This window comes from Lampris incognitus, chromosome 13, assembly GCF_029633865.1.
Source record: "Lampris incognitus isolate fLamInc1 chromosome 13, fLamInc1.hap2, whole genome shotgun sequence".
Classification (NCBI taxonomy): domain Eukaryota; kingdom Metazoa; phylum Chordata; class Actinopteri; order Lampriformes; family Lampridae; genus Lampris; species Lampris incognitus.
The window spans coordinates 46,366,193-46,436,598 of record NC_079223.1 but is presented as its reverse complement, the minus strand read 5'-3'; the positions used below and the strand labels follow the sequence as shown (position 1 = coordinate 46,436,598).

The window sequence follows — 70,406 nt, the reverse complement described above, 5'->3', positions numbered from 1 at the left end:
TCTACGGTTCACATTAATCCGTAACCGCCATCTCTGGATGGGAAGAAGCGATCGAAGCAGTCGCAGAGCACGGCGCTCCTGAAACCCGAGTCCGCGTCTTTGTCCGGCGCGGGTGTGTAAGTTCCACGTAAAAACAACTTAAAACTGCAAGTTCTCCATACTACGCCTTGGCTTTTCACAAATTTAACATATTTATTTTACTTTCTTCTCTCTCACACGCCTCCCTATGGAAATTCATGACTTTTCGACCCTTTCTCTTCCGTTATCAATCCAAAACAAAACGAACCCTAGAAGATACGTCCTGACTTCAGCCCCCCCCCACCTCCTCCATCACCCTATGTGAAACCAAGCCATTTTTGGGGTGTCTTTGTAATTGTGGGAAGAAAACACGTGGACACAGGTGATCACTCGGGTGTGATTTTGGTCCACATGGCAGCGTAAGCACTTGTGGGGAAGAGTGAATGAACAGCATTAGCAGACAACTTGAAAAACTGCCCACTTTAACTCCTCAGCACACCTGGTCAGCCGCTGTGGAAAGTGGGCTCGGACTCTGGAAATGTACAAAAATATTTTGGACGTCCGGCTCCCTTCAATCCAACCTTTGGGGACGGTGCTTTCCGAAGCGGCTATGGATTTCGCCCGAGGCACGCGGCGCATACAGGGTGTGCTTGTGCGAGCGTTAATGACGCAGCATGCACGGCATGTCTGTGCGCATGTGACTGGTGCAGTACCGCAGGCAGAGGGGCAGCAGAGTGCCTGACTCCTGGTTGAACTTCAGATGGACGCTCTCCAACTGCCGTGTCCGCACCAGCTCATGAGGAACAATAGCCGCCGAGCTCTCGCTTTCCAAACTGTCCTTTCGACTCCTGAGAAACGGACAAAAGACGACAAAAAAAAAAAAAACAGCGAGCAAAGAGAATTTCAGTAAGAGAGCTACAGCAACAATTATCTGTCCATGCAGCGAAACACACAAGTTGCGTAAATTGTCCCCAGCATAAGGGCATGTACAGAAAAGACTTCCTAACTCCACCCAGACTGCTCTTATGGACTGTCAGTGGAAAGAGAGAGAGCCTGCAGCTGGCCATTTTGGTAGCGGGGAAGCTAGCTCGCTAACAGCTCGGATGCAGGTTGCTATAGTACAGGTCACTACACAACCAGTGAGCAGATTATCCCAGCATTACTTTGAAATGAAATGAAGTGAGTGTGTGTCTCTCTCTCTCTCTCTGTGTGTGTGCGTGAGAGACACTGGAGGGACCCGGGAACTCACTGAGGTCTCTCATGGCTCTGTTTCTGGCTGCTGATGGGTGGCAGGGCTGCCTTGCTGTTGAACTCTAGTCCCTTCCTCAGGGCCTCCCTGATTTGTTCTGTGTCTATAGAGGACACACAAAGACACACACACATCGGCATGAAATGATTCCATTATGCACTCACATGGTTCCCGGCATACGCACTATTTAAGTGATGTTGAATCAGCTCAGTCTTCATTAAGGGGATCTACTATCACAGCATTAACTGGCCGGCCTCTGACCCCACTCGCTGAGGATTAAGCCTACCTTTGTCTGACAGCCTGCGTGGCTGTGATCCTATGCATATAGATCTGCTGTCCTCTTCGTCCTCTGGTGGTCGACTTAGGTCGTCCCACACACACTTGGCACTGACCCCGCTCAGGTTGGAGCCTTCAGTCTCAATGCCCTGGTCTACTCTCTCCTGCTTAGATGAGCAACACACATACGCAATCATTAACACTTGCTCCATGATGACGCCGTCAACATGGACCCAACACTCTCAGATGCTTCAGCGGGACTGCTGAAGCCACAGGAGGAGCTAAACCCTACTGGATTTTAACGAAAATTGGGGTGAGGATTTTATTTCAAACAGATGTGGGAAGCAGGGGGTAATTTTGGATTTGAGCCTATATGAAGCTCAGTCGCCGTTAAAAGACTGGAATGTGGACTGAACTGGATCATTAAGGCTGAGGACTATTCAACATAAAGGTTAATGGATAACTAGCACAAAAGGTTAGTTTCACAAAACACTCCTTTTTCACCCGGAGTGGACAAAAGTTCACGTGTCCAGCGCTCCATACATGACCTCTAATCAGGGATGTTAATGATTAATCATTAGTTGATTAACTGAAATTAAGATTTTTTTTCCTGGATTTCCCCCCCTCTTTTTCTCCCCAAAGGTACTTGACCAATTACCCCTCTCTTCCGAGCCGTCCCGGTCGCTGCTCCGCCTCCTCTGCCGATCCGGGGAGGGCTGCAGACTACCACGTGTCTCCTCACCAGCTGCTTCTTTTCACCTGATGCTGAGGAGTTTCACCCGGGGGACGTAGCACGTGGAAGGATCACGCTATTCTCCCCAGTTCCCCCTCCTCCCCGAACAGGTGCCCCGACCGACCAGAAGAGGCTCTAATGCGGCGGTGATCAGGACACATACCCACATCCGGCTTCCCACCCGCAGACACGGGCAATTGTGTCTGTAGGGACGCCCGAGCAAGCCGGAGGTAACACGGGGATTCGAACCTGCGATCCCCATGTTGATAGGCAATGGAATAGACCGCCATTCCATCCAGATGCCTTGACATTAAGAATTTAACTGACTAAAAATGTATTAACCTACAATGTAGCCTATGTTAAGTGTACAATTTCTCCGGCACTCATACACATCTCAACTGTTATACCACAAGAGGATGTACTTCACCTTAGCAGTTCAGAAAAACTACTGGCGCAACAAAGGAAGGAGTGGTCCTGACCGCGTAGACATGTTCACCATCTTAAATACGAACCAGTAAGCATTTAAGCGAGGCTCAGCGTTTTCGGTTTTTATTTTTCAAAGCCATCCAGCATGCCGAATTTCGCCACAAGAAGACGCTGTTACGTAACCTCACATGACCAGGAACAACTTTTGGATCCGTGGAAACATAAATTCCGAGGGAAAATCAGTTTACACCGATCTGCTTCTTTTAAAAAAAAAAATCTGGGTATTTTTCGGGGAAAATCAGTAAAAACTGAAAACGCTGAGCCTTGCATTGAAGTTTACTTTGGAGAGGTTCAGAGTATTTCTATTTTCCTTTTATGCAGCGTTTTGTTTATTTGAAAAATGGGTTTGGTGGGGGGGGGGGGGGGCGTCCGGGTAACGTAGCGGTCTATTCCGTTGCCTACCAACATGGGGATCGCAGGTTCGAATCCCCGTGTTACCCCCGGCTTGGTCGGGCATCCCTACAGACACAATTGGCCGTGTCTGTGGGTGGGAAGGCGAATGTGGGTATGTGTCCTGGTCGCTGCACTAGCGCCTCCTCTGGTCGGTCAGGCCGCCTGTTCGGGGGGGGGGGGGGACTGGGGAGAATAGCGTGATCCTACCATGCAGGTGAAAAGAAGTGGCTGGTGAGTCCACATGTATCAGAGGAGGCACGTGGTAGTCTGCAGCCGTCCCCGGATCGGCAGCGACCGGGACGGCTCGGAAGAGTGGGGTAATTGGGCAGGTGCAATTGGGGAGGAAGTGGCAGTAACTGCATCCCATTTGACATTGTTTTGTTTGGCGGCGCCATTTGCTGAATAAGGGCAGGCGGACAAGGGCCGCCATTTCCACCGCGAGTGCCGTTGTTTTATCGTTCTGTTCGTTTAAATTGTTTGTGCTTCATGGATTAACGTGTCACATAAATATTGTGGTGCTAGAATAGTTGAAATAAAACAAACTGAGAAAATGACATGCGTTTTGTACCTTATTATTAATGATTACTTGATTATTGATTGTCAACTTGTTCGACTATCGGTTAAGGAAAATGCACTAAATTTGCAACCCTTATTCAAACACTTCGTTTTTGAGGCCGCAATCACGAGGACGCAAAAGTGAAGTTTCATACTACACAGGCAGCTGACGGCTCGCATCACCAACCGCAACTAATATGAAGGAGGCATAAGCAGAATACACAGCCTGTATGAAGGAGGCATAAGCAGAATACACAGCTTGTATGAAGGGCATTTGGCTGTCCTCAGGGAATTTCTTCTGAGAGAGAATTTTCTGCTTTGGGAATTTAATTAAGTACATGACTGACTCACCAAGGTGGCCGATTTTTCCAGTGTCATTCATTATAATGCCACCATGTAGACCACTCACCACTGGCCACGAGTGTGATATTAACTTGTTATGGCCAGTTAAGTTTGCCAACTTACCACGTATTTCGTTACAACACGGGGAGAGTGTGTTGTATGAAAGTCAGCAGGAGCAAGATGGGATACATATGCATGAATGAGAGGGAGGACAGCGGAATGGTGCAGATGCATGGAGTAGAGGTGACGAAGGCATATGAGTTTAGATACTCGGGTCAACTGTCCAAAGTAACGGGGAGTGCAAAAGAGAGGTGAAGAAGAGCGTGCAGGCAGGGTGGAGTGAGTGGAGAAGAGTGTCAGGAGTGATGTGTGACAGAAGGGTACCAGCAAGAGTTAAAGGGAAGGTTTACAAGATGGTTGTGAGACCAGCTATGTTGTATGGTTTGGAGATGGTGGCACTGACGAAAAGACAGGAGGTGGAGCTGGAGGTGGCAGAGTTGAAGATGCTAAGATTTTCATTGGGAGTGACGAAGAAGGGCAGGATTAGGAACAAGTATATTAGAGGGACAGCTCAGGTTGGACGGTTTGGAGACAAAGCAAGAGACAAGCTTGAGATGGTTTGGACATGTGTGGAGGAGAGATGCTGGGTATATTGGGAGAAGGATGCTGAATATGGAGCTGCCAGGGAAGAGGAAAAGAGGAAGGCCAAAGAGGAGGTTTATGGATGTGGTGAGGGAAGACATGCAGGTGGCTGCAGAGGACAGGAAGAGATGGAAACGGATGATCCGCTGCGGCGAACCCTAACGGGAGCAGCCAAAAGTAGTAGTAGTAGAGTGTGTTGTATTGGTGACATGGTTAAATGATTTAACACATTCACTAATGTCCACCAAGTGATGATCAGTAACCAACGGTGTGACTGTACAGTCCCGCGATGTCGCATGGTATCAAGTAGCAATGGAACCAGCTTTGAGGCTCATGTTTCTTATCAGCTGCACGTTGCATTGTCATTTACCAGCCACAACAACCAAACAGTAACTTTTTATCTGAGTTCTATGATTTTATTGCTGCTGCGGTTGTCAAGTATGATAAGTGATTATGGTTGGTGAATTTGATTTTAATGTAGATGATGCAACAAAATGCCCCAGCAAGTGATTTTATTAGTGTAACTGAGTCTTAATTTTTTACATGTAAAGGGTCCCACCCATAATCATGACCATACACTTGACCTAGTTTTTACCTTGGGCATGACAATTAGCTCTCTAAAATTGGATGATTTTATCTCTGACCACAAATTTATTTAAGTTTGATACTTTTTTTTTTAAAATGCAACCATTTTAACCCAGAAGCACACTGTAAAATGTCGCCTCATTAACAGTCAGTCTGTAGCCACATTTTCTTCTACTTGTTCTGTGTTGGATCAAGGCGGATCATCATTTTCGCATAATGATGACATGGTTAACCATTTTAATGATATCTGTGCATCTGCTCTAGAAGCTGTTGCCCCTCTCAAGACCAAATCAGTTTCTAAAACCAATTCATCTCCCTGGATAAATGATGACATCCGCTCTGTGAAAAGAAAATGTAGACAAGCAGAGCATAGGTGGAAAACCACACGACTGCTTGTCCACTATACTTGACTTGATCTTGCTGAATCAAGAAATTAAGGATGCAAAAATTGCTTATTTCAATAACCTCATCACCACAAAAAATCTTAGGTTTCCTTTTAAATCTATTAACCGCTTCTTAAATAACTCAGCCTCCAGCATGTCCTCACAGGGGAGGATTGTGAAAACTTATTTTTTGTAGACAAAATCTACAGCATAAGAGCTTCTATTGTGTCCCTCAGCCCCCCACCCCAAGCCATCTCACACCTGTCCCATCTTCCTAGATCAATTTTCTCCCATCTCTCTTGGGGATTTGATTGATATCGTTTCCCACACTCACTCTTCCGTGTGCCCCCTTGACATTCTGCCCCCCAAATTACTTCAGGAAGCCATTAGTGTTATTGGACCAATTCTGCTTGCTGTCCCTTTTATCAGGCTATGTTCCTGAATCCTTTAGATCCTAGCATACCAACAAAGTATAGACCTATTTCTAAGATACTCTTTGTATCTAAGATTTTAGAAAGACTTGTCTGCAAGCAACTTCTGGGACTGGTTTAAGAAAATGACATTTTATAAATACCAATCAGGCTTTTGTCAGAAACGCAGCACCGAGACAGCTCTGCTAAGGGTCATGAATGATATTCTCATGCAACTAGACCAAAGTGAAATTGCCAATTTAGTTCTTCTAGACTTGTCTACGGCTTTTGACACTATTGAGCTAATTGACCGGCTAGAAAAATATGTTGGGATATCTGGTGTAGTACTAAACTGATTTTCCTCTTATTTATCCAACTGGAAGTTTTTTGTATCCACTGATGACAAGGTATTCACCTGTGCTCCTTTGACTACTGGGGTGCCTCAGGGATGAAATCTTGGACCCATTTATTTTCATTATATATATGCTCCCCTTACGACACCTTTTTTTTTTTAAGATTATTTTTTGGTATTTTTGCCTTTATTTGATAGCGATAGTAGAGAGAGAGAGACAGGAAAAACAGGGGAGAGAGAGGGGATGGCATGCAGCAAAGTAAGTTGGCATATGTGGTATGCGCTCTACCAGGTGAGCTACTGAGGCGCCCCTTCCCTTAGGACACTTAATCCCAACTTCAATTACCCAATTTCCCCTCGGGGATGAATAAAGTATTCCGATTCTGATCCATCAACTTGGTTGTGTGTTTTATCATTGCTATGCTGATGACACGAAACTCTATCTGTAGGCCCAGTAACCTCTCAAATTTAACTAATCTGCACAAGTGTCTGACTGATATTAGTGACTGGATGTCTCAAAATTTTCTTCACTGTAAAACTTAAGTTCTGCCTTTCACCCCCAATAAGGTCTCTACTAAAATCCTTCAACACCTTGGTTCATTGGCCATAAATAGAAAATCTTTTTCCAAAAACCTAGGCATCATTTTTGATTACCAGCTGAAATTTGGTAAACACGTCATGACAGTTATTCAGTCCTGCTACTTTAACCTGAGGAATATTGCAAAAATATGCCCACTGCTATCTTTCCAGCAGTTGGAAATGGTTATCTATGCTTTTGTGTCCTCCCGCTTAGACTACAGTAATGACCTTTATTCCTGCCGAAGCCAAGACGCTGTTACCTGGTTAGTTAGTCCAAAACTCTGCATTAAGACTACCCACTAAGATCTCATATCACTCTCACATCAGCCCGGTTCTGTCACTTACATTGGCTTCTGATTAAATTTAGGATTCAATTCAAGATCCTCCTACTTGTCTGTAAGGCTTTCAATAATCTTGCTCCAGAGCATATTAGTGAACTACTAATGCCCTATACCTCTGCTAGGCCCCTCAAGTCCTCTGAACGAGGCCTGCTAGTTGTACCTCATTCAAGACTAAAAACATGTGGGGGACTGTGCATTCGCTGTCCTAGGTCCCAGGCTATGGAACAGTCTCCTCCTGGGAGTCAGGTAAGCAAAGTATCTTGGGTCTTTTAAAGTCACAGCTGAAGTGTTTTCTGCTCGAGCCATGTACACTATATTGATTTGTGATGCTTCTGTTTTCGTTTTTATTGTGCTGTTGTAATGTCCTATTGTAATGTTTGTGTTGTACTCATCTTTTTTCTTTAACCTTTTAGTAAAGCACTTTGTGACTGGGGTTTTGAAAGGTGCTATATAAACAAAATTTTACTTGTGTAATTAGTCTCATGTGAGCAGAGGTGTTTTCACACGCTTCCGAGTCATATTATGCATCGTGAAAGCAGCAAAATCAGAAAGGCAAACAAACCCCCTCTTGTGACAAAAGGCAGTAATATCCCTTATTAATATTATAAGCAAGCAATAAAGACACTTTTGTCACAAGTGCGGTATACCACATTCAAAAAATAAATATCTACATCATGATCTATCGACACATGTCCTGCAATTTGTAAGTATCTTCATTCTAGCGTGGGATCAGCAATTGGCCAAAATATTTTTTTATTTAAGTACAATTTTTCTTGTGAGGACAATTTTTGAGCTGTAGGGAGTCATTGCAGTGAAATCTGTCTGAAGGACACGCTGAATCAATATGGCATTTGCTCTTGAAAAAAAACAACACACATTATCACAGCCTGCGAAACAGGGAATATCATTCATCTCCCCTTACACAAATTACGAAAACAAATCAATTAGCCTTACTTGAAAAACTTAAAGCCTTACTTGTAGATGTGGATCAATGTCAAAAATTGTCTCCCCTCTTCTCATGTCCGTGATTAGCCAGGGGCCGCCAGCACTGCACAAAGTACAACCATTCGCATACACATGAGATTTTAATCTTAACAAGGGCTCTCTATATAATATGTATGTGTGTGTGTGTATGACTCAAAAGCACATGTACAATGTTCAAAATATCCTCAGAGCTTCACATTTTTGTATCAATACTTTTTGTGGTGTAGAGCATTGCAATTTAAATTTCCATGACATAGCAATCCAACAAAAATCCCGATGTAACATTTGTTAAACTCTTCAAATACATATTCGTATTTGGGTTCACTGTATACCCATATCGCTCAGTTCAATCAAGCACACCCTGAGCTTGCCTGTCTTCTATCAGACAGCCTAAGTGTTTACATTGTGACTTAATTGAGGAAAGAGACTGGAAAGTGAGAAGTAGGTAAGTTGATATATAACGTCTGAAACAAGTAACAAGCAATCGGTAGAGCTGAGACCGGTCTGATCCAGTATCGGTATCGGGTACAGACACTGACGTAATTTACTCATCGGCTATCGGACTGACGTTACCAATCCACGACCGATCCAGATTTCATAGTCTGCCTTTTTTATGAATTATGAATACTAGGGATGGGTATCGTTAAGATTTTAATGGCACTACTACTCTTATCGATACTGCGTATCAGCCCGGTACTTTAACCCTACTCTTATCGGTTCTTGTTATTTTTAAGAGAAAAAAAAAACAAAAAATTAACATTGCTTTATTTTCTCATATATGGACAAAGCGTTACTTGTAATTACTAACCCATGTTTGTATGATTTCGTTAACTCCGTGTGGTACCCTGGCTGCTAGCACACATAACATACCTGAGGTGGAGGGCCGACGAGAGATGAACTACGAGCTAGGCAGTCAAACTGTGCATTTCTCTGCCTGTATTTGATGCAGTTTCACCAGGTGTTTAGAAAGGTTGCTTGTGTTTCCGCCCTTACATGCAAAACACTTGGTGCACTTGTGGCAACGAGCATGGTAAGCATCGACTCTAGTGACGTAAAACCAGACTTCTGACCCTTTAGTTCCCTCTGCCATTGTCACTAAGAGCAGGGTCTGTATGAGTGTGTGCACGAGTCTGTGAGAGGAAGGACACCAGCCCCGCCTCTCGGCTCACATACGACGGGCTCCGAGAGAGAGATCTCTCTTCTGGATTGGGAATAGCAAAAATGCATCATGGGACGGGCGCGGCCAAACATCGGTACACAAAAGAGCCACTCATATCTACGGCTCTGTTGGCGACGGGCGTTGGTAAACATCGGAACACAAAGAGCCATGGACATCTATAGCTCTGACAACGACTCCAAAGAGGATAAATTCTGAGTCTCATCACCAGCCAGTCAGACTAGCTTGGTCTAGTCAGAAAGGCACGAACTGAGGGAGCCTCTTGGATGAGAGGCGAAACGTCTTCACGGATATATACCAAGTCCAGTTGCACTTGATTCAACTCCTTTGGATAACCATGACCTGGATGAATGAGAACATTCACAGACATCATAGATGAACGTCTTAATCTTATTGCAACCTGGAAATGGAGTTGGTGAGATAAAAGCTGCAAGATAATGCTCATGTAGCCTGAATAAATAGGAAAGTTATTTTATTATCTCCAATACTAACTGCAGAACCATTAACGTCGGAGCTTATCAATACTACGTTCTTTAATAATTAGCACTGGTACCCGTTTAATACTGGGTTTCGGTACCCATGCCTAGCAGTGCCTGTTCAGGTGTAATCCACGCTCCGACCACAATGTGGGTTGAAATGTTAGAGTGGCGCTGTTCGTCCAGTTGCCACAAGAAGAACGTCCATCTGTGTGTATGTATGCATGTCCTTAGATTTTCTTGACAACCACTCATCCAAACAACTTCACACTCAAAACTCCCCACTGAAGTTTTTTTTTTTCTTCCAATTTTCCCCCTTTTCCTCCCCAATTGTATCTGGTCAATTACCCCGCACTTTTTGAGCCGTCCTGGTTGCTGCTCCACCCCCTCTCTGCTGACCTGGGGGGGCGCCCCGACCGACCAGAGGAGGCGCTGGTGCAGCGACCAGGACAAATACCCGCATCTGACTTCCCACCCACAGACAAGGCCAATTGTGTCTGTAGGAATGCCCGACCAAGCAGGAGGTAACACGGGGATTCGACCCAAAGTGTTCCTGATTTCTGCACTCGACACTGCACTTCCCTGGGGCCTCAGCAATACATCTGCCAAGTGTGAAGTTGATTGGATGAACGGTTGTCGAGAAAATCTAAGAACAGATATACAGACAGACGGACATTCCTTCCATTTTTAGTTAGACTAGTGCAGTGCCCGTTCAAAACATGCATGTTTGGAACAGGCCAACTGTGCTTGGCCTCCAGTACTGCTGCTTGCAGCTTTCTCGAGAACCGCTCATCCAAACAACTTCACACTCGAAGGACTACAGGTGTAATTCCCCCCTCTGGCCACAATGTGGGTTGCAGCGGCAGAGGGACGCTGTGCCATGTTTCTGCTCATCGACTCCAAGGAAAGCGAAGAAGCAGAGGCAACTATTCAAAGTTTTGTGACCAACTTTGCTGAAAACCTGCTTGAGGCTTCCTTGAGAACCGCTCATCCAAACAATTTCACACTCGACACCGCCCTTTCTTGGGCCCTCAGCAATGCACCTGCCAAGGGGGAAGTTGATCGGACGAGTGGTTGTCGAGGAAAATCGAAGGACGGACACAGACACTCTGAGAGTCCTTCCATTGTAGTAGAGGTAATAATGCAATTTTAAGCCCATAGCCAAAATGTTGTAGCACGTGGATAAATGAGGAATCAAACAGTTCTACAAAGATATCTGGTAGTCCCCATAGTTTTACACACTGCTGTGCACTTGATTTGCTCTTGTTTTCCAAAACATTAAAGGAGTGAATCCTACTTAAACTACAGTTCAAATGAATTGCTTTGGAGCAAATTTAAATTTAATGCATTTTTTGTGTATTCTTTGCTCTTTTAAGAAGAAGGTTTATGTCCGCGGTGGTGTAGCGGTCTAAGCATCGGCTCTGTGTTGATGCAGTTGCCCACTGGGGACCGGGGTTCGCGCCCCGGTCTCGTCAGATCCGACTATGGCTGGACTCGATGAAGCAGCAATAATTGGCAACGCTGTCTTCGGGAGGGGTCGGAGTCGGCTTGTGTTCGTCACATGCACGCGACTCTGGGTGTGTCGGAAAAAGCAGTGGTTCGGCCTGGATTCACCTTGTCACGGAAGTGGCGAAGTGTCTCCTTCGAGACTGCCGGCCGGAGAGATGCAGTTGGCGAACGCATGTAGTACGGGGGTGGGTGTTTGAACTAAAATAGGGATCGATTGGCCAATAAATTGGGAGCAAAAGGGAAAAATCAGAAACAAATTTATAAAAAAAATAAAAAAAGAAAGAAGGTTTACTACAGCCTCATGTAACCTTACACATAATAATAATATTCAAGAAAAAAAGAGCTCTGGTATCGGTGTCGGGCGATATCCGATTTCAGGTGTCGAAATCAGAACTGGGGACAAAAAAGTGGATCGGTGCATCTCTATTAGTAAGGGGGTTACTTTTTTAAGTAGCAAGCAACACACTGGTAATATAGGATGTAATTGCACGGTTAAATTCGTTCCAACCACCAGATGATGCTTTTTGGGGTGATTGCATGTTGACGTGTCACCTCTACTCACACATGGACTCCGCGCAGCAACTCCAAGATGCCCTGCCCGTTCCACTGCTGGGCCGCCTGGAGCTCCTCTGTGCATACGCCCACAATCTGAAACAGACAGCACAGACCGTGTGTGTGGGCGCTGGACACAACAGTATGGTTAACCTGCAAGACGCGCCGGCATGTTAAGGCTGTCGCAGCTTTCAATTTGATGGAAGATAATGATGACTTATCCTCGAGTTTCAGCAGTTTGTTTTGCTGTAATGTACCATTTCGGTTGCTGCAACAACTTCTCCTTGGAGATGAATAGAAGCTCATCTAGTCTTAAAACACAACCGGTAGCTGGTATCAGGTCAGAATTGAGGCCGGGAAGGAGACTTTCCTCTCACCTGAAGAAAACTGATTGCGCCAAAGGGGGTTTGAACAGGTTGCATCTGTGGGTCCTCTGTTAGTAGCATGTGTTGGATGCGTGACTCGCTGTTGTCCAGCGGACTGTGCCACGATACATGGTCGCCACTGCAAAACGTGTTTTCTGTTAAAGACAGGGGAGAGAAGGTCTGAAAGTCAAACATCAGAAAGGAATAAACAGACTCTCTTAATTGTGTGGAATGAAGTGCTTTTGGAGAGTTCCTCTGCAGGGTGCACTTGAGCCACTGGCTTTAGCCACCAGTTGGTAATTCTCTTCCTCCTCTCAAACTTATCTGCCATTAAACAAAACTCAGATAAACAGCAGGGAGGTCGACAGGGAGAGAGGAAACAGAACGGGTAAGACTGAGTAAGAAGGGACATAAAAAGACGCAAATCGTCAGAGAAGAAGAAACATCTTGCCGCCGAGGAATCCATCTGCTTGGGAGGTAACACGCATCCAGCCCAGATCTGCTGCCAGAGAGAAGAGAGGGGAGTGATGGCCGGGAATCAGCGTTCATCCAGCTGAGGGGCCCAGCCCACCCACGTGCAAATTGACCCCAGCTGGAAAGTTGAGGAAGGGGGTTGGGTGTGGGTGTGGGTTTGGGTTTGGGGAGTGAGAAAAGGGAAGCGTAGCCTAGAGAGAACGGCCTCTCCCTCTCTCCCTGCCAGGCTTCAAAATCTCCTATCCTAATGTGTACGTTACACAAATGGCTGGAGGATTTCAGCAACTAAGCAGCACAATGTCTCATTTCTGTCTTACACACACACACACATGAACTCATCCATCGAAACACCACGATATGAAGGTGCCCGTGTTTCACGCTGGTAAAAAACAATCTTAAGAGGGAGAGGAGGGGAAAAGGGTTCCTGTGAGCCCTCGGACAAAACTTGAGGTGTGTGTTTGACCTTCGCCTACAGCCTGCGGCACAATCTGCCGTTAACGTTTGTACGCAACACTGCTCTGTCAAGGTATTATAATAATAATAATAACAAACTTTATTCGTATAGCCCTTTGCTTCCCAGAATAAAACAGTTAAAAATGACACACAAAGAACACTGCCAGAGAATGAAATAAAAAGTACTAACAAACAACACCATAAAAGAGCAAAAGAGGCTAAATTGTTACTACACAACTCCAATGAAAAAGATTTTACGTGAAAAAGCGAGTTCTGAGGAGACACTTAAAAGACGTCACTGATTTTGCTGGTCTGAGATTCTCAGCCCGGTAGCTCCACAGCTGAAGGGCCCAGGCAGCAAAAGCCCGCTCACCTCGGACGATAGGGCACGTTCTAGAAACAACCAGGACTCCAGCCATGCTTGGGCTCAAATGGGACTAAAAGCTTTGCAACACGACTCGGAACCTGACCTTGTAAAGCTTTACAAGGTTATCAGTAAGATCTTCAAATAAACTCTAAAAACGACAGGCGACCCGTCATTAGCAGATCCTGCCAAATCTCTCATTGCAATGAGTCAGGAATCAGGAACATTCTTTTGTGTCGTTTCCCCCAGCCCACAGCAGTTTAACACAAAGACAAAGACATATCCAAAACCTACAAGAACACATATACCCAAACTACAGAAAAAATACCTTACAAAACTACAAAAAAAAAAAAAACATATATCCAACATATCCCAAAAAAAAAAAATCAATGTCCAAGAGAATGAACACCAGCCAAGATGACTGTCAGAACTGCCATGTGCATGGGCTAGCAGTTAGCTTAGCCTGCTCTGCTTCCGTGTCCTGTCAGACCGCCCTTGGTGTTTCCTCTTCGTCGCAGCTCCAGGCAGGGCCGTGGTCCTTGGGCCCACCGGAGGCAGCAGACCAAGCTCCCCCAGCCAATCTAACGCTCTCAAAAACACAGTCAACACCAGGCGAGGCCGCTGCCAGACCGCCCTTGGTGTTACTAGAACTGCCGGTCTGCATGGGCTAGCAGTTAGCTTAGCCTGCCCCGTTATCGCATCCTGTCAGACCTCCCTCGGTGTTTCCTCTTCGGGCGGGGCCGCGGTCCCCGGGCTCACAGGATGCAGCAGACCAAGCTCCCCCAGCTGATCCAGCGCCAGCTCTCCCAGCCATCAGACAAAGACACAAACCCAGACGGGGACAAAAACACTGCATGGATGGCACTGGGTGAGGCCGCCGCAAATGTTAAATTGGCGCTGCCATCTTCCAATGATGGCTAAGGTTACGTGTTCAATGGGTAAATTAACCCAAATCGGATAGCTAACTTGAAATTGTGACATTGCATTGCACAATTTGTTTTTTCTGGTCACCTCACATAGCAATACCACCAGTAACCACAAGATGAGTACAGCCTTCATTCTCACAATCATCTGATTCAGCCTTCATCAAGTAGCCTTTGAACATACCACAAAACTTCACACAGTCAATAAGAGGGTAGAATGTGGCAGTTCTTGCTCATCTCATCGTTTTGACCACACAAAGCTATCCTGTAGCTCTCATCCAACTGTGTGGCAATGTTGACCTTCCCAAAAGCCCAAAGTTTCCGACAACTGTCCATATGCATCTTCAATGTTTCATGCTTTTTCACCTTATCCGATAGACGATGCACGTCAGTGACACCCATAGTTGTCCAAGCAACCAGGCGGCTTTATAACAATATAATAATGATATAGAAAGCTACATTTTTGGAGAAGCTCAAATGAGCTGAAATTCTAAATTATTTACATTTGATGTTGCCTATTCATAGATCTGAGCCTGCTTTTCCCCAAGGAAGTTGTGGCTATTCAGTAAGTTCATGTTTTGACATAGAGCTTATTAGACCCCCCCCCCCCGATAACTGAATTTCATTACAATAGGTAACTAGTAAAATGTTCAATTTCACACATTTATAACAAACAAAATTTCATGAAAATCAGTTCAGAATCAAGCGAGTTACAGTCGATTTTGTAGTGAAGTCTGCATCTCTCAATACACATTGTACTTTTTTACTAGTGGATCTTGAACGCTCCAATATGGCAGATGCCTGTGCAAATGCATAGCGGTGACATACAGGGGCAGCCAATGAGGCATGCCTGGCCGCCCCAGTTACGTATGACAAAATCACGTTTGTGCAACCCCTCCCATAACCCTTAGAGATTGCTTGGCAGTGTCTGCAGTTAGAAAAAAATTGGTGTACCATGAAAGTCTATCCGAGCGATCTGGGCGATTTTCAACCAGACTGAAATCGCCCCAAAGGGGCGACACTCTACGGAAGATGACTTGACGCTGATTGGACTATGTATTCAGATGGAGGACAAACGGTCTAGAACAGTCACAGCTAGCGTAACACTGTGGTCTGGTGTGATGGAAAAATTCTCTGCCTTTTCCCTTTGGTAGGGTGTCACCCCATCGCCATAAGGAACAAACCGCCACTGCAACCAGGGAAGAGAGACAAGGATGGGTGTAAGTCAAGTCAATTCTATTTGTGTAGCCCAATATCACAGATTTACCTCAGTGGGCTTTACAGCAGTACAACATTCTGTCATTAGACCCTCGCATCAGATAAGGAACAACAGAAGCTTCTTCCCACACCCGCTTCCGGTGTGGGAAGAAGGGAGGCACAAATTCACATTTGCAGCGGCCTACCCAGTACCAGTGTGGGAAGATGGCGGTGCGAATTCACGTTTGCGGCGGCCTCACCCAGTAGTCTCCATGCAGTTCCTTTGTGCATGTCTGTGTCTAAGTTTGTCTTCATTGGATGGCTGGGAGAGTTGGCGCTGGATCGGCTGGGAGAGCTTGGTCTGCCACGTCCTGTGGGCCCAGGGACCACGGCCGTGCCTGGAGCCGTGCCCGAAGAGGTAACACCGAGGGCGGTCTGATAGGACGCGGAAGCGGGGCAGGCTAAGCTAACTTCTAGCCCACGTAGATCGGCAGTGCCGATAACACCGAGGGCGGTCTGGCGGTGGCCTCGCCTAGCCTTGACTATGTTTTTCGTGTTGTCGTGTGGAGTGCGGGGAGGTGTGTCAAAGTTGTCTGGCTGGGAGAGCTGGCGTTGGATCGGCTGAGGGAGCCTGGTCTGCTGCATCCTTATGGGCCCAAGGATCACAGCCCTGACCGGAGTTGTGCCTGAAAAGGAAACACCGAGAGCGGTCTGACAGGACATGGAAGCGGGGCAGGCTAAGCTAACTGCTAGCCCATGCAGACCAGCAGTTTCGACAGTCATCCTGGCTGGCATTCGTTCTCCTGGACAGTGATTTATTTATATATATTTTTAGATATACGTATGTGTTAGTTTGGATATGTGTTCTTGCAGTTCTTATAGTTTTTGGATATGTGTTTTCATCTTTGTGTTGCACTGCTGTGGGCTGGGGGAAGTTATGTTTTGTTTCATCTCATGTGCACAAGTGCATGAAATGAGATGACAAATTGTTTCTGATTCTGATTTAACAGAGGAGGGAATCTCTCTCCTAAGACAGAGACATGCAATGGATGCAGTGTGTACACAACTTACAGAATACAACATTGAAAGGATAACAGAATTATGATAGAATTATAAGATATATAAAGAATATGATGAGGAGGATGCCAAGCAGTGTCCAGATGCTATCAGAACAGCCTAGGACTAGTGCTGTACAGCACTGTATCCTGACCACACTGCAGAGAGCCTGACCGAACCCTTAAAAGAAATGGTTACTGTTGGACTCATGACAGACATGCCAGCACAAACCGCAAGGCGTTTGGAGACCTCAAGTGGATACCATGTTTTGGACAGAACTTGAAACTTGCAGCAAATAAAGTAATAGACAACGACAGAGTGGCAGCATGTCTGTCTAGGCTCCGTAGAACGGTCTCAGTCTTCTCTAGGTCAAACAAACTGACAAGTTCACTGAAAAAGAAAAAAAGGGCGTGGGTCCGAGGTGGTGTAGCGTTCTAAGCATCGGCTTTGTGTCGATGTAGTTGCCCACTGGGGACCGGGATTCGCACCCCGGTCTCATCAGACCCGACTATGGCCGGACTCGATGAAGCAGCAATAATTGGCAACGCTGTCTTCGGGAGGGGGGGCGGAGTCGGCTTGTGTTCGTCACATGAATGCGTCTCTGGGTGTGTCGGAAAAAGCAGTGGTTCGGCCTGGATTCGCCTTGTCACGGAAGAGATGCGGAGAGATGCAGTTGGCGAACGCACGCAGTACGAGGGTGGGTGTTTGAACTAGAATAGGGATCGATTGGACACTAAATTGGGAGAAAAAGGGAAAAATCAGAAATAAATGTATAAAAAAAAAAAAAAAAAGAAAGAAAGAAAAAGAGAGCCACTGCAAGTAGCAGAGCACAAGCTCATTCACGATGAGCCCACAGTGTGGAACTCTGCTTTCAATGTGGTGGGAAGGTTCTGTGAGCAGCAGCGAGCAGTCTGTGCAGCCCTGGCAGAGACAGCAAAAATGATCACATCATGCCCAAAGACACAGACATCACCATTTTGGAAACAGTGAGGAATGTTCTAGCTCTTCTGAGTGCCTTCACAGCAGAGCCCTAGAAAGAGAGAGTTACGTCAACCCCATAGACGGCAATGGGCCAATTATACAACAGCAATGGCGGATCATGGGAGCCCCGGATAGTTCCAAACAGTGCAACCCGGGGCAATAGGATTTCTATGGCGAAGGTATGTTTCTCGCCTTAATCGATGGTTAATTTACAAGTAAGAAGCTACAGTTGACATTTTAATGATGACCATTTTACAAGCACGTTTGAATCAAATTAACGATGTAATTTAAAGTGTGATAGCTCGTCAATTTCAAACAAAATATTAGTTTTAATGTTCCTACATATGCGCATAGAATATGTGTCACGTTGGAATATATCTATATCTATATATAAATGTAAAAATCTGAAAATATCGGTTAGTAGTTACCAGAAATCGCGGCTAAGCAGTTCATTTAAATGACCCGCCAAGCTTCGTTTGGAACTATTAGGCGGCTACATGAACCACGTGACCCTCTCGCATTCCGACCCCTCATTGACGCAACTCTCTCTTTCTAGGGCTCTGCTTCAGAGATGCTTTGAGTGGAGAGAAAGATCCAACTCTCTCCTCTGTTCTGCCTCTACTATGGAAGACCTATTCCTGTCTAGCAGACAAAGATTCTAACACCGCGCTAACATGTGACATGAAAAGACATTTAAGAGACGACATGTGCTCAACACAGCAACATATCCAGGGTTTAAGATGACATTTGTAGCGATGGAAAAGAAGGTGAAGGATCAGCTCCTTCAGGGAGCTCTCATGGCTAACCTCCCTAGAAGAGGAGAACATGGAGCAGAACGTGATCAGGACGAGCAAGACGTTTCAGTGGTATAACAACCAATGGAGAAGAAGGAAAAATCAGACCTGAAAAGCTTTCTGTCCAGCATAATGTTGGAAAAGAGGGAGGCAACAGTAGAATCCCATAAAGTGGACCCTGAAAAGATTCCTCACTGAAAGACTAGTGATAAATTTGATGTCTACAGTCATTAAAGAGATGAGTGTAGTTGCAAGACCCATTTTCCTGGTGGAAAGAGCATGAAAAGAGCCCGCCCATCCTTGCATATTTTGAAAAAAGATGTATGTGCATTGCAGCTTCCAGCTGTGCCTCAGAACACATTTTCAGCACCTCTGGCATCACTGTCAGTCCCAGGCGCACAAAGCTGACAAAGGAGCATGTGGACATGCTTGTATTCCGGGCCAAGAATTTAAAACAGGCAAAAGGCCCGTCTCAGACATAACCTGATATCACAGGATATCGTGAAGAGTGCAACGTGTATGCCTAAGATTTTATTATAGAAAGATGCTATATTCTGTTCTTCAAATGTCTTATATTTTTTACAGATTTGATTCAGATTGTTTTACTGTTGAAACATGTTTCACGTACACTTTTTCAGTTTAATATGGTGTTGTTCTAAACATTTTGACACTAAACTGACGTTTTTCTGACTTGTAGATCCAGCGGAAAACAAGTTTGTTTGAGACTTGTCCGGCAATCTCAGTGTTACAAGATTTATGTTAATAAAGGGAATTCGAAAATGTGATCAACCCTTGTGGACATTCCGTTTCTGATCTATTAGGTATCGAGTATCAAACCACTGGGTTTAAGTGTCTCGTTTCGGTATCGAGTATCGTGATACCAAACTTGGTACTGGTATCAAAGTCAAACAAGACTATCCCTGAGGCAGTGGTCTGAACTAGGATTCTGGGATTGTGGCACTGGCTAGACATTAGGGTAGAAAAATAGGAATTCCTGTATTCGCCATATTCTTTGATGTGACAAATTCTCAAATGTCTCTGAGGGTCATGGGGATGCTGGAGCTTATCCCAGCAGTCATTGGGTGGCAGGCGGGGAGACATCCTGGACAGGTGTGTCCCACCAAGCTATTTAAAATGAAAATCGGCTGATAATGATTGGCGGCCTATCGATCGGAGCATCCCTACTTTTTTTAAACCTGCATTCAGCTGTGCTGTGCGATTACTTTAGGATGGCATTGTTGTAAGCCTATTCCTAGTCAGTCACGTCATTGTGTATCGGTAATAACTGGTGTGCTGCTTGCTTGGGTGGTTTTCAGGGAACACAAACATTGCCGTAGTCTAGAGTCATACACTGCCACTGGGATGATCTCATCTATTGTTTCCTTGTCTTGTGATTGGCGAGTAAAATGGCAGTACTTTGTCTATCGCACTGTATAGGCATACCTGCTCAGCTGGACTGGTTATTCGGCCTTTGACTAATAGCTGTGTGATTATGGTCTGGTGGATTTGACATGCTAACTTGACTGGAAGCTCAAAATAATTAAGGCTGGGGTGGGTGGGTGGCGTGGGGTGGGGGAGGTTATGTGTGTGTGTGTGGAGGCGGGGCTATGAGCTTCAGGGCCCAGAGGCCCCTGGGGGTACTGATCCAGCCTTGGTAATGAGGTTGCTTAGAAGCACTAGGGGAAGCAGCGAAGAAAAAAAATCACTGCTTTGTGGTCAGAGACAGGGATGTCTAGCAAATGTAGATTATCCAGAGACAAACCATAAGACAGCACGAGGTCAAGGGTATGACCCTTAGTGTGACTAGGACTTAGGATCAGACCTAGGACTGAACAAGATTAACACTAGAATGACTGGGATTTCATCCATTATCCAAACCGCTTATCCTGCTCGCAGGGTCGCGGGGATGCTGGAGCCTATCCCAGCAGTCATTGGGTGGCAGGCGGGGAGACAGGCCACCAGTCCATCACAGACCGGTATTTCACTCCTACCTAAATAGAGCATGGGCGGACAAAATGACCGCCGGTTTTTAAACTCGATATTCTGTCAGGATAAATACCCAAGTGAGATATTGACGCATTGCAAGACTGACATCAAAATTAACATTTTAACAACTATAATACTATTTTTAAACAGTTTAAACTTCACAGAAACATGGTCGAACTTGAATAGCAAAATTGAAAAAGTGAAAATATTACGTGAAAAACAAAACGGAAAAAACATATTGCTAATCTAACAAAAGTAACAAGGCCTATAAAACGTGAAATGTAAAAAAACTTAATGAAAATAAATATTGAAACAGTCCCAAACAATGACCGGAACTTAAAAACTACTAAAACGACCATGGGCAGTCAGAATGACCGCCACGGTTGTTAAACTCTCTATTCTGTCAAGATAAATACCCAGTTGAGATATTAATGCATTGCATATGTTAGCATGTCTGTTATGACACTAACTGACACCAAAATTAGCATTTTAACAACTTTAATACTATTTTTCAAACAATTTAAAATGGCCGCCGTCCGACGCCTGCAAATCCTGCAGCGCCTCGGTGGGAGTCATGGTGCGTCTGTAACGGCGTCTGTAACCAGACATGTTGGACATAATCAAAAATCAAGTTTAGACTGTTTCTCTGCACTGGAGGGCGCTAGTGTGTTTCTAGGACAGAGCAACGAACTTCACGAAGGAAATGACGGCGACCAACACACGTCATAAATACTGACATGACACGCACCATCACACGCAAACTATGCGTGGTCAGTTTGACCGGTCATGGTCGTTTTAGGTAAATCTTATAACTTTTTTTTTTTTTTGGAAAACATTATTTTCCAATTTTCAAGTTGTTTTGGAACAGGTATACAAGACACGCAAACGAACAAATTAAAAAACAAAAACTAAGGAACCCCCCCCCCCCCCCCCAAGGCTCAAGAAGAATAAGAATAAGAAGAAAAAGGACTATGCAGGGACTTCTTATTCCAATTCCAAATTTTTTTTAATCTAAAACTAATTTTAATGCAAATACACTACCGTTCAAAAGTTTGGGATCACCCAAACAATTTTGTGTTTTCCATGAAAAGTCACACTTATTCACCACCATATGTTGTGAAATGAATAGAAAATAGAGTCAAGACATTGACAAGGTTAGAAATAATGATTTGTATTTGAAATAAGATTTTTTTTACATCAAACTTTGCTTTCGTCAAAGAATCCTCCATTTGCAGCAATTACAGCATTGCAGACCTTTGGCATTCTAGCTGTTAATTTGTTGAGGTAATCTGGAGAAATTGCACCCCACGCTTCCAGAAGCAGCTCCCACAAGTTGGATTGGTTGGATGGGCACTTCTTGTGTACCATACGGTCAAGCTGCTCCCACAACAGCTCAATGGGGTTCAGATCTGGTGACTGCGCTGGCCACTCCATTACCGATAGAATACCAGCTGCCTGCTTCTGCTCTAAATAGTTCTTGCACAATTTGGAGGTGTGTTTAGGGTCATTGTCCTGTTGTAGGATGAAATTGGCTCCAATCAAGCGCTGTCCACTGGGTATGGCATGGCGTTGCAAAATGGAGTGATAGCCTTCCTTATTCAGAATCCCTTTTACCCTGTACAAATCTCCCACCTTACCAGCACCAAAGCAACCCCAGACCATCACATTACCTCCACCATGCTTAACAGATGGCGTCAGGCATTCTTCCAGCATCTTTTCATTTGTTCTGCGTCTCACAAACGTTCTTCTTTGTGATCCAAACACCTCAAACTTGGATTCATCCGTCCACAACACTTTTTTCCAGTCTTCCTCTGTCCAATGTCTGTGTTCTTTTGCCCATCTTAATCTTTTTCTTTTATTGGTCAGTCTCAGATATGGCTTTTTCTTTGCCACTCTGCCCTGAAGCCCAGAATCCCGCAGCCGCCTCTTCACTGTAGATGTTGACACTGGTGTTTTGCGGGTACTATTTAATGAAGATGCCAGTTGGGGACCTGTGAGGCGTCTGTTTCTCAAACTAGAGACTCTAATGTACTTATCTTCTTGCTCAGTTGTGCAACGCGGCCTCCCACTTCTTTTTCTACTCTGGTTAGAGCCTGTTTGTGCTGTCCTCTGAAGGGAGTAGTACACACCGGTGTAGGAAATCTTCAATTTCTTAGCAATTTCTCGCATGGAATAGCCTTCATTTCTAAGAACAAGAATAGACTGTCGAGTTTCAGATGAAAGTTCTCTTTTTCTGGCCATTTTGAGCGTTTAATTGACCCCACAAATGTGATGCTCCAGAAACTCAATCTGCTCAAAGAAGTGCCCATCCAACCAATCCAACTTGTGGGAGCTGCTTCTGGAAGCGTGGGGTGCAATTTCTCCAGATTACCTCAACAAATTAACAGCTAGAATGCCAAAGGTCTGCAATGCTGTAATTGCTGCAAATGGAGGATTCTTTGACGAAAGCAAAGTTTGATGTAAAAAAAATCTTATTTCAAATACAAATCATTATTTCTAACCTTGTCAATGTCTTGACTCTATTTTCTATTCATTTCACAACATATGGTGGTGAATAAGTGTGACTTTTCATGGAAAACACAAAATTGTTTGGGTGATCCCAAACTTTTGAACGGTAGTGTATATGCAATTTTTAATATCTCAACTGGGTATTTATCTTGACATAGTATGGAGTTTAAAAACCGTGGCGGTCATTTTGACCGCCCATGGTTATTCTGGTAGTTTTTAAGTTCCGGTTGTTGTTTGGGACTGTTTCAATATTTATTTCTAGTCCTTTTTTTTTACATTTCAGGTGTTATAGGCCTTGTTACGTTTGTTAGATTAGCCACATGTGTTTTCTGTTTTGTTTTTTCGGTAATAGTTTCACTTTTTCAATTTTGCTATTCAAGTTCGACCATGTCTCTCTGAAGTTTAAATTGTTTAAAAATAGTATTACGGTTGTTAAAATGTTAGTTTTGGTGTCAGCCGTCTCCTAACAGACACACTAACATATGCAATGCATTAATATCTCAACTGGGTATTTATTTATCTGACAGAATATAGAGTTTAAATACCGGTGGTCATTTTGACCGACCATGGTCATTTTAGGTAGGAGTGAAATCCCGGTCGTTCTAGTGTTAAAGATGTGTGTGTTTTTTTTAGGGATGCACAGATATCCGATACCACTATTGGTAGGTACATTCTTCATTTTTTTGCCCCAGTAATCAGTTCCAAAATGCACCCAGTTAGAAGGGTAATGGTTTGTAGCGTACTAGAGGCGAAGTCACAAAAGCTAAGAGGGCCTCAGTCTTAGCTCGTGTTCTCAAGCACAGTGATTGTTCTGGCACATTCTTACCTGACTGGAAGACATAGCGAGCCAAGCCCTGCATCAGCTCAGCAGGCCAGGTGGGTGGCGCAGTCTCCCCCACCTCCCTCTTCAGTCTAAACGTCAGCTCAAAGCCAAAACCACTGGGTCCCTCCGCCCCTGTGAATCTGCCCAAACACACAGACACACACTTATTCAGCCATTGTGAAATACAGATTAATGAATTAAAATGGACAGATAACTAGAAGTACTTATCGTTGTTTTCACTCAACGTGGTGTCAAAATAGGGAGGTCAGTAGGGTGTGATCATCTTTACTGTTCCTGGAGCAATACAGGCAAAATATCTTTTTTTTATATATATATTTTTTTCTCTGAAAGTTATAGTTGCAGTACGTTTGTGAGACACGAGGACAAAACTTTTACAACGATAAATTCAAATACTGCTGTTTCTTGCTTTGCTTTCCCAAACATAGCAGCAAACAACACAGCAACTACAAACTTGGTTAAGAAAACCGTTTAAAAAGTGACTGCAATTCAGAATTAATGTATGTAGATAGTCAATATTGTACACTATTTGTGCAGTTCCTTGTGGGGCACCGACTTCCACTGCTGAAGAGGGAAATTCCAGTGATTAGTATACTGGTGGATTAGCCAAATGAAAACAATTAGAACAATCTGAAGCAAGGAAATTAAAGGAATGTGTGTGATCGGAAACATGTCGCACAGTTGTTTACTTTGCAGAATAAGAGTAAACTGTGAGATAGTGTGTCAGTAACAGCCGCTGTGTTTGTGCGTTCTTTCGTCTGTGAACGTTTCTTAGGGGAAGTTCAGCTTGTCAAAATTACCAGAGTGACACAACACAATGGAAAGCATCACGCATTAACACCGGGCCTCTGTGGGTGGTGTTCCTGCTTAACCATAATAACACCCCAAGTCTACGAGAAAACAAGAGCAAACGTTTGTACAGTCAGAATGTAACATCATTGACCATGGGTTAGGAAAAAAGAAAATAAGAATTCTGTTTTGGGGTGTTTTGCTTAAGAAGGATGTTGTATGGGTAAGAATGTCACACTAAACTCAAATATTCATTTTAACTGGCTTTGCTGTTATTCTTACAACCTTCTGCCAAAATGCAGGTGGTAGTGGTGGTGGTGGTGGTGGGGAGGTTGTTAACACAGTGAAGCAATTTAAAAGTTGGCATTTCCGTAGACTGACTTGTACTTGTTGCAGTCACATCTAAGCCAAATGTTTGCTCAGGCCAAATGATCGAGACAAGTTTATATTCTACAAGATGTGCACGTTGAATGGCAATTATCCAACAGAATGATTTATCTCCCTCGAGTCGTCTTTTTCAGGAATTTCCTCTCCTCCGCAGGCCCAAAGCAAGAGCTGTGCCCTACTCACTCATGAACTCTGTTGTCGCCATACAGGTCACTCAGTCCAAAGCTGACATAGTGCCAATGCTCCTGGACGTCCTGAGCTGGACAGCCCACATTCCTGTACATACTGATGTAGTCCAAAGGATCTGGACCCCCTAACCTGTGTGAGGCAGGGGAAGGAGAGAAAAAAACATGTCATATCATCCTCCCAAGTTTTGATGTTGTTACTCTTCCAAAACAACCAACCAGATAATCAAGGACACAGCTCAACTTACAATACAGGGCTGAGCAACATCTCAATATTATCATCTTTCACTGGTATTGTATCCGCACGAAATTCAGATATTGTCAAACCGTGATACACAAGTTTGACTTCCCAGTTAACTAAAATCTATCACCTAAAATTCCTCACCAATCAAGGTGTAAGGAAATATCCGAGGAGCATTATTTGAAAACAAGTTTGGGTTTGACGTCATAGTAAACAGCTGAATGAGACGAACCTCGGTGAGGAATCCAAACGAGGGTTCGTCTCATTCATCCGTCCGACAGGCTACTTTCCCCAGCAGCTCCCTGAGAGGAACCTCAGCGGGCTTCCTAAACACGCTTACGTCAACAAATATAATGATATGTGCATCCACATGGTGCCAAATGTCCTATGGTTATGGGAACAATGGTACCCCCTCCCTGTGGCTCCCAACCCAGCTGGCAGCTATTCCAGTAGACCAGTGGTTCTCAACCTTTTTGGGGTCCTGGACCCCCTGCGTATTTCTGATCTACCCTGAGGACCCCTCCACCTGATCTTGGGGGAGGGGGGTTGCAATTTGATAGAAACAGTAGAAACTGCATTTTAAATTGCATTATAGCATTTATTCACTCTTTGGGGCAAAAATAAGAGCTTTCAGTTGCAACTTAGATGTAGTTAACAAAACAGAATTCTTATGCAGTAACTTTCAGATATATGTAACAAAACAGAATATGTATTCAGTAACTTTCAGATATATGTAACAACACAGAATATGTATTCAGTAACTTTCAGATATATGTAACAAAACAGAATATGTATTCAGTAACTTTCAGATAGATGTAACAACACAGAATATGTATTCAGTAACTTTCAGATATATGTAACAAGACAGAATATGTGTTCAGTAACTTTCAGATATATGTAACAACAGAATTTTTATGCAGTAACTTTTAACAATGCAAACGGGAGCGAGATCTCTTATTAAAATACAATAAATTACACTTGTGAAACAGATGTAATTAGAGAAAAAAGTCCTGTTACCCTTTATAGTTTAGGTAGATAAAGGTCTCAGTCACATTTGAGTAAAATAATCCTATTTCTATAAACGTCATAGGATCTTTTTTTTTTAAAGATATTTTATTTTCACGGACCCCCTTGCAATTACACCACGGACCACTAGGGGGTCCGCGGACCCCCGGTTGAGAAACACCGACGGAGACACCTGAAGAGTCGCAGCGACAAACTTCCCTTGAAACAAAGTCGTCCCCGCCGACAGGAACTTAACGCACACTGGGCTTTACGGCGAAACCTCGACATTCTTGTGACCACAGGGCCGGGGTACGTACCAGTACTTCACGATAGCGGTGACCTGGAGCGGGTTGGCCTGGTCCGGGTAAAGGCGGCGGCATTCCCCGTAGATGGCCTGCAGTCCGGGGGGGAAGAGTGACGCCAGCCCCTGGGCTTGAGCACCGCTGGTAGGCCGTACCTCATCCATACCGCGGCCTCAAATAACGACGACTACTTTTTTTAAAAACTAACCAGAGCAAACTTGACTCTTTCTTGTTTTACGTTTTGATGACCAACCCTTTTATTTGTTTACCCCAAAAAAAACAGGAAAGCATAAAACCGCACAACTTCTCGCCGGCCTCCGCGGTCCGACCCGATCGCGTTTGATGCGCTCCACGGGGGCCGAAGCGAAGCCTGTTGCACGGCCCGCCCACGCGGCTCCCGATTGGTCGCCGTATCCCTGAGTGACAGCCGGAACGTCCAACGGGCAAACGTTTTCACCATTTCAGGGGACGCGGCTTTTCAAGCGACCGGGGCTCTTGCGCGTAAGTGTAGTCCACCGACTTCCGGTTTCTGCTGCAGCGGTCATAGCGGTTTCCTGTTTGTTTGACAGACGGCGTATTTTTTTCCCGTGACGCCTGCGGGATTTGCCGCGGATAAACGTCGACGGCGCGCACACAACTGTCCACACACTGCCACCTGCACCCGCCGGCAAACGGTTGGAGAGTTTCAAGTTGTACATATCAGGTTACGCCCACAGTTCCGTCCGTCCAGCTGTCCGTCCGTCCACCCATCCTCATAATTATGGACGTAACCTGATATGTACAGCTTGAAACTTTCCACCCGTTTGCTGGTGGGTGCAGCATCCTTGTTTTCTCCATGTTAAAGTTTTTGTTTTGCTTTGGGAGTTGTTCCTTATCCGATGCGAGGGTCTAAGGACAGGATGCCGTGTTGCTGTAAAGCCCCTTGAGGTGACATCCTTCTCCCAATACACCCAGCATCTTTCCTCCACACATGTCCAGGCCATCTCAATCTTGCCTCTCTTGCTTTGTCTCCAAACCGTCCAACCTGAGCTGTCCCTCTAATGTACTCGTTCCTAATCCTGTCCTCCTGCATCACTCACAATGAATTCTTCATTCATTCATCCATTCATGCATTCATTCTCCAAACCGCTTATCCTTGCTCAGGGTGGCGGGGATGCTGGAGCCTATCCCAGCAGTCATTGGGCAGCAGGCGGGGCTACACCCTGAACAGGCCGCCAGGCCATCACACTCACACACACACACACACACACACACACACACACACACACACACACACACACACACACACACACACACACACACACACACACCTAGGGACAATGTAGTATGGCCGAGTCACCTGACCTACATGTCTTTGGACTGTGGGAGGAAACCCACGCAGACACGGGGAGAACAGGCAAACTCCACACAGAGGACGACCCAGGATGACCCCCAAGGTTGGACTACCCCGGGACTCGAACCCAAGACCTTCCTCCTGTGAGGCAACTGTACTAACCACTGTGCTACCGTTCCATTGAATTATTATTATTGCAGCTACACAGGTCCAATTTCCTTTAATAAAAGTCCACGAGTCATACTGATGTCCAGTGTTTATTACTCTCCCATTCGCCTCCTCAGACACCGTGAAAACTAAAGTCAAGAACAACAACAGAACGACAATTACTATCACGGCTGCACATGGCTAGGTTCCATCATTGTACAACGTAACATAACAACGATATAGAAAATCAATTACACACAAGATCAACAAACATAAAGTTATGACAGGATACATAAAATAATACAGAATGTGAAATAGTTAGCGTGTGCGCCTCTCAGACCGTGTGTGGAATGAATATTTGGAACTTTGCATGGCGTCTCAGCACAGCGGCAGAGGTTCTCTTTCCCATAATGCAGTAGTTGTAGGTGCAACTACATACAGCAATCATGTGATCATAACAAATTTTCAAAGTAAAAGTCACTTGTTTTAACTATAAGATTTTTAACCTGTATTTATATTCTTAATCACATATTTATCACATGAAATTATTTATGAAATCATAATGAAACTATAACAAACCAAGTCTCTACTTTTGAGACAGCTACAATTATTATTATTATTATTATTATCATTGTAAACTACTAATAAGACACGTTAGTCCCTAGCTAATGGGTCTGACCTTTCAGCCGAGCGGTTAGTGATGTCGCCTTGTGGTGCAGTACACCCCGTATCGAATCCCGCACCGGGCAAGAAAATAACCGGTTACATTATTATTATTATGTAACGACCACGGATGTGTAGACTCGCCAGCCCTTGGCTAACGGGTCGGACCTTTTAGTCGACTGGCTAGCGCACTCGCCCGCGGTGCTGGCGACCCAGGTTCGCGGGTTCTTACCTGCGCTTGACCTGTGCCCCCGTCCATAGGGTTAGTGGTTGCGTCAGCAAGGGCACCCGTATGTATGACGATGTCAAATTTTGCCAAATCATTATGCGGACTGACAAGACCATACAGGATCGGTCGAGGGCCTCCATTGGTGCTGCGCCCTCACAGGGTACCGATGGAAACTGTAATATCCGCTGTGGCGACCCCGGAGAAACAGGGAACAAGCCAAAAGAAGAAGATTATTATTATTATTATTACTACTACTATTATTATTATTATTATTGTTATTATTATACCAGTAAACAAGTCTCCATAGGGAGAGTTGAGGGTATCCATTCCACAGCTTACTCTTGATTGTACAGCTTTATATGATTTATTTCTTTGTATAGTGCGCCTCCTACTGGTACTTAAGCTGCTTAGTGGGCTAAGTACTGGGATTGCCAGTTATTTCATTTGGCATAAGTTTCTTACACTTTTCATTTGAAAAACTTGAAAAACTATTGAAACAAATAAAATATACTATATTAAATCTGCCTTTGGGGGGAGAGGTTTATTTCTCCTTCGTACTCATCAGCTCCGTTACAGTGTCGCAGAGCCGTGAGTCCACGCTCGTCTACTCTATGCACGCAACAATACACTCCGGCCTTCTTTCAGCTACCCATGTGTGTTTCTGACAACAGCGCCTGCTGCAGCTTCGGCCCTGTTCACGCCTGGCATTAACATGCGTCTTGGGTGATCCGATCACAAGTGGACAGATCACACCGGACGTTAGAATGCGTCTCCGCATGCGTCTGGAGTGACCACGTGTGATCGGATCTGACTTCCCTGCTCTGTATGCAAATAAACACGGGCTGCAGACTAACACCGCCCTCCTCCGATACAGGTGGAGTTGCCACCCGCTTCTTTTCACCAAACAGTGAGGAGTTTCACCAGGGTGACATAGTGCGTGGGAGGGGAGGATCACGCCATTCCCCCCCAGTTCCCCCTCCCCCGAACAGGTGCCCCGACCAACCAGAGGCGCTAGTGCAGCGATCAGGACACATACCCACATCCGGCTTCCCACCCGCAGACACGGCCAATTGTGTCTGTAGAGCCGCCCGACCAAGCCGGAGGTAACACGGGGATTCGAACCGCCGGTCCCCGTGTTGGTAGGCAACGGAATAGACCGCTATTCTGGTCCGCTATTCCAGACCGCCTGATAAATGAATTTTAATCTGAAGTTGAACTTGAAGCGGGCGGGGGCTCTTCCACAGTTGTGGGTCTGATGCGTGTCAGAAATTACAGACGAGGTTAAAAACAACAACAACTAAACCCAGAGGAGGCTTTGGTGAAACACGTGTCCCGCCTGTGTTTTTATTCCCTAAAAGCTGCTTCATAGCCTACCTGCAGTTCAGCATGGTCCGTCACCTCTGTAGTACCGCTGCGCTCGGCAGAATCACGCAGGATATTTTTCCCATTGGATATTGTTTCTAGTGCTTACACAAAGGACGTCAGTTGAGTATGTGGTTCTTTAATGTGGCCCAGGACATATTCGCGTACACACTGCTAAAAAAACCAAAAACGTGGCCAAATACGGCCCAGACCACCTCCGAATGTGGTCTAAGCGATCGGATCTCAATGCGTCCTCAATGCGTCTTGGGTGCATTCACACCTATACGCTTGTGATCAGACCATTCAAGCTAATGCCAGGTGTGAACAGGGCCTTTGCTTTTTTCTGGTTTTATCTACATCTCGAGAGCGTCTAGGCTTCAGTCACATATTGGGCCTCGGCCTGAGAGCTTCACCCTGAGAGGGGAGGTATGCTGAGGGAAGGTGGCGAGAGTGTGTGGACCTATAATTTATCAGGAAGACCTGTGCAGAATGTACAGTATGGGGTGCCAATTGTAACAGACCCTCACGCCTCTGGGCGCACGCGCTTCCGGTGGCCTCGCGGTCTCACCATCCCACTTCTGAAACCAATGTAGCGAATTCGAGGGGGGCAACCCGGGAACCACCGCACCCGGGACTCCCGCACCACGGGCGACTACATTAACCAGTCGACTAAAGGGTCCGACCCGTTAGCCAACAGGCTAGCGAGTCTAGTCATCCGTAATCGTTACACGGACACTGGACACCTCTGATATCTGATTGCTGACTGACACCTCATTTGACCTCTCGTTGAAAGAAGCGTTCTTTCAAATGGAGGACGAGGAAGAGACACGTGAGAGACTGACCCAAGTTGCAGACATGCCGTGAACTCACCATACTGAAGTACGTTTAAAGGTCTGGCATCGGGGTTGGGTTTCCTGAACAACTTTCACGAAAGTTGAGTCGCAGTGTAGATGTATTTTGGCAGTTTGGCGCCATAAAAGAGAGCCAATCAGATAAGAGAGCTCGGTTCCCAGTTCAGTCCAGCAGGATGTTTACATGTGTGCTAGTGAGACACGCCACGCATACACAGCGCAGTGCCATGCAGTAGACAGCTGTACTGGTTAGCTCATGTGGGCTAACCAGTACAGCTGTCGGTGTTCAGCAGGTTAGCATTTAGCAATATGAAATGCATTCACTCAGATAGACGTTCATGCTACAATAGCTATTATCAGATAGCCTATTCGCTGTCGTAGAGGTGTAAGTGCTTACTGCAGAGCAGGGCTCGTGTAACCACAAACATGACCTCACTGTATGTTAAATAGGGGTTGTTACTGAAAAATTATGTTGTTGAATAAAAACAACCTTCCTAATGTAAACTACTAATAAGACACGTTAGCCCCTAGCTAACGAGTCTGACCCTTTAGCCGAGCGGTTATTGATGTCGCCTTGTGGTGCAGTACACCTTATATCGAATCCCGCACCGGGCAAAAACACCACATGCCTCCCCCCCATACATGTGGAGTCACCAGCCGCTTCTTTTCACCTGACAGTGAGGAGTTTCACCAGGGGGGGTGTAGCGCGTGGGGGACCACGCTATTCCCACCCACCCCTCTCCCCCGAACAAGCGCCCCGACCCACCAGAGGAGGCGCTAGTGCAGCGTCCAGGACACATACCCACATCCGGCGTCCCACCCGCAGACACGCCGGGGATTCGAACCGGAGATCCCCGTGTTGGTAGACAACGGAATAGACCGCCACGCCACGCGGACGCCCCTAACATGCATGTCTTTTTGATGGTGGGAGGAAACCGGAGCACCCGGAGGAAACATGCAAACTCCGCACAGAAAGGACCTGGGACGACCTGGGGTTCGAACCCAGACCCTTCTTGCTGTGAGTCAATAGCGCTGCTGCCCATCTCCGTGGTGCTTGAGCTTTATTTTCTGAAAATAGGTTGTATGTTCAACACTTACCCAGAACAGAGTGACCCACGTCTGCCCAGAATGGGGGTACAGTACTGTGTGCGTGTGTGTGTGTGTGTGCGTGTGTTGTGGTTCTGCTACTAAGTAGGAGTGAAGTGTCACAGAAGAAGGAGAGGAAACAGACGATGACGACGACGACAATGATGAGGATGAAGTCAAGAGAATGAAAACACCAGCCTGGACCAAATGTAGCAATATATGTGGCGTAAAGTCGTTCGTTATCACATTGTATCCATTGTGCTCTTCACAGAGTAAGTGGGGATAATATGGACTACAGCAGATGATTATACCATTTCACACAGGTATTTGTGTATTTGTGGCTGGTTGTAAACACGTTCAGTATTATTCACACTTTAACTGCTTTTTTTTTGTTATATCCAAAGGATTTGCATCTTTAAAATACATCTATGAATGCTTCTCTTTCTTCAGCTGAACTTCAACAGGGCAACAATGTTTTTTATTTGAGCTGCTTGTCCATGTCGAGACAATTTGTTAAATGTGTAAGTAAATATTGTGGCAGGATGAGGAAAAACACAGGAGACGAAGGCGACTTTGAACTTTATTCCTCGGCTCCAAAACCAAACCGAAACAGGAACAACCCTGCGCCCGAGAGCCCGGGAACGTAAACCACGCCCCAACGTAAACCACGCCCCCGATGTAAACCACGCCCCCAGCTCACAGCCCAGCTGGCTGAGAGGCACAGCCCCTAGTGTCCGCCACAATATCATTTTAGAAGGCGATTTAGCCCTAAAATGCTATTTTGTGGTGACCCACATCTATATAATGAGAGACATTCACCTAAGAGGACGGTGTACCTTTAAGGGAAGAGGCGAGGGGTCAGATAATGCACTTCCGCTTCCGGTTGAGATTTCAGTTCAGTGTCGTTGTCGAATGTATGACGTGCTAAGTTGGAGCTAGTAAACTACCTCGACTACATCTACTCTCACGTCTCCTATCTCGTTGTTTTCTAACTCCACAATTTACTATTTACTTTATTAAATTCAAGAATCTTTTTAAAGAAAATGTCACGACTCTACTAAATCAGCTTAAAACATCGTTATTGCGGTGGTCCCCTCTTACATCGCCCCCTGCCGGGCGAATAAACCCTATAGAAATGAATATACTACCAACATTTACATATCTATTTCGGTGTGTACCCCAAAATCATGTTTTGTTTCGCTAGATTCAGTTATTTCTTCATATTTATGGCAATAAAAATAAAAAGCCACGAATAAGCAGGATCTCACGTCAGAGGTTCAAAGGGGGGGGGGCGGGGGACTGGGGCTCCCTGATTTCCATCACTATTACTGGGCGGCTGACATTCGTTGCCTTGCTTTCTTGGCCCGCTTTTATCTCCAGCCCAACAGCCCAGATTGGACATCTCTGGAGTTGGGCTCATGCCCGGACATTTCGCTCCCAGCACTCCTTGGCTCACCGCCCCACTACCCTCTAACAAAATCAACAGACAACCAGGCTGTGTGTCATACCCTCCAGGTGCGGGCCCAGTTAGGGAAGTCCTTTGGCCACAGAGATTTTTCTCCCTTGAGCCCTGTTGCTTCTAATCATCTTTTCATTCCATCTCGACACCACTCAGCTTTCCAGGACGGGCACAGGAAAGGCGTCAGATGGTTTAAAGACGTGTTTAAAGATAGCTGTTCCACCTCTTCAGTCAACTGTCTGAGAAATGCGACTGACCCAAAACACATTTCTTTCGATATTTACAGGTCAGGCATTATGTGCGCCTCCATCTTACCTTGCTTCCCTGCAGAACCTGACACTAACCCGGCTGACACATTTCTTTCCTTTAACCCACTATCGAGGGGTGCATCGTCAGCATAGAAACAGCTCCATGCTGACCTGTCCACCTCTGGACAGGATTAAACATCTCCATGCTGACCTGTCCACCTCTGGACAAGGTTAAACATCTCCATGCTGACCTGTCCACCTCTGGACAAGGTTAAACATCTCCATGCTGGCATGTCCACCTCTGGACAGGATTAAACATCTCCATGCTGACATGTCCACCTCTGGACAGGATTAAACATCTCCATGCTGACCTGTCCACCTCCGGACAATGTTAAACATCTCCATGCTGACATGTCCACCTCTGGATAGGGTTAAAACGGCTTGGGAACACGGTGTGGGACATATATCCGATGACCAATGGGATTCCATCCTCACATCAATACACAAATCTTCATCCTGTGCAGGACACTGCCTAGTGCAATTTAAGGTGGTCCACAGGGCCCACGTGCCCAAGGTTAAGTTATCCAGCATCTACCCTGATATCTCCCCCACTTGCGACAAATGCGAAAACAGTGACGCTACCTTGATCCAAATGTACTGGCTGTGCCGTCACTTACAGAAGTTCTGGAAAGAGATCTTTCACACCCTGTCTAAAATCCTAAAGCAAAACCCAGACCCAGAGCCTCTTATTGCTCATTGCCGATGGAGATGACTCTTGTCTGACATCTGCGGAGCGCCATGCGCTTGGCCAGATGCTCAAATGGGAGGATGCTGCCCTGCCCACGCTTAGTCAGTGGCTTCGAGACATAATGTCCCGTCTCATCTTCGAGGTGCTGCGATTCTCAGTCAGTGGCTCAGAGGAAAACGTTTATGAAACCCTTCTCAACATATTTTGGTAACACCCAAACCACATAAGCGTGGTACTCATTTTAACTCGGGGCCCTGACATGAAAAACAACACCTGGCTCCGTGGAGACAGCTGCATTATTGATTTCTGTACTCCTAGACATTGTGCCTTAGACTTATTCCAGATAATCAGGGGGGGTGGGGGGGGGAAGGGCTGTTTCACTATATCACCGTCACCACTCTCACCGCCGCAGGGTTGTGTTTGTTTTTGCTTGTTCTGTACATTGGTGTGTAGCATATATGTGCCCAACCCTGTTCATGTTTTTGGTAAAAAATTCAATAAAAATATTTTGAAAAGAAAGAAACGTGGTCCTCAGCAAAGGGCCCGTTGCCCGGATGTACTCTCACACCGAGGCCTTCCGATCACCACTTCCACTGGGTGTCCTTCGATGCCGTTTCAGTTGACATCGCGTTATTATGTCTCGTTCTTCGCTCTTTACAGACGATGTGATCCCGAACGTGTGGGTTGAGCGTGACATGCAAATTGTACAGTCCTCAAATACCTATGAATCCCTTCCACTTGAACACCGTCCCGCTTCTACCACCTCCGTTTACCTACCTCATATGATGACCAGTCTCCAATCGACAAAAGAAAGCAAAGCGCCTCAGCCCAGCGACGGATGAAACGCTAATGAACCAAGATGGGCAAGAGAGAAAGTATTTGTTGTAATTATGTTTATTTAGCAACAGCTTGTAAACATCTGCACCACCAGTGGACGTTATTCTGACAAGCAAATCAAAAATGTGCTGGACTTATGCAATAACAACGACGTCACAATATTTGCGCTCATGTTTGAACGCAGCTTCCTCGTCGTCTAAAGGTGAATCACGACACCGCTGTGTGACTGTAGGAGCTGGTGGCGGCGGTCCAAGCGCAGCAGGGAGGCGTTCCGGTGGACCATCTTCTGCAGCTGCGACGATCACCAGGCACCATAGCAAAAGAACTGAGTCCATAGATGTCCACCTGAAGGAGCCGCCATCTATGGAATTCAGTTCTCATGGCAGAGCACTTCTCGTGTGCGGCCTTCGTCCACCCGCCTTCCGCCGTCCGAGCGTCTCGTCCCTCAAAAGTCACACACAATGACAGTAAAGGCGCTCCAAAAACATGTAGCTATTGATCATATGAAGACACAGAATCAAAATCGGACCATCTGAGGTCGACACCAGCAGTTTACACCAGCGACAGGAACATTATTGAACAACAGGGTGAGTTTGAACGGCCCGTGGCCTTCCCCATTTCTAAAGAAAGGTGGTGGAAGGATGATGTCACCTCTTAGTCATCTTTGATTCTCCCCAACTGTACTTGGCCAATCACCTCACTCTTCCCAGCAGTCCCGGTCGCTGCTCCGCCCCCTCTGCCGATCCGGGGAGGGCTGCGGACTACCAGATGTCTCCTCCCATACATGTGGAGTCGCCAGCCGCTTCTTTTCACCCGACGGTGAGGAGTTTCGCCAGGGGGAGACGTAGCGCGTGGGAGGATCACACCACCCCCCCCCCGAACAGGAGCCCCGACCGACCAGAGGAGCGACCAGGACACGTACCCACATCCGGCTTCCCACCCCGCAGACACGCCCGACCAAGCCGGACGAACCGCGGCGGGGTGGTGTTGTCACCTGTTAGTCACCTAAGGTGGTTTGAACCAGAGTTCATGACAGAAGACCGCTATGACCTCACCCGTCAGTCAGGGGTCACCGGACCAAACCGGTCCGTTCAGGTCGCAGCCGGGGTGGGGGGGGGAATGACACAACTGAAACCGTGACCGCCTTTCCACAAACACACCTCCTCGGCTGTTATCTGTGAAGCACAAAAGTTTAGAATTACAATGATTCCCCCCCCCCTCTCCCAAATTAATATACAAGTTTAAACTTTTGCGCTACCCGCTCCTGCGCTGAGCCCCCCCCTTCCCCCCCGCCAAACAAAAAAAAACAGGAATAAAAAAATGCTGCAGCTGAAGATGGGCCATCCAACTTAACTTGCGAATTCCTGGAAATGTTTCACAACCGCAGCAATGGGAGCCGGCTGTTGCAGCTCGTGCAGCAGATAAGGCCGCGCGGCGCTGCGGTCAGGGCGCCGCCGCCGCGTGACTCATCACTCCCGCGCGGACGGCCGTGATTGGGACGGTGAGGCGACGGACTCAGACGGTTTGTCGTCTTTGAACCCTCTACGGTTCGGCGACCCGGTTCTGCCGCTTTACTGGGGGCTTTTCTGCAAAACCCGTAGAAGGACTAGAGTCAATATTGACAGGGAGGGTGCAGTGAAATGGTTCTGAAACACCATCACGCTGTCGACGGACTTCATGTGGCGTGTATGTGTGTGTGCGCATGCGCACACACACATACACATACACACATTGAAGTTTGTGAGGAAGGCCACACCTGAACATGCACAGGAAACCTTGACATTCCCGGCAGCGGCCTGGGAAACACCCGGTCACGCAGTCACGCCACGGCGTGAAAAATCCCCCTTCAGCACCACGCTCAGCCAGTTTTCACTCCCCCACTCTCGCCCCCTCCCCCTCCCCGCGCCGGAGCGGGACTTCACCTCACGGGAGGGTCGCGTCCGTTAACGCGGGGGCGACTGGTGGCGTAAGCGGCGGTAAGTGAAGATGAAGGGGTGCGTGCTCATCTTCTGTTCCGGTGAAGACCGCTTGGTTCGGACGGATCCGGGCTCCGAACACACCGGCATCCGGTGTGTTCGAGGGGGAGGCGAGTAAATGAACTTCATTTGTGTCCAGTCCCGAGAACTCGTTTCCCACGAGTCCACGGGACGCTTCCTTTACTGACCCGTACTTTACTGAACCGAACTTTACTGAACTGAACTTTACTGAACCGAACTTTACTGACCCGTACTTTACTTAACCGAACTTTACTGACCCGTACTTTACTTAACCGAACTTTACTGACCCGTACTTTACTGAACCGTACTTTACTGAACCGAACTTTACTGACCCGTACCTTACTGAACCGAACTTTACTGACCCGTACTTTAGTTAACCGAACTTTACTGAACCGTACTTTACTTAACCGAACTTTACTGAACCGTACTTTACTGACCCGTACTTAACTGAACCGAACTTTACTGACCCGTACTTAACTGAACCGAACTTTAGTGAACCTTCCTTCAGTGAACCTTCGGAAGCGAGAGAAGCGCTGGAAAGCCAGCCTGGCTGGCAGCCTGGCTGGCTGGCTGGCTGGCTGGAGGCAGGGAAGTGCTCCGAACCCAAAGTGGGTGAAAAACATCAACATCTTACATCTACGTCCCTAAGCTTACCTTTCAGTACTCGGTCTGTGCGAGCTCACTTCCCCACAGCTTGGGTTTAGCCTTTCTTTTACCCGTTATTTCTCATCTCCAGGGGCTGTTCTCTCGCCTGGCACAGAAAGTATTCCAGTCTCAGTGACAAACGACAAGAAAAACAAGTCCTAGCATGGCACCAGCAGGGGGGCCGTCCGGTCTGGCTGGGATACGCACGGGCCGTGGTACGTCTCCGGCCGGTTCACCTGCGTGGTCCGCTCGCCCTGCCAGGTCTCTCGGCCCCCCCCCCTCCTTTCCCCTTCCCTCCCCTCTCCAGGCCACCGGGAAGGAGCCAGCAATACTGCCCGACACTCGGCACGGGAACCTTAAATACCGCCACCTTCACGTCAGCATCAGCCTCCCTCCTCCCTCCTCCTCCTCCCCCCTCCTCCCCGCCTGCCTTGTTGTTCATGCACTCCCTCCGTACGGTAAGCCCGACAGTCACTTCCCAGTAAGGAGGAAGCGGTGGGAGTGAGCATCACGCCCCCTTACCGAATCAACACCTAATAGTTCCGAGGAAAACCGTCCAGTCTGGCCCCGCCCCCCCCCCCCCCGTTCCCATAACGCGCGGCGGGGGAACGGCTGCTCTGGAGGAAGCAGGAATTCCCCCACAGGATGTGAACAGCTGCTGCGAGGGAGCGGCGGTGACGCGCCGCGCGCGCGCGCGCGCGGATCTGACAGTGATACCCATCACTATGTTCACATGATATGGAAACGAAAGTAGAATCAGCTGGGCCTTTTCTTGTTTTCTTGACTTTTCGGATGTAAGTGTTGAAGGTTGCGCCTCCTCTCTAAGCTGTTTGACCTCAAACCCTCTTTTTTTTGTTTTTCTTTTTTTAGCAGTTTCATAAAGTGCTCATGGAAATCCTGTCAGCGCTCCGACGGTGTTGACGCGTAGTCACGTTTCAGCCACTGGACCAGTAGGTTTCGAGGAATGATCCGCATGGCTCGGGGGCCTGCTCGAGACTAGATCCAATAAAAGGGGTGTCGGTGTAAATCAAGTCACGTTTTCTTGCTAAGTGTTCGGATGAGGCCGTGTCCAGATAATACAGACTCTCTCTACAAAAACCCTCTTCGCCTGACGGTCCACTTTAAGGAGCGCTGGCGTGGAGGCCGTGTGACGGGTACGGTAAACACCAAGCCGTGTGGCTCACCAAGCCTGGAAGGCCAAACTGACTCAATAAAACTGCACATGGAAACATCATGACCTCAGCCCTCGTCGGTGGTCTTCCTAATCTTATCTACCCGGTCAACTAGGGTTGAAAAGGACAATCTACGGAGCTTGAAGGGATAGTGATCTGCAATCATACTTCCCCACAAAAAAAAAAACCCTGCTCTCTGTTTGGCTCAGTGAGTTTCTGCGGTGCGGAAAAATAGGGCATTCCAACACAGAGCCGCTCACCTTCAGAAACTATGTAGGTTCCTCCTCTAACATTTGGAGGATGTGAATAAGCACAAAATTCCAAAATGGTGTGTTCCTGGTGTATCTGGGACATCCTTTTTTTTCGGGGTATGGAAAACCCAGTGTGCTTTCTGGATGTATGTTTATTAGTTCAGGAAAACGACAGAAACTGAAGGTGAAGCCCCACAGGACGTGTTGGGCTGCAGTGCCTAATGGAGCCGACGCTCAAATGGGCCCAGGCGCAAAAACCTGGGTCTGGAAGCAAATAACCGCAAACCCCCATAACTCCGAGAAACACTGGACAGGGAACACTGATGAGAGGTACAGAGATCCCATAGAGAACCACCAGCGATGTGCAATGACTGGAGAATCCACTTTCAAGCTACATCCTTGGGCCGGTGGGATAGGTTGCAATTGACATTTTGCGCCGGACTTCAGAAACAAGCCAGGCTTTCATACCGCTGTTTGAACACTGGGGAAATCACTCGCAAAGGTCACTGAGCCCATTTCCTCCTTTTCCTTCCCATGCATGTGAAGACCTGTAACAGCCCCTTTCAACTGCACTTCAGTTACTGGCAGACATATTTGAATGTCCATATAGGAAGTGAGAGAGTGTGCAAGTTACCAAAGAGCAAATCCAGGATGAGAGTGCATTTTTCATTCTCGCTCCGCCTCCTTTTGATTGGTGGGGCAACATATCGCACACAAATAGCACACAGTGAAACAGCATCAAAACATGTTTTTATTTTGGCTCCTGTGAGTCTAGGTGGTCTGTGATATGACATTTTCTTAAAATGTGAACCGAAACATTTGATATGAATAAACCATACCATTTCGAAACCGAGTGCGCCCTCCATTACAATCCTTGGTTTTACACTCTTGTGTTACCGCTCAATTCTAAGCAACCACCGTTTGCTCAAGATATCGAGTTACAGAATTCGTCTAAATGTTAAAGTGCACCCAATGGAGGCATATACTGAAAATGCATGGGTGGAGCAGTAAATCAGGGCGCCTTTGCGTTTCCGAAGCGTAGGCCCATTACATGTCTCTGAAGGCCCTCGTCCAAATCCCACAGGTGCTGCATGGAGAAAACACCTCTCTGCTCCACAAATCTTTCAAACAAGTATAGTCCACCCCCAACCCCAAAGTAATGGGATTTGGTTGCCAGGTAGACCAGTCCATCTGGGGCGAGCAGTCTGTGGAGGGTGTCATGCAGTGCGGGGTAGTAGTCTGTGTTGTAGATAGTCTCTGATGTGAATATAATGTCATATTTGGGTGGACGGTCCTCCTTCATTACCAAAGCAAGAAAAGTGGTCCAGTCACCGGAGAAGAAACGACACTTATTCAATGAAGAGTGTTGGGTTTGGTCTGGGGCTCTTTTCTTAGCTGTTGGGCCATCGTTCATTACCTCCTGTCTTTCCTCATCTCTCACTTTATTCTTACATTCACCCCCCTTCTTTCTCTTTGCCTTTCCCTTGTCTTCTTCTTCATCATCTTCGCTCTCCAAATCATCCCCCTGACAATTCAGGAGCACATTTGGCAGTGTGAGGTGTTCGATAACTGTGCTGTTGTAATCCTGGAAGTGGGTCTGTGTGGCGCCTCTCTTCAAAGCCAGTATCCCCAGCAACCCAGCCCCACACCCCAGGTCCAAAACCCTCTTCCCTCCAAACGTCTCTCCGTCTCTTTCAACCAGCTCCAGGAGGTCATAAGTGCACTCCCACACCTTCAACCCACCCTCATAGACTCCAGAGATCAGATCAGACCGCTGTTCAGCCGTGCAAGCGAGTATCTTCTCCCCATCCTCTCTGTCCGAGGAGGTTTTCTCAAACACTGTCTCGTTCAGGAAGTGGAGCGGTGGAAGGGAGCCTATGGTAACTGTTTCAGGGACTGCATTCACAAAAAGGCAACGCAGATCCAGTGGTGGAAAATGTTCTTTGGCATCTTTGACTAGCTCCGACTGCTTGGCGCTCTCTGCGGTCTGAAAATACAAATACATACACGGTTAGAGAATATAATAGTGATAAATACTACTACTACTAATAATCACTACATTTATATAGCACTTTTCAAGAGACCCTTTCCATATCCCATGGCTTTCTAACTGAACAAACGAACCGACAAGGAGTTAGCTTAAAAAGCCATTAGCTGAAAACAGACATAATAATGAGTAACACATGAGTGGAATATCCGAGTATTGTGGCGTGATAGCAAAGTATAAACTGGGGGCTGTTCACCAAGGGTCCAGAGTCGCCTGCTTGCTAGCTGGGAGTGGCTAATGTACCTACTTAGTGGCCATCTACTTACAGCGTTAGCATGATCTGCCTTCCCAGTTTGCGGGTCGTCTTCGCCCCCGTCGTTTGAGCCAACTGTCTGTGCGCGCACATCGAAGTTGAAGCTAAACGACATTATGTAGCTTAGCTAACGACGCTAACAACCGCACACATGTGAGCGAACTAGAGAACCGGCGCGAGCGCGCGCGCGAGAACTACAATACCCGCGAGTCTGCTAAAACGGAAGCCGGCGTTCAACGACGGCGCATCATTTAAAAAATAGAAAACAAGTTTAAATAAACGCGTTGGTTTATAAACTAGCGTAGAGGACGGGTGAAATAACACGACGCGTTTGAATACGCGAAGAAAAAGCCAACGGGGGCGGGGGGGGGGGGAAGAAAGGGAACCGGTTTCGACTCGTTCCGGACTCGCTTTACCAGAATGCATTGCGTCTTCTGCGCAGGCGCGTCGGTCGCGGCTCAGAATTTATGGCTGTCCGAAGCGCTCATCCGACTGTCCGTGAATGTGCGGCTATAGTCGTATTTCGGCGTCGTTATGATAACGTCGACGGGTGCTCTGGCCTTGGACGATCGCGTGCGGTTTTAGAGAGTGAGTATTCCCTTTACGGAAATGCGGAGTTTACTGTGTAAACGATGAGGAGCAGCTCCCGGGGGCCGTTAGAGCTTTGAATGGGGGAGCAGGGGGCCTGAAAGCAACAGGGATTTAGGAGCTGTGCAGCCTCTCTTGCATGTTGTCCAGGATTGCTTGATGGTGATTTTCGGTGTTCAGGGGGCTGAAAGGTCGGTCATGGATTTGTTAACAGATGTAAGCGGCCTTTCTATGATGCCAGATGTTGAGGTGGGGCTGAATGCTGCTGTTGGCCCTTGAAAACACCATGCCAGACCCCATAGACTGCCCCTATCACCCAGGGTGGCCTCCGGTGCAGACTCCACCCTGTCTCTTTCTTCAGTAGACTGGAATGTAGAAAAGCAAGGTCGTGTGTGTGTGTGTGTGTGTGTGTGTGTGTGTGTGTGTGTGTGTGTGTGTGTGTGTTTATTTTTCAGCTTTTTAAGTTTTAAAGACATGCTTGAACCAGCCTGTGGTTTTGTCATCTCCGTGCACATTTTCTATTTGTGACCTCTCTAATATTAGATTCATCAGATATCGTAAGGCAGTTTATGAGTGGAAACTCGTGATAGTGCTTTTTTTTCCCCACCTCAGCCTATAGAGCTAGTTGTAGTTTAGAGCTATTAAAAAGCATCGGCTGGCATAAGATCCTATTATGATGGTGGCAGCCTCAGAAACTGTCGTAGACATGAACTGACTGACTCCCGAATCCCAAATTTTAAATCTTGAGATTCTACTCCACATGATAACATTTTCAGGTCAGTCATTTCATTCCCATCGCGGAAGATTGATGTATAGGTCGGCCCTATAACCCAACATAAGCCTAAATGTATTTAAGAGGCGCGTGTCCATTATCCTTCCTGCATACCCAACGGCCACTTCCTCATGAGGCCAGAGGAGAGGACATAACATTATTTCTCAGGGGTATTATCCCTTGGTCTGTTTTTAAAAGTATGTGTGTTGTGTATATTTCAGAGGCAGGATGCGGTGGTGGCCCGGCTCCTTGCTCCACTTGTTTTGCTGTCTGAGGTTACGGGTGTGTGCGAGGCGAGGTCGGAGCAGGCTCCCCCTGTGGCTAAGAGAAACATGGGCCTACATGAGACTGATGTTCAAGTCGCTTTACTTCAACTCCCTTACCAACTCCGATGTAGTCTTCGACTCAGTCTTCGAGCCAGTCTTCTGGACCGTTGAACATGTCACCCGCTGGTTTGGGACGGTATGTGTGTGTGTGTGTGTGCGTGCACGTGTGCATGCATGTGCAAGCACGAACATTCGAACAGACAGTAGTGTTTCTGAACATGCCATTAGTCTCCGTAAAGCTACTTCCTCCCTCTGATCTGTGATTCTCAGGTGTTTGTATGTCTGGTGGTGGTGCTGACCAGCTCCATCGTGCTGATCGCCTATGTGGTTCTGCTGCCGCTGGTTCTCAACACCTACTCTCTGGCGTGGATAGCATGGCACCTTTGTTACGGACACTGGAACCTTGTTATGATCGCCTTCCACTACTACAAAGCTACCAAGACCTCCCCTGGATTTCCCCCGACGGTAAGATGTTTGCTTAGTGTCTCAGCAGCGTCAGACAAAGCCGTTAGCAGGACCAGTCTGGCTGCCGCAGCACATGACTGTCCTTGTGATTTGTGTCTTTCTCTCAGGTAAAAAACGATGTTCCATTTGTGTCTGTGTGTAAGAAATGCATCATTCCTAAACCAGCCAGGACACATCACTGTGGCATCTGTAACAGGTGAGTCATTGTCCTTTGTTCTCTGACATTGACCCGTTGCCAATGGTTAGTCATTGCCCTCAGCAGTATGTTTCAAAAGTCGATAAACCTGGACGTTTTGTTTGTACTTCACAGTTGCATTCTCAAAATGGATCATCACTGTCGTATCCTTTTGTTATACAACTATTTTCCTTTGGTTCCGACGTTTCCCCAGTTGCTTTTTCTTTAAGGTAGCAAATGAGATGAGCGATATGGAGCATATAAATCAAAGTACCAGTATAGATATGTACATCTTGGGTTTATTGTGCTATTATGGTAGTATTTGACATAATTCCTCATGATAGTCACATTAAATGGGACAAATTTTGGTTTTATAACTAAGTCACATCATGGCCCTGATACAAGGGGGACAGCAATGTGGGGCTGTTGTTTTAATGTCTGTTGGCCATTGGATTAAACGTCATCATCAGATGCTGCTCCCTGGTTTACCTACAGTGCCGTTGACAGTGAGGGAGGTGTTGTCATTGGTGGCTAGCAGCTTGACTGTCGCTCACACTGATACCCTCTCACCTGTCAATATAGACTGGTCTAAGGGGTGGTTTAGGAGAAGCCCACCTGGCCACCTTTCTCTACTCGGTCTCTTTTTTTAAGATTTTTTTTTTTTTTTTGGTCCCAGAAAGTTGGACCAGTTCATTTGGACACAACGTTTATTGAGAGAGCGACGTTTCATCACTCATCTAAGTGGCCTCTTCAGTCTCAGCTGACTGCAGGTATCCCACCCTTATAAACGATACATGGCATGACGACCCAAATCCACGATCAGTTTCATATGCAAATTACCCTGACCATTAACTAGCGCTACAGTGGCCATGTGTACTATTTATAGAGAATCGGGGAATGGTTGCAATCACAGCATTGTAAGATGGCGACAGATGTACTCTTAGCCCCCCCCCCGGTTCAGCGATGGTCGTTCCCTCTTCACATAGATGGCCTCTTTGACCCCCCGTTCAAACCAGCGTTCCTCCCTATCAAGGATGTGCACATCCTCATCCCTGAAAGACTGGCCCTGGCCTGCAGATGGTGTAGACTGTTGCGCCCTGGCCTGACGTGTTAGCGCCCCTGTGTTGTGTCATCCTCTTGGCCAGCGTCTGTTTGGCTTCCCCGATGTGCAATTCACAGCATCCTCCCAGCACTTACACAACACAGTACACAACAGTGTACACGATATTGCTCTGTTTGTGCCGAGGGACCTGATTCTTGGGGTGGAACAATTTCTGGCGCAGCGTTTTGTGGGGTTTGAAAGTAACTGAGACACGGTGTTTGGAAAATACATGTCTCAACTGTTCCGACACTCCCACCACATACAGAATCACCGCTGGTTTATGCTTATACAGCTATTGTCCTCCTCTCTTCTATCGGCTGGTGCGCTGTTTGGGCGTCTTCCTGGCTTTGACAAACCCCCAGTTAGTATAACCACACTTAACCAGGGCCTGTTTAAGGTGGGATTTGTCCCCTTCCCCGGCCGCTGTGTCGGTGGGGACGTCAGCTCGGTGGCGCAGCGTCCTGATGGCTCCTAGTTTGTGCTCCGGTGGATGATGAGAGTCAAACCCTCTCTCACGCTGACTCTCATCAGCTGTTTATAAGGGTGGGGGTACCCTGCAGTCAGGTGAGACCGAAGAGGTCACTTAGATGAGTGATGAAGCGTTTCGGTACACGTTGTGTCCAGAGGAACCGATTCCACTTTCTGTGACTTCCTTCCCTGGATTATTTGGGCATTTTATACCTTTATTAGATGGCAAGAGTGTAGAGGCAGACGGGACATGTTGGAGAGAGAGAAATCGGTATGACTTACAACAAAGGTCGCCATCTGGAGTTGAACTGACGGCAGTTGCGACCATGTGGCTGTGTGGCATGTGCCGTAACCCTTCGGCTACAGAGGCCCTCCTCTGCTCACTGTCTTGACCTCTGACGTCATGTACACGTCAGAGTCTGGCTAGCGTGAGGGGATCTCTGGTGATGTGGTGACAGAAGACTGTTCCGGAGAGCGCTAGAACAAAGAGAGGAAGGGTGTAGCGGACAACTTGTAAAGAGCAGTAACCGGCCGCTGCACAACACCTCCTACAGTACACACATGCTGGTAGACTTCAGACCGTGGGGGCGTCCGGGTAGCGTAGCGGTCTATCCCGTCGCCTATCAACACGGGGATCGCCAGTTCGAGTCCCCGTGTTGCCTCCGGCTTGGTCGGGCGTCCCTACAGACACAATCGGCCGTGTCTGCGGGTGGGAAGCCGGATGTGGGTATGTATCCGAGTCGCTGCACTAGCGCCTCCTCCTGATCGGTCGGGCAACTGTTCGGGGGGGGGAGGGGGAACCGGGGGGGAATACTGTGATCCTCCCACGCGCTACGTCCCCCTGGCGAAACTCCTCACTGTCAGGTGAAAAGAAGCGGCTGGCGATTCCACATGTATCGGAGCAGCGACCGGCACGGCTTGGAAGAGTGGGGTAATTGGCTGGATACAACTGGGGGGGGGGGGGGGGGGCTTAAGACCGTGAGAGCGAGTGTCCTCCTCGGTGGCGTCGGCACGTCCTCGCCAAGTCTCTCCTCACATGGTTAGCCATGACAGTCACAGCGTGGTCGCACCAGGGCAGGGGGGGGACTGTGGAAACGAGCCGTGTTGTGATGAGCAGAGCTGATGGGGTCTTGTGGAGTAGGGGTATGAGCGGCTGTAGCGTAGGAGAACATAGGGTCGCGATGGCGGGGGACGAGGAAAACACGCCAGGCGTTGATAGCTCCTTAATTGTGAACGCCGCAGCTTGGCTGAACAACTGCGTGGGACACTTTAACCACCGCTACTTCTTCTCCTTCTGCCTGTTCATGACCATGGGCTGTGTCTACTGTAGTATCAGCGGCAGGAACCTGTTCCTGGATGCTTACAACACCCTCGAGGTGAGAAATCGGGACTCCCGTCAAACTGCCGGACTTTTGGTTGGTCAGCGCGGTGTCTGGCCTGATGTGGCTCATTAGGGTTGTGTTTTTGTTCTATGTGTTTTCTGGGGATTCTGGGTCTCATAACTTGGGACTCTCCCGTCCCGGTCCGGGCTGTGTGCATCCGGGTCGGTCTGACTAGCGCTTCAAACACACGGGTATGGAAAAGCCAGGGATTCCGGTGACGGGAATGGGACCGCTCATCGGCATTCTTCCCTCTGGCCAGGTACTCCCACACACCCATCCACACACCCATCCACACACCCATCCACACACCCATCCACACACCCATCCACACACCCATCCACACACCCATTATGAAGCAATGTTTCCTTTTTAGGCGGCGGACTGAAGTCATTTGTTGTTTTTTTTACTGTGTGCGCTCCGGTCCAGACCCATTATCAGACGCCCTCGCCGGCCTACACCTACAAGGACAAGATGATTCATAAGAGCATCATCTACATGTGGGTGCTTACCAGGTGAAGTATTTGTGACGCCCCGTCAGATGGTTTTACTACCCAGGTCATGTCGCCGCTCGCCACGTACATTCCACATACCGCCTCGTACTGTTATTTGTGGAGTAGCTGGTTGATGAAAGCTGACGCGGTGTGCCTGGCCTTTCCAGCACGGTGGGAGTGGCGCTCGGGTGTCTGACAGTCTGGCATGCGGTGCTGATATCCAGAGGCGAGACCAGCATCGAGAGACACATCAATATCAAAGAGACGAAACGCATGGCCAAACGGGGGAAGGTGAGCGTGCGCACACCCACATTCGGTTGTAGGTCTCTTGACTCGGTTTCTGCCACATTATTGTAATTTATTAAATTATTTAGAATTCGCCAAATTTGCAGCACAGTGGCCCGGTGGTTAGCACCGTCGCCTCACAGCAAGAGGGTCCCGGGTTTGAACCCCGGGGTTGTCCAACCTTGGGGGTCATTCCGGGTCGTCCTCTGTGTGGAGTTTGCATGTTCTCCCCCGTGTCTGTGGTGGGTTTTCTCCGGGTGCCCCGGTTTCCCCCACCATCAGAAAGACATGCATGTTAGGGTTAATACTCCTGTCTGTGACCCTGACCGAGGCGTGGCAAGACGAACTGGAGTCGCTCCCCGGGCGCTGCACGGCGGCTCTCCTAGCTACACAGCTAGGAGGAGTTAAATGCAGAGGAAGAATTTCCCCACGGGGATCAACAGAGCATATCAAGATGAAAATAAAAAATTAATCCAGTTCAGGGTTGGCGTGGGTCGGATGGCTGTTGGATGTAAGAGGTCCCTGGAAGACAGTCCAACGTAGGCTACACACAGACACGTCCTCACTCACCGTCAACCAGGGGGTCAGTTAGAGCAGCGTTTCCCAACCCAGTCCTCAAGGACCCCCCATCCTGCAGATATTCATTGTAACCCTGCATAGGTAGCTCTGCCTGTACTTACTCAACCAATCATCTCACAGCACTTAATTATGCAAGGTGTGCAAACTCTGACATAACTCATTGCTGATTTGTTGAATAACTACAAACAGGTACCTATTCAGGGTCGCAAAGAAAATCTGCAAGATAGGGGGTCCTTGAGGACTGGGTTGGGAAACGCTGACTTAAGAGTAACCGGTTCATTCACATGAGATCGTCATAACTCACAGATGCTTCTAACCAAAGCACTTAACTGAGAGACTCAGCAGTTCGCTTTTGTATCAGTTTGTCAACCCACAGACATCTTACGGTTCTACATACAAGTTATTTCATAGCCAAGAGTTTAAATACATGACAAAACTATCATTAATCATTAAAAATACAGTACAGTACAATAGCCTTCTGGGGCGGCATGGTGGCGCAGTGGTTAGCGCAGTTGCCTCCCAGCAAGAAGGTCCTGGGTTCGAGCCCCGGGGTAGTCCAACCTCGGGGGTCGTCCCGGGTCGTCCTCTGTGTGGAGTTTGCATGTTCTCCCCCTGTCTTCGTGGGTTTCCTCTGGGGGCTCCGGTTTCCTCCCACAGTCCAAAGACATGTAGGTCAGGTGAATCGGCCGCACAAAATTGTCCCTAGGTGTGAATGTGTTTGTCTGTGTGTGTGTTTGTGGGCCCTGTGATGGTCTGGCGGCCTGTCCAGGGCGTCTCCCTGCCTGCCGCCCAATGACTGCAGCATCCCCGTGACCCTGAGAACCGGATAAGCGGTTTGGATGATGGATGGATGGACATCACGAGCACAATATGTTTTGTGGATCGGACCTAGAGACGGGGCAGATAGCAGTTGCAAGTGATGTGCAATTCATCATCGTCATCATCAGTTCCATAATCTATGGAGGTCGTAGGAGCACAGCTGATGCCTCAACAAGTCTCGGTTGAGTCATCAATTGTGTTCCAGTAGGGGGGGGGGGGTACCTTGTGGTCCTTATCCCCTCTCCAGGTGTGGGTGGCTGTTGGTTCACAGAGGAACTCATCTGCCCTTTTGTTTTTAGCCCTGCTGGGTGTCCACCCACCCTCACAGCAACCTCAAGGGTTGAAGTGGGGGTGCCGGTTGAGTCACCGACGACCCAGCGGTTGCAGTTTAACGTCGTGCCCAGGACGATGGCGCTTATAAGGGGCCTCAATCCATTCTCTGTGACTTGGCCTGTCAGAACAGAGTGAGTCGGGGGGTTAACGCATCATTAGAATAGCTGTAATTACAGTTAAGTTCTCTTTCAAATCACAACACCCCGAGATGTGAGTGGAAAGTTTTGTTCGTGCAACCGCATTTATAACGAAGCTTCGCCAGGTCATGTGACATGCTGCTTCAAGACCACGTTACTGGGACCACTGCAGGAAACTGCACATGAACATGTAATATCCAGGAATCCACATCATAGACACCACCCTGACTCCCTGTAACACACTGACCACAGTTTCCAGCACTGACCAGACACGTGCTAGGATTTGACCTGCTCTCGTTTTTTCTTCCTGCTCTTGTTCCTTTTCTCAACCTCCTCCACCAGGTGTACAAAAACCCTTTTCACTACGGCAGACTGAACAACTGGAAGATCTTTCTCGGGGTGGAGAAGAGAAGGCAAGTTTGTCCCGTTTCCTTTGTCTAAAGATTCGTTTTCATTTCAGCACCTCGCCGCTATCTAGCGGTGGCGGGCCCCGTGGCGTCTCCAGATATTGGTAATGACCTCTCCCCCTCTTCCTCTCTGGTCTTTAGCCACTGGGTAACACGTGTGCTCCTTCCCTCCGGGCACGCCCCCCTTGGTGACGGTCTGACCTGGGACGTGTACCCGGTCAGGAAGGACATGATGCCCGTGTGACCGCCCGTACGGAAAGCCGGCCTACCTCGACTCAGCCCGCCGCCCTGGTTCAACGCCGCCGCCGTCGCCGCCGCCGAGGCTGTCAGAGGGTTTAAGAAAAACCACCTCACAAGCGAAGAAACAGGTGACGTTAGGCCCCGCTACCTCTGCACAGCCCCGCGGTTCAGCATCTGGTTTCATGGCTCAGAGATCCAGAACAGAAAAACGACGAGATGACTGTGGACACGCAACGGGTTCGCTTTTTCACCGTGGGTGGGCTTTGTTTTGGGGGTGTTTTTTTCCCCGGGGCTAATCTGACTCACGGCATCGTGTGGGTCACGGGTGTGATGCTCTTCAAAATCACTGACATGTTGTTGGACCTAAATGACTGTGTGATCAAATGGCTCAGCAACCACAGTGGGATTTTCTTTTCTTTTCTTTTTGCGTAGGACTTCTTGAATCATAGTTCGATGCAGGTCCCTGAGCGGTAACTCGATCACAGCCAAAGAAAATGTGCAACTCGAAGCCGGGGGGGGTCAACGTGTTGTGTTTTTATTGGGGTTTTTTTTGTGTGGTTTTTTTCCCAGTTATTGGTGCAATATGGCCACCCCATGCAGATGACGTGTCTCTCCAGCCCGTCTCATTTACATTTTCATTCTCCAACTACGCACTCTCCACCCCCCACCCCCACCCCCCCCCTACCCAACAGCAGAACACTGACCGCACATCTGTATTTTTAATATATTAAAATATCTTAATACGGTTTTTAAGAAAGCGGTCGTGCCTCGTGTCTTTGTTCCGTTATTGTCAAAGTGACACAGGCTACGGGCGGCGTGGCGGGCCTATTCCGTTGCCTACCAAAAATGAGGGTCGCCTGTTCGAATCCCCGTGTCGCGTTCGGCTCGGTGGGGCGTGTCCCTACGCTCTGCATAACTGTAGTCCACTGACTTCCGCTTTCTGCTGCAGCGGGTGCGTGGCGATACAGGGAACTGGTGTGACCGCCGCAGTAGAAACCGGAAGTCAGCTGACCGTGTCTACGAGTGGGAAGCCGGATGTAGGTCTGTGTCCTGGTCGCTGCACTAGCGCCTCCTCTGGTCGGTCGGGGCGCCTGTTCGGGGGGGGGGGGGCTGGGGACGAATAGCGTGATCCTCCCACGCGCTACGTCCCCCCCTGGCGAAACTCCTCACTGTCAGGTGAAAAGAAGCGGCTGGCGACTCCACATGTATCGGAGGAGGCACGTGGTAGTCTGCAGCCCTCCCCCGGATACAATTGGGGAGAAAAGGGTGAGGGGGGGGGGGTGCACACTCTCCGTAACCTCTTCATACAGCAGCCACTTCACAAAGGGCACGAGCATGCTCGCTGCAGGCCTGCGTGGCGGTCCGGGTCTGGGATGAGAAGTACTGCCGCTCAAGGATCATTTTTACCATGTTGGCCAAAAAAGCAGCTTTTCCGTTACGTCATGGTCTTGGAAGGGCAGACAGACAGGCTCACGGGAGTGAAGGATTACCCTGCACGTGCTCCAGATCTGTTCTGCCGCCTCATTCGGATGCATAAAGCGCCGGACACGGAGTGACAGGAAAGACACGCATGTCTGCATGTCTGTATGTCTGTCAGTCTGTCAGTCTGTCAGTCTGCATGTCTGTAAGTCTGCATGTCTGTCAGTCTGTACGTCTGTTAGTCTGCATGTCTGCATGTCTGTCAGTCTGCATGTCTGTAAGTCTGCATGTCTGTAAGTCTCAGTCTGTCAGTCTGCATGTCTGTCAGTCTGTACGTCTGTTAGTCTGCATGTCTGCATGTCTGTCAGTCTGCATGTCTGTAAGTCTGCATGTCTGTCAGTCTGCATGTCTGTAAGTCTGCATGTCTGTAAGTCTCAGTCTGTCAGTCTGCATGTCTGTCAGTCTGCATGTCTGTAAGTCTGCATGTCTGCATGTCTGTCAGTCTGCATGTCTGTAAGTCTGCATGTCTGCATGTCTGTCAGTCTGCATGTCTGTAAGTCTGTCAGTCTGTAAGTCTGCATGTCTGCATGTCTGTAAGTCTGTCAGTCTGCATGTCTGTAAATCTAAGTCTGTCAGTCTGCATGTCTGTAAATATGTAAGTCTGCAAGTCTGTCAGTCTGTAAGTCTGCATGTCTGTAAGTCTGCATGTCTGTCAGTCTGCATGTCTGTAAGTCTGCATGTCTGTCAGTCTGCATGTCTGTAAGTCTGCATGTCTGTAAGTCTGCATGTCTGTCAGTCTGCATGTCTGTAAGTCTGCATGTCTGTCAGTCTGCATGTCTGTAAGTGCATGTCTGCATGTCTGTAAGTCTGCATGTCTGTAAGTCTGTCAGTCTGTAAGTCTGTCAGTCTGCATGTCTGCATGTCTGTAAGTCTGTACGTCTTGCCTGCATGAACGTCACGCACAGTTGTGGAGGTTAGTGTACATCTGAAAACCTCCGTTAAATTCACCGAAAACACTGACCGGGCTTTCTACTGATAGAGACGTCACTGTCAGTGGGACCAGTTTAGCGGAAAGTAGGCGTAGGAAGTAAGAGGCAAAATGACAGATTATGGTCGAAATTGGATTATGACGGAGATTAATGGGCGGTAACACCGCAACCTGTTCATAATCCTCATCTTGTCACCCCTTCTTCAGCATTGCCAACCCCCCAAAACACGCACACATGTGCGCCCGTCATAATTCATGTGTCCAGCAGAGGGCAGTGCTGAGTTTGACGGGCTCCCTATTAAAGGAACCGAGGCAAATGGAAAGAAACAAAACTAGAATCCTCAGAAATGTGCAGTTTTAGTTGCTTTTGGCCTCAAACTGGGATTGTGCTGCCTGTTTAAACCGACACAATACTGCAAGTGTGAACATAAACTACACACTGTCAACTTCAGTTTCAAGGGATCTTTACCAGAATGATCCGCCCTTGTTCAAGTTTCTCCATCCACATGACAAACGTACCAGTTAGCTCTCGTGCAGTTTTGCATATATATATATATATATATATATATATATATAGGAGTAAAGTTTGAACTGGGTGCGTTTCCTGTGTCATTGCAACGACTCCAAGCTGAAAACGCCCACGCGACATCACCGGGTATTTCTTGCATCTTATTTTCAGATTTCTGGATCGTACACGTTGCAGTATTTCTCCAAGATACCGCAGATGACTCTGATTGCAGCATTAAATAACGAGGATGATGTGGAAAATGTTGTGCGTGGATAAGACGGCACTAGCAGGTCCCGGAAGAGGATCTGCCGATGAGGATCACAGTTCCCTTGACTAACTACAAAGTGCATTTATGCATATCCATGTATATTTACATATATTGTATATATGTTGTATAGTCATATATATATATTTCATATATTTATATAGTATATTTATATTATACATGTATATTTATATATGCTTGGCGCGCACGCACACACGTATATATGTATACTATCCACCTTCCATTGCAATATCTTGCATGCCCGTTACACATACTTGTGTAATGCTGTGCATACTTGTGTATGTATGATGTTGTGTTACTCACATCAGTAACTGGGCTGTGTACTTTGCTGCCGGGGCGTCTGAACGTCACGCGTTATTTGATTTGATGTCATTTAGTTTCATTTAAAAAAAAAACCAAAACAATCCGACTACAACAGAGGAAGTGCTAGATTGCGCATGCGCGCTTCGGGGAAGGGATTTAACGCCAGCTCTGTCCGAACGGGGTTGTGCGGGCGCGCGGCGAGACCCACTCCCCCTTCCACCTAATTTGAATTCGGGTCGGACAAAGCAAATAATCGCATTTTATCTCCCCCCAAGTTTTACACACGTCTGCGTGTATTCATCCACCAGTCGGCCGCGCGCAGGATCGGTCGCTGGTTCCGCCGCCTGCACCCGGGGCAGCTGCGGACTCCCGGTCCACCTCTCGGTCCTTCGGTACCGTCGTTGTAAGGATCCAGCGGGGGAGAGGGGGGGAAACAAACCAAACTTGGAGGAAAGTTGGGATGTGGCAAGCAAATTTCCGACGAATGCATCATTTAGCGGACTGGATCTCAGGTAGGGTTGAATGAAGCCTCGCGACGGGGCCGTTTCCCCCATTTGCGGTCACATTGTTTTGGCGTAACGCTCGTTTGCGCATACGGGTTAACGTGGCTGACATGCGATGACGTGACATCATCGCATGAAAGAGCGGCGGCGACACGCGGCTCGTACGCGTGCCCGTGTCTGCCGGCCGTACACGTGACGTAAACATAGCCGTCTGACTCCCCGCGGCGTGTCGCGGCTCAGCTCCCTCGGGTCACGCGCGTCACGGACGGGCAGGGAAACTCGACCCGCCGCCGCGTCTAAGTTTTGGGCGTCTGAGCGCTTTGTGGTGATGTTGACACTTTGTTGTCTCCGGTGGGACATTTAGGGACGGTCATGGGAGGCTGCGTCGGGAGGAATCGGATGGACGGACGAGGGAGCGCCGGAAGCTCCACAAGGAGTAAAAAGCGTGGAGGTAAGACCATGACGGGGACCCGCTGCTCTCAGACCAGTCTGTGGGACCTGACCGGTCATCTTGTGTGCACGTGAGCGCGCGCGCGGGCGCGCGAGTGTGGTACGAGGTAACGGTGATCCTGCTGGGTCTCGTAAAGGGAATGAAAGGTGGGTCTTGACCCCATGTGACCCCATGCCTTTATGCATGCTCATAATACAGGTAAGAAACTCAAAGGTTGAGCCAGTTCGGCTGGATACAATGTTTCTAGACAGATACATTTTAGAAGAGGTCACTTAGACGGGTGATAAAATGTATCGGTCTAGAAACATTGTATCCGGATGAACTGACTCAACCTTCTTTGAAGTTGATCAATGTATTTTATCTTGTTTTAATTCAGTTTTACCCCGCTGGCTGATAATATTGGTTGTTTCAAGAAAGTTCAATTGTTTCACGATTATAAGACTTATTATAAGGAGTGTTCATTAAATAGGAAAACGCCTTTAGACTAGAACGACGAGTGCTCCACTCCTGCCTAAAACGACCATGGGTTTGTAAACGGTGTATTCTATCAATATAAATACCCAATTGAGATGTTAATGCACTGCATAGTGTGTCTGTTAGGGAACGACTGACTCCAAAATTGACATTTTAGCAACTATAATACTATTTTTGAACAATGTAAAGTTCAGGGAGACATGGTCGAAGTTGAATAGCAAAATTGAAAATGTGACCTGAAAAACGAAACGGAAAACACATGTGGCTAATCTAACAAACGCAACAAGGCCTATAAAATGTGAAAAAGAACTGAAAGTAAATACTGAAACAGTCCCAAACAACGACCGGAGTTTAAAAACTACCAGAACGACGGTGGGCGGTCATTTTGACCGCCGTGGTTTTTAAATAGGAAAAAAAAAATCTTTAAACCAGAAAGTTAATTTAAGATCCTATTTGTAGAGTGAATGTCTTGAAATAAGTTGTATTATAAGTATACTTAGTTGAAACGAGCAATAATAACTTTTGGTGGCGTCAGAAAGTGTTAGCCTCATATCATGAGATAAGCATATGTGACTTAAACAAGATGAATCACCTTGATAAACTTGTCGTGGCGTCCCCACAGACACAGTTGGTGGTGTCTGCGGGTGGGAAGCCGGATGTGGGTGTGTGTCTTGGTCGCTGCACTAGCGCCTCCTCTGGTCGGTCGGGGCGCCTGTTCGGGGGAGGGGGGAACTGCGCTAAGTAGTACCGGCTGCAGCCTGTGGGAAGGCGGAGTTGGATGTTCAGCCTCACATGTCACCCCCGCCCACCGGTCCAGCCCCGCCCACGTCCATTACGTCACCGTGCTTCTTTCCCCAGCCCACATCGACTACTCGCCGTGCTTTTGATTTGGCATTTTACTGGAAGAATGATCGACACGGGCAATTAATAGAAGTTTGAATTACATAACAGCGTGAGAGTTAACGGTCTTGATATTAATGGCCATAATTTGTTTAACAGAACAAGCCGTGAAACTCTCTTAGGCTTATGTTAAAAACAGACATTATTTTCTTCATAAGCTGTTGTGGGCGGGGCTGGACCTGTGGGCGGGGTTGGGCGTCCAACTCCGCCTTCCCGCAGGCCTCAGCTATTGCCTTCTTGAACTGGGGGGGAATAGTATGATCCTCCCACGCACTACATCCCCCTGGTGAAACCCCTCACTGTCAGGTGAAAAGAAGCGACTGGCGACTCCACATGTATTGGAGGAGGCACATGGTAGTCTGCAGCCCTCCCTGGATCGGCAGAGGGGGCGGAGCAGAGACCGGGACGGCTCGGAATAACCACCTTGTAATTTTGTGAATAAATTGTTGATAGTCCCGTTGTTGCATGTTGACACACAGGGTTCAGGTGAGGGCAGGTCTTCTGGTGCAGACACTAAGCGCTATCAGGAAGACATTCCACATGTCAAGCCGTGTCAATAAGACGGTTATGAATCATGTTGAGCCTTCGTTATAATTAATGACTGCCATATCTCTGCCCTCTAGCTTCCATAAGCAGAAAGCATGTGGACAGTTTGTAGACGGTCTCGGTTCAGGCCTACACGTCAGCCATGCGTCTAATCTCCGTCTCAGCGGGAGGAGAGGATCTGTCCTGATCACACAGCGTGTTATCTGGACGAGGTTACGATTCCCTCCTGATTAAAATGTGGTGTGGCCATGATGGACCGGACCACCTTCTGTAAGAGGGCAACACGGTCCTGCACAGATATGGTTCAGCACAGAGCCCGGTCAGCATTTAGACAAGGTTTCTGCAGTGTCTCCCTGTATGCTGGTGGGTACCATATTCCCTGTACAGCTCCAGAGGGCCCAGATTTTGGTCCACATCTGAGAAGAAGTTCACAAAAAGAAAAAAATGCTTGCTGCTATGGCGAAATAGGACCTGTATGTCAGAGTCACAGGTGACGCTGCGTTAATGCCAGGCAGACCGCCGTCCTTGCACGAGCTGACCCCATTCCTTCTCTTCTCCAACCTTGGCCACCAGTCTTCCCCCTGGAGACAAACAATGGTCTTGTTGTGAAAGCACCTGGAAATAGGTTCAGATTCCAACAGTTGTAATGGTCTAACGAGGATTTACTGGGTATTAATAGGTTTACCATCTCGCCTGCGGGTATTTGTGTCTCACCTGTCTTTGAATAGGGCAGATAGGATTAGGTTCCTTGTGTAAAGTAGCTAGCTTCTGGGCCGGGGCACTCAAATGACCCTCACCTCATATTGAACCGAGGCTTATTTGTTTGCAAACTGATCCCACGGCACGTTCGAGTGGCGGTTTGTTATTAGGAGGGGTAAAAGAAGAACGCAGCATCTTTAAGAAAGTGGAGGTGTGTGGCGACGTGTAGGAGTCTTGCTCGGAGTCTGCACACAGTGGGAATCTCAAGCGGCCTTGGTCTGCGTCGTTCCCGGCAGGAAGACTCCGGTGTTTCTTTGGGCCCGGCAGTGACCGTGTTGTTGTTGTTGTTGTTGTTGTTGTTTGGTGTTTTCCATCTCGCTTGTTGTCGCGGGCGGCTAGTTTGACCGAGACGGAAACTCAGATCCAGGGAAAAGCCATGGGAGTAACTAACTCGAGGGACTACACCTACTACCCTGCTGCAGATACACCCGTTAAGGTGGTGCTGAAAAGTAAGTGCGAACCCAGAACGGAGGGTGGAAGCCGTTCTGTTGCTCTTCTGTTTCATGTCTGCTGGACTCATCACCTCTTTTTGCAGTTATAGCTGTTATTTGTTGTTTACTATTGCTGTGGTGTGTTTTGTGTTGTTTTCTTCATCGTTTAGGTAACACAGCGTTAATATTGAAGATGGTTCACAATTAAACAAGCAAGTTTATTTATTAAGCACATCTCGCGTGCAGGGCACTTCAGCGTGCTTTACACAAATAAAAACAGAAAGGAAACAACCATATAAAATATCATTAAAAAGGAGTAAATAAAAGCAAATAGGAACACTCATATCTAAAATATTATTAAAAGAGTACAAAGTACATAAAATGTACTTTGAAATATTAAAAAGAGTAGTATAATTAAATGACAGGCACTATAAAATATAATTAAAAGGAAAAACTATAAAAATATAATTAAAATATAATTAAGAGGACAAGGTACATCAAATGTATTTTGAAATATTAATTAAAAAGAGTAATATAATTAAATGACAGGCACTATAAAATATAATTAAAAGAAAAACTATAAAAATATAATTAAGAGGACAAGGTACATAAAATGTGTTTTGAAATATTAATTAAAAAGAGTAATATAATTAAATGACAGGCACTATAAAATATAATTAAAAGAAAAACTATAAAGATATAATTAAGAGGACAAGGTACATAAAATGTGTTTTGAAATATTAATTAAAAAGAGTAATATAATTAAATGACAGGCACTATAAACTATAATTAAAAGAAAAAACTATAAAAATATAATTAAAATATAATTAAGAGGACAAGGTACATCAAATGTATTTTGAAATATTAATTAAAAAGAGTAATATAATTAAATGACAGGCACTATAAAATATAATTAAAAGGAAAAACTATAAAAATATAATTAAAATATAATTAAGAGGACAAGGTACATAAAATGTGTTTTGAAATATTAATTAAAAAGAGTAATATAATTAAATATCAGGCACTATAAAATATAATTACAAGAAAAAACTATAAAAATATAATTAAAATATAATTAAGAGGACAAGGTACATCAAATGTATTTTGAAATATTAATTAAAAAGAGTAATATAATTAAATGACAGGCACTATAAAATATAATTAAAAGAAAAAATTATAAAAATATAATTAAAATATAATTAAGAGGACAAGGTACATAAAATGTACTTTGAAATATTAATTAAAAAGTAATATAATTAAATGACAGGTACAATAAAAAGAAAATACGAGGTACAAAAACAGAAAACAAACAAGTTGTCTAAAACAATGTAAATATATATTTCAGTAATAATAGTAAACCTTGTAGTAGTGCACGTAGTATTTCACAGTCTTGGTGGTGGTGGTGGTGGTGGTGTGTTTGTTGTTGTGTGGCGTGCCTGTTCACAGCTTGGATGAATGGGGGCGTAGTCGAAGTAAATCCCGGTTTAAGTGAGCTGTTTGCTGCAGAACACGTCACGTATTTTTCCTAAACCCCTTAACTCGCCAGAAACGGTATTTAGAGCTCGAGTCTGTTCGTGGAAAAGAGCCAGTTCGAAACCTGAAAGGTTCACAACCGGCATGCAAACTAGAATAGCGGCCCAGCCGTCCACGGTAAACACGTGTAGGGGGCAGCATGCCGCTGCAGGGGGCCGAGAGGCGGGAAACGGAAGCGGAGTCAATACAGGAAGAGGTCGAACCAGCGGCGTGTCCAGCCTCCACTGTGAACTCTTAACACGTTCAGTGTACTTACAAAAATAATTAGGAAAGCGATCCCTTGGGAAGAGTGGGTGAATGAACTTGATCGTGTCACGTTATGTGAAATGTATTTGATGTGAAATGACTTGACACAATTAAGTTCATTTACTTACTTTTCCCAAGGTAATCACTTTCCTAATGTAAACTACTAATAGGTCTGACCCTTTAGCCGAGCAGTTAGCGATGTCGCCTTGTGGTGCAGTACACCTCGTATCGAATCCCGCACCGGGCAAGAAAATAACCAGTTACACTAATTATTTTAACTAAACTTAATTTGTTAGAATTTACAGTTTACTGCATACTGGGTAATATATATATATATATATATATATATATATATATATATATATATATATATATGTGTAATCGGTTATTTTCTTGCCCGGTGCGGGATTCGCTACGGGGTGTATTGCACCACAAGGCGACGTCACTAACCGCTCGGCTAAAGGGTCCGATCCGTTAGCTAGGGGCTAACGTGTCTTATTAGTAGTTTATATATATATATATTATTCTAACTGACCCAAACTGACTGGTTTTTCAACTTTGTGAAACAATTTTATCAAAAATCAGGGCTTGTTCTCAGAGTAGATGTGGTCAGTGTCCCCTTTGAGCAGAATGTGTTGTCCCGAGGAAAAGCTCCTTGATCCAGTCAGGTAATCTCGAGTGGACGGACAGGCTCAGTGTCCAGACTCCAGGGGAGTAGCGCTGCACGATTCTGGAAAAAAACTCACGATGTTTATTTTCTCTGCGATATTTATTGCGGTATGAAAAAATGCAAGAATTTTCAGCAGTTGGACAGAATGGATCGTTCTAGAATGACTGGGGGGATTTCGTAAGGGAGGTGTAGGGAAATTGTGTAGAGTGTGCGGTGCCTTTTCGGCTTTTGTCCTACGGGAAGAAGAGGAGGAGTCAGACAGACGATGCGGATTGGCAGCCCAGAATGGTCATGCGTGGACTGGCTCTGACGTCATCCGGATCCGCGCGTACACATAACCCCCCCCCCCACCACCTGAACGAATTATCCCCCCCGATTTAGAGACCCGCTCTCGATCACACAATACCATTATTTCTCAGCGGTATATATGTGAGCGTGGTGATATGGTAATGTGTTGTAATGACTAGACTCGCTAGCCCTTGGCTAATGGGTCGGACCCTTTAGTCGACTGGTTAACGTAGTTGCCCGTGGTGCGGGAGACCCGGGTTCGCGTCCCAGCTGCGATGATCTGAATTTGCTACATTATGTGTTATCAGACAGACTTCTCGTGTAGCTTAGTCATGGAAAATGAGATCCGTGCGAAATCTCCATTGACTTAAATTTGTCCAGTGCAGGACGAAAAAAAGTTAAACGATCGTCCACTGGTGGACGACTCAATAGATTAGTTTTCGTCAATATAAGAACGACATCTCGCGATATCATGTTGCGCGTTTCTGATGTGAAGTTCGTGGCGTAACTATTGCGCGTGCGCACATCACGACGACGAGGCTGAAAACGATAGATCGTGAAGCCCTACGGTAGCTATGGCCTATTGCCCAGCAATGTCTCTATGAATGGCGAACCCGCCGGACCTGTACCCTTTTACCTTCGGGTTTGTGGAGGAGACGGATACGTTGGGAATCCACATGGTTTCTAAGAAGTGAAGTGAAGAAGTCATCCTGACCTTGAATTCCGAGTCATGTCATTTGCAGCGGCCATCACGTGGCCCTTTTCATTCATTTCAGTATGGAGTCAGTGTTCTGCTTGGATTGGTATCCATGCTTCAAATCTCAGCTGCTTACAAAATGCTTTCCTTGGACCCTCAGCTGATGGCTGTAAGCTGTTGTGCCGGATTCTGAGAGCAGATTGCTGTAATTCTTTGCTGTAGGTGTTGCTTTGATCAGAAACCGAATCAGAATAAGAATCGTCGGTTGCCCTGCATTTAATTTGCCGTTACATCAGATACGGGCTGGCACGTGTAGCTTCCTGTCTGTATCTGGCCAGACATCTGCCTAGAGGAGCAGTTGAGGTTCATGGAAAGCCAATAGACAGTTGACTCATATTAATGAGCTCCTTTGCACGCTAATGCATGCATGCATGCACGCAACGCTTCAATTGCCCATTAGGCACAACAAGGTCTTTGCACTAACAAGGAATAGACACGCAGGAGGAAGCCAGCGTGTTAATGCAAAAGGAAAAGAGGAAAGAAGACAGACTCTGTGTAACTTTAATATTGTTAAGGGACGCAGATATGGGACAAGAAATTATTCATACGTTCAGTGCAGTTTACCATCTGACCGCAGCAGTTATCAAAGAAAACTACTGAAATATTCATGGTGGTGTGAAGGGTGGAGTTGAGTTCAAAACACGGAATATTTGAATGACGAATGGTTAACACATGCACACACGTTTAAGGCGGCCTCACCCAGCACCGTCCATGCAGTGTCTTTGTCCACATCTGCATCTAAGTGTGTCTTCGTTTGATGGCTGGGAGAGGTGGCTCTGGATCGGCTGGGAGAGCTTGGTCTGTTGCGTCCTGTGGGCCCAGGGACCACGGCCCTGCCTGGAGCTGTGCCTGAAGAGGTAACACCGAGGGCGGTCTGACAGGACGGGAAACCGGGGCAAGCTAAGCTAACCGCTAGCCCATGCAGACCGGCAGTTCCGATAACACCGAGGGCGGTCTGGCGGCGGCCTCGCCTAGCGTCGACTGTGTTCTTAGTGTCGTCGTGTGGAGTGCGGGGAGGTCTGTCGAAGGTGTCTGGCTTTGAGAGCTGGCGTTGGATCGGCTGGGAGAGCTTGGTCTGCTGCATCATGTGGGCCCAGGGACCACGGCCCTGCCTGGAGCTGCGCCCGAAGAGGAAACACCGAGGGCGGTCTGACAGCACGCGGAAACGGGGCAGGCTAAGCTAACTGCTAGCCCATGCTGGCCGGCGTTCGTACGCTTGGACAGGGATTTTTTTTTTTTGTTTTAGTTTAGATACAGTATGTGTTAGTTTAGATATGTGTGTTCTTGTAGTGTTTGGATATGTGTTTTTGTCTTTGTGTTGCACTGCTGTGGGCTGGCGGTCATATAGTGTTTCTGATTCTGATTTTCTGTGCGAGGCGTACACGAATATGACAGACCTTTGGTGAAACCAGACCTGAAACTTAGGCCATGTCTTTATCGCTCAAGTATATTTGCCACCCGGTGGTCTGCACTGCTAAGTCTTGTGGAAAATCATTAGATTTGATGGGCCGTGGACGACAAACTTGATATTTTTTCCCCCATTTCCTTTTTTCAATACTATAGCACACAGATGCTACTATACTTAGCTGAAAAAGATTAGCCAAACTGCATTGTCACAATCGAGCTTCGAGATCATACAATAGATTTTTTTGGGTCTTAGCTTAACCGTGGTAGGTTTCTTTGTGCGTCTTTTAACATCGACGATATGAGTTATTGGGTGTTTTCATTGCACTATCTCGCACTACTCGGAGAGCTCATGTCCCCAACCAGTGCCTTCTGGGATCAAGCGGGATAAATCCTGTTATGTGGAACGTGATTATAATCTGCTGGTGTGCTTCTGCGTGCATCTGCGTGTTATTGGCTCCTGCAATAATCCACTGCACTATAAATAATCTTGTTGATTTTTCTCCCGCGGTGAATCAAAGTGACCTTCCTGCTACTCCGGTGCAGCACACTCCATTATGTCTGCCCGCCCCCACCCAGACAAAACAGCACTAACACACCTATGAGTGGGCAAAACGGTCTGTTTTTGTCATCGGTGCCATCAAAGATCTGTGGAGGAGGAGTAATTAAAGTCTTTGCTCAGCGTAGTCTGGATTATTATGGGCACGAGGGCTGTGCATGTGCTGGTGGTCCATAGGTGGTCCTAACAAATTCCCGCAGAGACTTAGGATGAGCTCCTCTGTCCTTCTCTGACCTTCCTGCTGGTTGCAGTTTCATAACGTGTAGGCAAACATTAGGATTCCCTTACATGTTTATATTTTCTAAAGAGAATTCAGTGAGTTCAACAACGGATTAAAGTCGAACGCGACTGAGTGTTGGCATGTTAGACTGATTTTTATGATTTAGTTACAAAGAGGATTGCATTGTATTTTCACGTATGAAGTTTTCCTTGTAAAAGAAGTTTTGATTGATTGATTGATTGATTATATTGTGACTTTTTGGGAGAGCTGGTAATAGATCGGATGGGAGAGCTTGGTCTGCCACATCCTGTGGACCCAGGGACCACGGCCCTGACTGGAGCTGTGCCCAAAGAGGAAACACCGAGGGCGGTCTGACAGGACGCAGAAGCGGGGCAGGCTAAGCTAACTGCTAGCCCATGCAGACCAGCAGTTCCGATAACACCGAGGGTGGTCTGGCGGCGGCCTCGCCTAGCGTTGACTGTGTTTTTAGTGTCGTCGTGTGGAGTGCGGGGAGGTGTGTCGAAGTGGTCTGGCTGTGAGAGCTGGCGTTGGATCGGCTTGGGGAGCCTGGTCTGGTGGGCCAAGGGACCACAGCCCTTCCTAGAGCTGCGTCCAAGGAGGAAACACCGAGGGCGGGCTGACAGGATGCAGAAGCGGGGCACACTAAGCTAACTGCTAGCCCATGCAGACCGGCAGTTCTGACAGTCATCCTGTCTTGGACAGTGAATCTTTTTTGGATATGTTGGGTATATGTGTTTTTGTAGTTTGGATATGTGTTCTTGTAGTGTGGATATGTGTTCTTGTCTTTGTATTGCACGGCTGTGGGCTGGGGGAGACGATGTTTCGTTTCATGTGTGCAGGTGCATGGAATGAAATGACAAATAAAAGTTCCTGATTCCTGACGAAGGAAACATCTCTACACAGGGTCATAGGTCCGGTCTATTTGAAATGTTGTCAAATTATATTTCTATCATCGGTTCTTTGATAAGTTCTGCCTGACACAGCCTTGTCATGCTGAAAGGAAGAGAATCAACATTTGACCCTGGACTGACATAGACCCGCTCCTTAGCGTGCATCCTCACCCAGCTAATGATGCTTTAAAGAGGTGGACTCATGGCTTGACCCAACTTGGCAGCCACACTATATTAAATAAGGATTTCTCAGAGCTGCAGAATAAAGTGAAGCCCTACAGAGAGGTCTATTTTTGTTGGGTTCTAGTGTCCTATATCCCTTGTGCCTTTTCTTTGGTTTCATTATGTAACTGCTTTCAGTATACCCCCTTTTTGTCTTTAAAGTGCTAATGCGTGCTATCAAGGCTTGATCAATTCTACGGCTTGCAGAGGCAAACGACTTCTTGCTGCTTTATTCCTTAAGAAGATTCTCCTTGCGCCACAATTTCTCATCCTTTGCTCTGCAGGCTTGTCAAATTACATATGGTTTGACGTGTCCTCCTGTTAACCCAGGTCACAGATTAAGATAAGGCTGAGTGATATATTACACATGATAGTCGAAGCGCAATGTCACGCTGACAGTAAATATATCGTAAGTGGAACTACAGATGACAACTGCGAGTTAAGAATTTGGCAAGCTCCAAAACCAGTCAACATGCTCTGGGTATGTTGTTGGGAGGCTGATTTTGCTGCGGGTTTAGTCACAAATTCAGCCCAGTCTTAATTCCTCTTCTCAGGACGCAATGAGCCCCTGAAGAAGGATCGTCCAAAATGGAAGAGCGAATACCCCATGACGGAGGGCCAGCTAAGGAGTAAGAGGGATGAGTTCTGGGACACGGCGCCAGCCTTCGACGGAAGGAAGGAAATCTGGGATGCGCTTAGAGCTGCGGCCCTGGCTGCAGAGTGCAATGACCTGGAGCTAGCACAGGCTATCGTGGATGGAGCCTGCATCACTCTGCCTCACGGTGAGAAAGCACACGCACACACACACACACACACACTCCCACACACACACACACACACACACACACACAGTCGTGTTTCACTATCCTTGTGAGGACCCCTCATTGACTACATTCATTTCCTATCCCTTAACCCAAACCTTACCCATGCAAACTACATGCCTAACCCTAACCCTTACCCTAACCCTTACCCTAACCTTAACCTAACCCTAACCCTAACCTTAACCTAACCCTTACCCTAACCTTAACCTAACCCTAACCCTTAACCTAACCTTAACCTAACCCTTACCCTAACCCTTACCCTAACCTTAACCTAACCCTTAACCTAACCCTAACCCTTAACCTAACCCTAACCCTAACCATAACCTAACCCTAACCCTAACCCAACCCTAAAACCAACTCCTAACCCTAAAATAGACCCTTTTCCTTGTGCGGGCCTCTGCACAAAGTAGGTGCTGTCAGCTTTTGCTACCCTTGAGTGGACTTTTGGTCCACACAAGGATAGCTAAACATGTACACACACACACATGCATCATCCGCAGTGTTTGAAGTGTAATTTTCCTTGCATCATATGCAGCTATTAATATTCTATTAATTGTATGCTATAAATGCCCTACACCTTTCCTTCGCAGCGCATCACTACCTGTCACAATTCTGCAAATGTCCAATGCCAGTTTGTGGAGCGCCGTGTGTCCAATGCTGAGAGATTACTGGTGGAGTTATTACATAATCACAGTGGTCACAGGGCTGCGTGACCACAGCAGATGGATTAAAATGCAGAAAGCCATGTTTAAAGTTGGATGAGATGGGGGGCGGGGGGGAGGGGGGGTCTTCTGGTTTGCATTTGCACACATACAGTAGAATATGTGCAGACTGTTTCAGTGGTTAAAAAAATGGAGAATATCTCCAGCTGATGTTTACCCAGACTAAACGTGAGTGAAAGGGGTGAATTTGTCGCTTAAAGCCGATTTCCTTGTTTGTCTCGTTCTTCTCTCCCAGGCTCCCTGACCGAGAGTTATGACGAACTGGGCAACCGCTACCAGCTGCCCGTCTACACCCTGGCCCCGCCCCTCAACCTCATCAGCGAAACTGCCAGTGAAATCGAAGTGTCCGAACACGCCGAGAAACAAGCCCCGCCCCCTCCACCCAAGCAGGAGTTCCAGCTGCGCGTGCGACTGTCAACCGGTGAGAATCGCGGCGCCCCCTACGCCACCTCCCGTTCCCCGTCCTCGAGATGTTCAGTGTGGCTGCGTTTCCGTCCAACTGTTTTTAGTCACAGTCTATCATTCTGAATAGAAAACACAGCCTTGATGGAGGCAGACTCAAACCTCCAACACATGCACAAGGCTTTTACGCTCGCGTGATGTGAATGAATTATTCAGCCAAACGGGGGCAACGGGGACTCCACTGCTCCCTCGCAGATGACGTAGATCAGTGTTTCTCGACCCTGTCCTCCAGGAACCCCTTTCCTGCATATTTTCTTTGCAACCCTGAATAGGTACCTGTTTGTAGTTATTCAACCAATCAGCAATGAATTTTGTCAGAGTTTGCACACCTTGCATAATTAAGTGCTGCAAGATGATTGGTCGAGTAAGTACAAGCAGGGCTACCTATGCAGGGTTACAATGAAAACCTGCAGGATAGGGGTTCCTTGAGGACTGGGTTGAGAAACACTGACGTAGAGGAAAGCGGCAGAGAGATCCACGTCAGACTGGTGGCGGCAGTCAGGACGAAAACAACACATCCTAGCTCTTGTTGTTGAGTTGATTAATTGTTGAGCTGATTGATGCTGCTGAATTGTTTTATCCCAGGGGTTTAGGGCGCTAACGCTTCACCAGCGTGGAGGACAGAATTTTAAGCTGGACTTGGCGCTGACTTGTGTGTTATGTGCACAGTCTTTGTACCTTTGACTTTCTTCTTCCAAGGGACCAGAATTTTTGCAGTGCGGTTGCTAATTGATTATACTGACGATTCAACCGAGAGAGTTGCGTGACCGTCCAACTGACAGGTATTTTTTCTTCTGGGAGCCGAGGCCCCCTGATATACTAACTCTGCCCGACCCCGGAGCGAGGAGAGAAATCCAAGCCAGGGAGCAAATGAAGTCCGAGCGCGTGCACAGGGGAGTCTGGGAGCATGAGTAGGTCTGGGTTCACGCATACGGTTCTGAGTGACCGCAGAGCAATTCTGTGCAAAAGCAGGCTGGGTTTGAGTGTGAGGACAGGGGCTTGAAGGAGAGCATTTGAAATCCATACATAAGCCTGTTTGGTAGAATGTACAGTTTCTTGGATGTAGTTGGTTAGAGAGCCATTCATGTTCCCTCTAGGGACTGATGTATATGCTTTGTTGGTCCCTCTTAAGATGTTGAAAAGTGAAGAGTGTTATATTGATTCCTACTTCACCTCTTTTCCAGGTAAGGACTTGCGTCTCACAGCCAGCATGGCAGACTCCATCTCCGAGCTGAAGAAGCAGCTGGAGGGACAGGAGGACATCCATGTGGCCCAGCAGAGGTGGTTCTTCTCTGGGAAACTCCTCACCGACAAGACCCGACTACAGGACACCAAGATCCAGAAGGACTTTGTCGTCCAAGTCATTGTCAACCAAAACCCTCCAGTCATAGTTAACTGAGGGGGGGGGGGGCTTGGGGTATGTGATGAGGATGTCCAGAGACGGGGGGGGGGGGCAGGAATTGGGAGAGAGCTCGAGTTTATTGTCTGGCGGGTGCTGCAGTAACACTTTTGTGTACATTTTTATAAAACAGCTCGTTTGCTTTTGTATCCTTTTTGTATTCTTCCTCTCCTTTTCCCCCTCCCATCCATCCACCCATCCATTATCCCAACCGCTTATCCTGCTCTCAGGGTCACGGGGGTGCTGGAGCCTATCCCAGCGGTCACTGGGCGGCAGGCGGGGGAGACACCCTGGACAGGCCGCCAGGCCATCACACACACACACACTCACTAACCGCGAGTTATGGTGAGGCAGTGGAACATCATGCTGCATAGTCGAAGTAAACGAGTGTTATACAGGAAACCACATCAACACACGGCTCTCATAGTCACGTCCTCCTCCTTGTCTTGTGTTTGTACTTGTCCCACCTGTGAACGTGGCCAGACTCCCGTCCAGATAGCGAGTAAGCCCAGCGGTCCCTTTGACTCGAGTCACGATGTGGGAAGAGGATGTTGATTCAGCCGTGAGGGGCATCTGTAAATAGCCTTTATCTCTCATTTGATCCTGTAAATATGTACATACCCTAGACTATAAACACAGGGCGATTCACAAATAAGGTGTTTATGCAGAATAAAAAGCATATATGAAGACGAAGAGGCGTCTTTTTGGAATATTTAGGACTTGCCTATCGGTTTTATTTATATTTTGTAATCTCAGTCAGGATTTGTCTAACCGCTGTAGTTTCGTATGTGCAGTATGAAGCTCGGTGTGCTCGACCGGACTGTAAATAAACATTGTGGATTTAAGTGACGTCAGTCCCCGAGTCGGGTCTTTTCGAGGCTGCTGGTCAAACACGTGCAAGGTGTGTTTAACCCGGATTGTTCCACTCTCTGGTGAAAATACCTTTTGGAAAAATATGAACTCTCAAACAGCACCGGTTCTGAGCCCAGTTTTTTGGATTGCAGGCTACTGTTATTTTGATAGACTCAAACGGAAATGACAATCCTGGGGAAATATCCGAGGGGTCGTCCGCATCTCCCTCAGTTCTCTCAAGTACCAAGAGGTCTGACAAAGGCGTGTACTCGCCTAGACGCCGTTATCACCGGTGTCTACTACTGTGTCCTTTCTCTACCCAAGCTTGACACTTTATGCTCTTATGGTGGTGACCTGTGTGTGTTGTGCTGATGTGTGTCAGTGTAACTCTGACTTGTGCTCTGATTCTCCTGTTCACCGCCTCTTCACATTTACTATCAATGCGCTTGACTTGACATTCACTCATATATATATACTATATACTATGTATATACCATATAAATATACAGTAAATATACTATGTATATATGCTAAATATACTATGTATGATGACCATGTGGCAAATGCAGTTCTACAGCTAATATTTGATATAATACTACCATGATGTGATTACTATGTTGCAATACACTACTACTACTACTACATATAGTACTACTATTACATGATAGCATTAGTAGTGCACTTCAAAGTATTTCATAGCAAATGCACTACTACATCCATCCATCCATCCATCCATCCATTATCTGAAAGGCTGATCCTGCTGCCAGGGTGACGGGGATGCTGGAGCCTATCCCAGCAGCCACTGGGCGGCAGGCGGGGAGACACCCTGGACAGGCCGCCAGGCCATCACAGGCCCCCACACCCACACCCACACCCAGGGACAATTTAGTACGGCAGAATCACCTGACCTACATGTCTTTGGACTATGGGAGGAAACCCACACAGACACGGGGAGAACATGCAAACCCCACACAGAGGACGA

General features: G+C 47.0%; 4 protein-coding genes and 1 long non-coding RNA gene across 8 annotated transcripts in view; 2 read left to right on the top strand and 3 right to left on the bottom strand.

Moving 5' to 3' along the window:
* sufu (suppressor of fused homolog (Drosophila)) overlaps positions 1 to 27,313 on the bottom strand; it is a 31,275-nt gene extending 3,962 nt beyond the window's left edge. The window contains exons 1-9 of one of the 2 annotated variants that reach the window (XM_056291261.1): positions 26,909 to 27,313; positions 25,344 to 25,478; positions 23,970 to 24,106; positions 12,420 to 12,562; positions 12,053 to 12,138; positions 8,320 to 8,392; positions 1,554 to 1,710; positions 1,268 to 1,370; positions 732 to 866 (exon numbers count right to left, since the gene is read on the bottom strand). In XM_056291261.1, coding sequence (XP_056147236.1) covers positions 732 to 866; positions 1,268 to 1,370; positions 1,554 to 1,710; positions 8,320 to 8,392; positions 12,053 to 12,138; positions 12,420 to 12,562; positions 23,970 to 24,106; positions 25,344 to 25,478; positions 26,909 to 27,057 — 1,118 coding nt within the window. In that variant the 5' untranslated portion in view covers positions 27,058 to 27,313. The remainder of the gene's footprint in view (positions 1 to 731; positions 867 to 1,267; positions 1,371 to 1,553; positions 1,711 to 8,319; positions 8,393 to 12,052; positions 12,139 to 12,419; positions 12,563 to 23,969; positions 24,107 to 25,343; positions 25,479 to 26,908) is intronic. The other variant, XM_056291263.1, reaches the window with a different exon arrangement.
* An 8,584-nt stretch (positions 27,314 to 35,897) lies between these two features.
* On the bottom strand, positions 35,898 to 38,859 carry LOC130122868 (uncharacterized). Its single transcript, XR_008811273.1, has 2 exons — positions 38,508 to 38,859; positions 35,898 to 37,031 (listed from the first exon to the last, which is right to left on the bottom strand). It is a non-coding gene; the product is annotated as an uncharacterized LOC130122868 (long non-coding RNA).
* Positions 38,860 to 40,048: 1,189 nt separating this feature from the next.
* mettl18 (methyltransferase 18, RPL3 N3-histidine) lies at positions 40,049 to 42,560 on the bottom strand. Its single transcript, XM_056292129.1, has 2 exons — positions 42,235 to 42,560; positions 40,049 to 41,908 (listed from the first exon to the last, which is right to left on the bottom strand). Exons 1-2 carry the CDS (start codon positions 42,334 to 42,336, stop codon positions 40,934 to 40,936), a joined length of 1,077 nt encoding a protein of 358 aa, XP_056148104.1. The 5' UTR covers positions 42,337 to 42,560; the 3' UTR covers positions 40,049 to 40,933.
* A 118-nt stretch (positions 42,561 to 42,678) lies between these two features.
* Positions 42,679 to 51,488, top strand: zdhhc16a (zinc finger DHHC-type palmitoyltransferase 16a). The gene is made up of 11 exons (XM_056291856.1): positions 42,679 to 42,809; positions 43,803 to 44,043; positions 44,178 to 44,372; positions 44,480 to 44,568; positions 44,683 to 44,711; positions 47,360 to 47,493; positions 47,675 to 47,758; positions 47,926 to 48,011; positions 48,158 to 48,281; positions 50,486 to 50,556; positions 50,692 to 51,488. Exons 2-11 carry the CDS (start codon positions 43,810 to 43,812, stop codon positions 50,792 to 50,794), a joined length of 1,149 nt encoding a protein of 382 aa, XP_056147831.1. The 5' UTR covers positions 42,679 to 42,809; positions 43,803 to 43,809; the 3' UTR covers positions 50,795 to 51,488.
* Positions 51,489 to 53,880: 2,392 nt separating this feature from the next.
* Positions 53,881 to 68,572, top strand: ubtd1a (ubiquitin domain containing 1a). 3 transcript variants are annotated; one of them, XM_056292158.1, is made up of 5 exons: positions 53,881 to 54,069; positions 55,162 to 55,248; positions 65,723 to 65,950; positions 66,947 to 67,132; positions 68,358 to 68,572. In XM_056292158.1, exons 2-5 carry the CDS (start codon positions 55,170 to 55,172, stop codon positions 68,570 to 68,572), a joined length of 708 nt encoding a protein of 235 aa, XP_056148133.1. In that variant the 5' UTR covers positions 53,881 to 54,069; positions 55,162 to 55,169. The 3 variants fall into 3 exon arrangements, with proteins under 3 accessions (XP_056148133.1, XP_056148132.1, XP_056148134.1); XM_056292157.1 differs by lacking the exon at positions 53,881 to 54,069 and adding an exon at positions 54,462 to 54,806; XM_056292159.1 differs by lacking the exon at positions 53,881 to 54,069 and adding an exon at positions 54,756 to 54,806 and having other exon boundaries at positions 55,162 to 55,446.
* Positions 68,573 to 70,406: the final 1,834 nt, after the last annotated feature.

Excerpts from the sequence above, each read along its gene's own strand:
- zdhhc16a (XM_056291856.1), top strand. The coding sequence starts at position 43,810 with ATGCGGTGGTGGCCCGGCTCCTTGCTCCACTTGTTTTGCTGTCTGAGG. Across the intron at positions 44,569-44,682 it reads CACTGTGGCATCTGTAACAG|TTGCATTCTCAAAATGGATC; the intron begins GTGAGTCATTGT and ends TGTACTTCACAG. Across the intron at positions 47,759-47,925 it reads GCATTCTTCCCTCTGGCCAG|ACCCATTATCAGACGCCCTC; the intron begins GTACTCCCACAC and ends GCTCCGGTCCAG.
- ubtd1a (XM_056292157.1), top strand. The coding sequence starts at position 54,755 with ATGTGGCAAGCAAATTTCCGACGAATGCATCATTTAGCGGACTGGATC. Across the intron at positions 54,807-55,161 it reads TTTAGCGGACTGGATCTCAG|GGACGGTCATGGGAGGCTGC; the intron begins GTAGGGTTGAAT and ends TGGGACATTTAG. Across the intron at positions 55,249-65,722 it reads AAGGAGTAAAAAGCGTGGAG|GACGCAATGAGCCCCTGAAG; the intron begins GTAAGACCATGA and ends TCCTCTTCTCAG.
- mettl18 (XM_056292129.1), bottom strand. The coding sequence starts at position 42,336 with ATGTCGTTTAGCTTCAACTTCGATGTGCGCGCACAGACAGTTGGCTCA. Across the intron at positions 41,909-42,234 it reads AGGCAGATCATGCTAACGCT|ACCGCAGAGAGCGCCAAGCA; the intron begins GTAAGTAGATGG and ends TTGTATTTTCAG.